General features: G+C 37.3%; 1 long non-coding RNA gene across 1 annotated transcript; it reads left to right on the forward strand.

The window, feature by feature from the left end:
- Nucleotides 1–34458: 34458 nt before the first annotated feature.
- Nucleotides 34459–35436, forward strand: LOC145559651 (uncharacterized). The gene is made up of 2 exons (XR_014092835.1): nt 34459–34893; nt 35247–35436. It is a non-coding gene; the product is annotated as an uncharacterized LOC145559651 (long non-coding RNA).
- Nucleotides 35437–72089: the final 36653 nt, after the last annotated feature.

Consider the following 72089-nt stretch of genomic DNA (forward strand, 5'->3'; position numbering starts at 1 on the left):
CAAGTTGAAGGTCTCAATCATGAAAATGAGTGGGAGCCATCACTTGGACAATAAATCCTAAATCACATATAATCCATGACACTCTCAAATTTTATCATCTTATTATGAAAGTGATCAGTAATGAAGATGCTAAGATTAGCAAAGTAGTTATAACTAAACCTATGCAATAAGTGAACGACAACATTCACAATTGCATGAAAGAAATCAAGCATATTAGATATGGGTGTGATTTCTATAGATGTTTTATAAAGAGTGATACTCTTAAAACATTCGGAAAAACCATTTATCATAAGATGAACCATTCAGGTTTTGGAGTAATTTAAAATTTCATGCAATTTTTATCACTTCGTTTGCTATTTAATTGTGGTTTAGAATTAAATAATGAGTCCATTCGATTCTTGGAATATTCAAAATAGGGTATCAAGACCAGTCTTGGTAAGAAAACACCAATTAAGTGAGCGTTGAATATTATAATCGAAAATTATCCCTAATCGAGGTCATTTAAACGATGGGCGATTAATGACCAATAGAGATTAGTGTGTAGTCTGATTTATAGCACCGTTTCTTGTGCTACGAGGACATGAATGTCATAAATCATTTGCACAGGTATTGGTTTAGAACCATAGTGTATTGACCTATGAGAATACTTTAAGAGATTAAAAATCGTCATAAGTATACTTCTCATTATGGCTATCGGAACCAATTTCCTCGACCATGAGTATTGTGAGTTCTCTTGTTTGAGTACTAGTCCGCTTTGATGTTGTCAAACGTCTGCCGTAAAAGGGGATTATAACAGCAACACTCGGCGGCTAGGTCCTCTTAGTAAGAGGAGCTACATTACAAGACTAGGAATGTCCCCCTACTAAAATAGGGAAGATGTCTTTGTTGTATACAAGGCCTCTCATAGAGCGAGACTGTGAAAATGCATGGCCGTGCTCGGATGGATTTTAGAAATCATCCGTTTATTGACAGTCGGACTCGGAATTGAGAAACACTTCTGGACGTAATAAGGATGACAAAATAATCTTACATTATAGTTTACGAAGAGACATTAAGTGACATAGGAAAAAGGTTGTACACTAAATGCGCACTTGTCCGGAAGGACAAGTGGGAGATTGTAAGGAATAGTGTCCTTCGAACAAGTGTACTATTTCGTTAGTCGGTTCAGAATTATTAGAAAGCTAATATATTTAGTAAGGTCAAGTGATCGGAATGTCTAGATGGAGGCCGCTTCCGATCAATAATATTAATGCATAATTAATATTACAGCTTAATCTTGATTGAACCCTTCGGGTCACACCCTTTGCAGTAAACGTACCGACTCGACGAATTAATTTGGAAGAAATTAATTCGTCGCCCGAGTATTAAATATTTAGACATCGGAAATTCGAGCTTGGAGCGTCAAAACCGAGCGTCGGAGAATCTCAAATGTCGAGCCAAAATTTAGGATTTGGTGAGACGGGAAAATGCTTCAAGTAACAAGTAAAATCCTAGCCACGCAAAAGGCTAGGAAAGCGCGCCCAACAGGTGCGTGCCATGTGGCAGCACACATGGCAAAATGCCATGTTGCAGCACACGTGGCAGCCGCCAAGTGGCAGTATGACACGTGGCAACGTGCCACGTAGGAAGCGCGCCACTGTGGCGACACATGTGGTAGGGGCCGTGGACCCGGGGCGATGGGTCATGGACACGGGCCAAAATAAAATGGCCGAACCGAACCCAACTAGGGGCTCAAGGTTGGGTGACACATGGTTAGTTCACATTGCATGTGAAATGCCTTGGGGACCAAGTGGGAAAGTGGTCCTCACCTAACCATGTGACACTTGTTACTTGTTCCTTGGTTTATTTAACTAAGGGTTGAATTCATCAATCTTTCCATGTGGGATCTTTTTGTGAAAAAGTCCCACATTGAAAAATGAGTGGAATTCACAAGCTATCCTTCCTTATAAATAGCCAAAGCATGGCTTGAGAATTTTTTGCTTGATTAGGAGTTCAATAGAGCATTGCATTAGCAAAAACTCTTAAACTCACATAATACTCGGGTTTTGGTCAGACCTCGCTAACCTCGAGGTAACGGACCTTAAATTCGCTAGTAGTTTTTGCGGGTGGACTTTCGTTGGAGGCTCTCGTGTGAGCGGGGCTAAGCTTTCAAGTAAGAGCCCATTTGGTCGGGCGAAGCACGCTTCAAAGGTAAATTCCGATTTTATACTTTTATGTTTATTTGTTATGCTTTATGGTTTTATTAATTGCGAGTGGTTCTTTGGGTCGGGGTTGTTTTCGCGGTGAGTCGGACTCACCAAACCCCAACAACATCCGAGAATGTTGAATTCACCAAACCAAGGAAGCGAGTTTAACTCGCGGGGTCCCATCCACTTGCGCCAACCCTTCCAAAGGTAGGGCTTCCGCGTGGTGCATCCGAACTCTAACCATGGACCCTCTTTGACTAACCCATATCCCGAACTTTAGAGGACTAGAACCATGGTTAGGTTGTAAACTCATTGCATCATATTGTGCCTACTTGACTACTTGTGCAATCAAATGAAGTCAAACACATTCAAACAAAGCTTTTTTAATCAAATGAAAGTGTAGGTGTCATTTGAGGTGCGCCTACGTTAAAGCATGTGTGAATATGCTTGGCACTCATAGGAAGTGGGAATTGACATAATACGATTAGGGACAAAGAAAGTAGGGTGTCGCCAACAAATTTTTAATGAACTTGTAAACCGTTCACGGATCATAAAAGGCAAACACGATTAAAGGACAACGAAGGTAACAACGATTGACCCGTGAAGGTTACACCCCATTCATAATTCATGAGATTACTAACTCCATATGCTTCGGAACCACAAAAGGAGGATCGGGGATGATGGTACGAAGTGAGTCATGGAGTCACATTCGCCCGTATTGGCCTCTACTTGATTCTTATAGTGAAAAGCATTCTTGTGATCTCAAAGGTATACAAACAGAGATTCAATTTGCTCCAAACTATTATTAAGCTAAATTGGTTGAATATTAATGCAACATATAATTCTAAAATATAAGTGATCACTTTAATTAAAAAATAAGATTAAAAAGGAACCTAAACCGGTTGTCCAAATTATCTTATTAGACGTGATTTTCAATTACATATTCCCTTTAAACATGCAATATAGTGATCATACTAAATATAATAAAATAAACATTAATATTGGAAACAATTTAACAATAAATCCAACAATATAAAATCGTTAGAAAAATAATAGAAATAAAAGGAGCATAATTCTTACTTTGATTCTGTTTGCTTGCAACTATAAAATAATAAACGAGTTAGTAACTTCAAGGAAAAACAATAAAACAATAATTAAATTAAATAAAATAGAGTCGATTTGGGGCCAAACCCTCAAATAGTTCTACCTTTCACGCCTTGGCTTAAGGATAGAACCACGAGTAAAGTATGGACTCCTTGCAGTGCTTGAAGAGGGAATTTTGAAAGAAGAAGGGTAGGCTAGTGTTTAGGTTAGAGCATAGAAGAGAGAAAAGGAGAGAATTAATTGATGCCCCGTACATCAGAAATGAGGGGATATTTATAGAAAAAAATGAGCAGAGGGAACACACGAAACCCTAAAAAGATAAAAAAAAAAAAAAAAAAAAAAAAAAAAAAAAAAAAACCCTAAAAAATAACACTGCGACACGACACTGAGCAACGTGACACGGTGCCAGGCACCGTCAGACGGGGGAAATTCCCGTGACAGGGTGGACAACAGTGTGACGCGGGAAATATTTAGGGTACGGGGAATAAAACGCGTGAAGGGTTTACGCAGAAAGGACACAGAATTGCCCCGTGTCACAGCACAGGCACCATGTCACGGGGAATTCCACCGTGGCGCGGCACTGGATCCCGTGACACGGTGCTTACTGCCGTGACGCGAGAACCTGTAGTTCGTTTTTCCATCTAGATTCATTTTACCCTAATTTCGTTCAGCTTTTTTAAGTGCCGATTGATAATTTCGGGCCATTTCTACTTTATTATTTTTTAATTGGACCAAAATAATAAAATAAATAATAAAATAAAATCAATAAAAGGTTTGGGCTGAAATTAAAAATAAACTATGCTTTGACTAAACATCAAGACTGATCCACGGACTATTTGAAAACTAAATTTAATTAAACACGATTTTTTAAGCACTCTCGGGATTAAATACTGAACCCGACCAATAATGGCGATGAAAGATTGTTCATCATCGGGTTTGATTTTGGGGAGACATTTTTAGGTGTCTACAAATCCCCCACTTTGACTGAGTTTGTAGAAACGTCAGTTTCGAAAACGATAGTCAAAGTAGTCGATAAGGACGGAGAATGATTTAAGACGTTCTGCGATCCTAAATCACTCTGTATACGCCGATACCTGCAGAAAAGTGTTAGTTCTACAGATAAAAGAGTAAAGGATAGAATACTTATCAGACATCAGTGTATCGGTGACAAATGAGTTTGGTAGCTTCTTATGCCTGAAGGAATCCACTGGATGATGTTTCGCTGAAATACTTTCCCTGCCCGAGGAAAGTCAATTGATGAACTTGGTAGCTTTCTAATCCTGAAGAAACCTACCAGATGATACTTACCATGTCTGAGGAAAGTCGACATATGATTTTGGTGTTTTTCTATACTTGAAGAAATCCACCGATAATGCTTTCCATGCTTGAGGAAAACCGACTTGATGGTTTTCTATACTTGAAGAAAAATCCACCGATAACGCTTTCCATTCTTGAGGAAAGCCGACTTGGCGGTTTTCTATACTTGAAGAAAAATCCATCGATAATGTTTTCCATGCTTGAGGAAAACCGACAACTGATATAATCGCTGAAATTTGCAAGTGCATGATGGTTCGATTATCCGCGAACGTGGGCCGCAAATGATTTACCTTTAAGTCGACTATCCGACTATATTAGGTGCTTAAAGTGTCAAAAATACAACCCTAATGCTTGATAGGGGTAAATCGGTAATTTTGGTACCCTTTAAATCCAATTAAAATTTTCCGCGCAATTCCGGTGAGAAAATAACTGACCAAAAGTTGCGGAAAATCGTTCCAACTTGGTCAAAGATGCAAAAATATCTGCCAAAAGGTTGAAAGGAGCGTGCAGGACACACAAATTGGCACCGCGCCACGTGGACAGGTCTCGTGACACGGTGCTCCCGTCCCGTCAGACGGTGCAGTTCCCCGTGCCGCGGGATTTTTTTTTGCTGAAAATGTCTACGCGCCTTCTTCAAAACACCATCCCACGCGCAGGAACACCGTTACACGGTAACGGAATACGTGGCACAGGAACGGGGTTGCATAACGGCTAATTTGCTGCTTCTTTCCCCTTTCTCACTTCTTCTTCACCATTTTCATTCTCAAAATTGTTTTGTTCTTACTTCTCCTCTCTTTTTTTTCAATTTGACGTCTCCGGCCACCGTGCCACGAAGCCCAGCACCATCACTTGTCAGGTTTCATCGTGACGCGGCGCCAGTCATCGTGACACGGTGTTTGTTCTCGATGCGTGAGAACTTGCTTCGCCGTTTTCTCGTCGTTGCTGCTGCTACCTGAGCTCCGCTGCTTCCTGTTGCTGCTACCTGAGCTCCGCCATTGTCCAGGGTTCACCGTGACATGGGGAAGCTTTACCGTTCCACGACGTTAAATCACCATGTCGCGGTGGTTGCTGCACCATTCTAGCGGGTTTTTTGAGCTTTTGTAGCTTAAATCTCCACCAAATTTGCTCCAATTTTTTGCTAATTTCCTCATTTTCGATTTCTCACAAGGATCTATGTAATTTTCCTTTGCTTTTGTCTCAAAATTTTTTATACATTCCATACTTTCTTAAAACCCTAAAAAAATCAAATTGGGGGTTTTTAATTTTGAGCTTCCATGTCAAAATTCTTGCTATGAATTGACTTGTATATACTCTATGTGTTTTTCCTAACCGTTTGATTTGACTTGTGTTTGTATATAAGTCTTAATAAACTAACCAAGGACTAAAAGACTTTGCTTAATTATTTAATTAATTAATTTGAGCTAAAAAAATATACCTTAAAATCGAGTCATAGTTCCTTTAAGTCAACCCGGATTTTTATTCACGTATACTGCACAAGCGCCAACTTGTTTTGGTCATAGCCGGAGTTCTAGGAAGAAATACGAGTCACAGATCAAAAGTTATGACTAAAATACCACAACCTGTCCAGTTTAATGCATATGCATGAAGTCTTAACTTAGTCTTTGCTTGAGTCTAGTCACATAGTCTAGCCATATGGTCATGACACGAGTCTTAACATGTCATATACAGTCACTACTCTTAGCACACACTTTGTGTATATGTCACCATGACCATGTCTTAGGTTCATGCATGAGTCGGTTTTTTCCGTCATTTGAGTTGGGGGTACATTCTATTCCTAATTTTTTTCATATCTCTCCATCTACATCATATTTCCATTCTCTACATGCTTTCCCCATATCACAATATTCATTCTTCCAACCTCCTTCCATCTATTGCATGTTGAATAGAGTTTGAGTCAAATAATTAACAGTGAATATCCCTAATTTCCCTTTCCACAGTACTTGGTCAAGGAGAGAAGGGCGTTTAATCAAGGACAACCTCTTTGTTCAAGTTCAAATTTTTGATAAACCAGTCAGTCGGAAGAGAAAATCTAAGAGGATAATGGCCACTCAAGAAGAAGTCAATGAGCTTAAGAAGCAAATGGCAGACGTGACTAAGGTGTTGAAGACTTTAACCCTCCAAATCAATGATCCTGTGAAACAACAACAAATGGAGCTCATGCAAGAAAGATTGAGCAAAATATCCAATGACAACAGGTTCCAGGGCATAAGCTCGCAAGGGGTCTCAGTGGACAAGGAGCTTCTTCCGCAGAAGTTCAATGCCAATGACATCCCTAAGTTTAAGCCAACTGACAATCCTTACTTTTATTTAAGGTCCTTTGAAACTGTAATGAATATTAAAGGGATTGATAAGAATATTTTTCACTTTTTGTTCTCGCTATCTCTTGAAACCATTTGTCAACATTGGTTCTTCTCCCTTGATAAAGAGAAGACCTCTACCTGGGATGGAATAAAAAAAATACTTTCATTGATAGATATAAGTGTAATATTCAAATTGAAACCGACCATAGACAACTTGAGATGATAAAATAAAAAGAGAACGAAGGGTTCGCCTCCTTCTTCAACAAATGGAGGAAACTTCCGCTAACATGATCGAAGTCCCTACTAAAAAAAGAATCCGTGAGAATGTTCATCAAAAATTTACAAGAAAAGTATTCAAAGCACTTAAAATATCAACACAACTTGAATACTTTCAAGGCCGTCTATGACATAGGCATCAAGATCGAAGATGACCTCGCAAAGCAAAAAGCTGCTAACAATAGTTACCACAGTGGCTGGAAAGGAAAGAAGAACAATAATCCTTCTTCTTCCGAAAATGTCCACTCTAGTAACAATGTTAGTACCTTTGATCTTAGTGAAGTTTTAGCCATGGATAACCAAGGAACTAAGAAGCAACTAACGAAAGACTTCACCCCCATTCGGATGAGCTACGATACTGCCTTCGATCGAATCCATACTAAGGGACTCATTACTCCCATTGGACCTATTCAAGATCCCGCACCTGAAAATAGATTGCCTAGTTGGAATCCAGATGCACATTGCAAATACCATCAAGGCAGGGGTCATACTACTGAGAGCTGTTGGAAGCTAAAAGAGGCTATCCAACATTTGATCGATAATAACAAGCTTTCCATACCTCCAGCTAGCAAGAAGAGCGAGTGATGATAAAGCAAACGACACAAGACAAGAGGCGAGCTTCAACGACGAGATTTCGTGACCTCCTTTTTTCTATTTCTTTTATTTATCCCTTTCCCAATAAGTCTAGCATAGGCACCTTTTTTTTATTCCCCCTAGATTTATTTTGAAGGATCATTCTTTCTTTTCCTATAATAAAATGAGCATTTATTTTCTTGCATGATCATTTCATTACATCGCATTAAATAAATAAAAATAAAATAAAATAAAAATTTCATTGTCGAACTAAGCACATTGTATACCAATGATTTGAGGCACCCCTTGTAGCCACATCATATCACCTTTCACCCTTTCAAATATGTAATCCTTTCTTGATAAACCACTTTCAGCCTCGTCTAACGATAGACCTTTCTTTCTTCAACCCACATCTACCTAACCTTGGGATGTGACAGCGTGCAACTTATGCAATTTTTTTTTTAAAAAAAAAAAAGAGATTGAGTGATTTCAAAAGATCAAAAAAAATAAATAAGAAATAATAAAAGTGTACAAAAGGGCAAGTGTTCCAATGTCCTTGATATGAAAATGTCTTCGATATGAACACGTCTCATATTGCATCTCTTATCAAGTGCTCGATACCGTGCCTAAGAAACATGAATGCTAAGTGAGTGATAGACCGCATGATCGGGATTCCCCACACTTATATAAAAAAAAATGTTAAAGCGAAAAAAAAAGAGAGCAAAAATAAATTAAAAAAAAAAGAGAGAGAGAAAGAGCTCAAAAGTGAGAAAACTCAAGAATACAAAGATTCAAAAGCAAGGTTGCACACCTTGGGGGCTTATCTAGGGTCTTGAGCCTTTATCCCCTTCTTCTTCAACCTTTAGCCTAACCACGTTACAACCCTTCAAAAGACCTCTTTGAGGTATGCACACACTTGTGCGAGGTTCGGCTAGAGCTACGTTCGGCTTGATTCCTAACGAATACGTAGGCAACATCACATCGAGGTGCGGCCATAATAAAAATGCATTCATATTTACGTTCATAATTAATCATATTTAAGAATTTCCAAGGCTCATATCTATCCATTTAGAGCTAGACTTGGGGCTTGATCCTTACATTATTAGCTTACCCAGCCTAAGAGTCACCACCGTTTGACTCTTTTCAATATATTTTCCTACACTTAGCCCTTGCGGCCTAACTTTAGTATCACTTTCACACACATCACAGATACATGACCAAATAGTCCTTCCCTTAGGTACCCTTTGTCATGAAATCATAACACAACGCTAAAGCATGCCTTGTCATACTGTAGGCGTCGTTCGAAGTGCGCCTACGTTAAAAGCATGTTGTGAATATGCTTGGCACTCATAGGAAGTGGGAATTGACATTACGATTAGGGACAACGATTAGGGACAAATAAAGTAGGGAGCCGCCAACAAGTTTTTAAGGAACTTGTAAACCGTCCACGGATCATAAAAAGGCAACCACGATAAGGGACAACGATAGGCAACAACGATTGACCCGTGAAGGTTACACCCCATTCATAATCCATGAGATTACTAACTCCATATGGTTCGGAACCACGAAAGGAGGATCGGGGATGATGGTACGAAGTGAGTCATGGAGTCACATTCGCCCGTATCGGCCTCTACTCGATTCTTATAATGAAAAGCATTCCTGCGATCTCAAAGGCATACAAACAAAATATTCAATTTGCTCCAAACTATTATTAAGCTAAATTGGTTGAATATTAATGCAACATATAATTCTAAAATATTGTGATCACTTGATTAAACAACAAGATTAAAAGGAACCTAAACCGGTTGTCCAAATTATCTTATTAGGCGTGATTTTCAATTACATATTCCCTTTAACATGCAATATGGTGATCAAAATAAATAATAGAATCAATATCAACATAAAAAGAACCAATTTAATCATAATTCTAACAACAGAAAAAATCGTTAGAAAAATAATAATAAAAAGAGCATAACTCTTACTTTGAATCTGTTTGCTTGCAACTACAAAATAATAAAACAAGTTAGTAACTTCAAGGAAATAATAAAACAACAATTAAATTAAATTAAATAAAAACAAGGTTAATTTTGGGGCCAAACCCTCAAACGATTCTACCTTTCACGCCTTGGTTTAAGGACAGAACCTCGAGTAAAATATGGACTCCTTTGAGTGCTTGAAGAGGGAATTTTGAAGTGAAAAGGGTAGGCTAGTGTTTAGGTTAAGAGCATAGAAGAGAGGAAAAATAAGAATAATAGAATTCTGGTTGTCCCGTTCATCAGAAATGAGGGGGTATTTATAGGGAAATGTGCTGAGGGAGCACACGGAACCCTAAAATGACAAAAAACCCTAAAAAATATCCCGTGACACGGTCAGACTGTACCGTGACACGGTTAAACTGTACCGTCAGACGGTACAAGTTCCCGTGACACGGTCAGTCTTTGGAGTGTCACGGGAAATTTTCAGAAAACGGAACGGAAAACGCGTTAAGGGTTTGCGCGGAAAGGACGCGGAGCTTCCCGTGTCACGGCAGACCTCCCGTGTCACGGGAAGTCCCACCGTCAGACGGGAAGTGTTCCCGTGACACGGTCAAGCTTGACCGTGACACGGTCAATTCCAGTTCACTTTTCCGTCTAAATTCATTTTAAACCCTAATTTCATTCGGCTTTTTGAGTGCCGATTGATGATTACGGGCTTTTTTTCTGACTTTTAATATTCGGGCTAAAATAAGAAAATAATAAATAAAATTAAATGAAATATTTGGGCCAAAAATAATAATAATAAAATAAAAAGGTTTGGGCTTAAAATTAATTAACAAATTAAAACTATGCTTTTACCAAACACCAAGACTGATCCATGGACCTTTCAAAAATATGAATTTAATACGATATTTTAAGCACTCTCGGGATTAAATACTAAACCCGACCAATGGCGGTGGTGAAAGGTTATTTATCATCGGGCTTGGTTTTGGGGAGACATTTTTAGGTGTCTATAGAAGCCCCCACTTTGACTGAGTTTGTAGAAACGTCAGTTTCGAAAACGATAGTCAAAGTAGTCGATAGGGACGGAGAATGATTTAAGACGTTCTGCGATCCTAAATCAATCTGTATACGCCAATACCTGCAGAAAAATGTTAGTTCTACAGATAAAAGAGTAAAGGGATAGAATGCGTATCTGACACCAGTGTATCGGTGACAAATGAATTTGGTATTTTCCTATGCTTGAAGGAATCTACCGAGTGACATTGGTTGAAACGCTTTCCATGCTTGAGGAAAGCCGACTGAAGAGTTTGGTACCTTTCTAAGCCTGAAGAAAGCTACCGGATAATACTTTCCATGCCTGAGGAAAGTCGACAAACGAATTTGGTGTCATTCTATGCTTGAAGAATTCCACCGATAATGCCTTCCATACTTGAGGAAAGCCGTCTGAAGGAATTTTGTGGTTTTCTATACTTGAAGAAAAATCCACGGATGATGCTTTCCATGCCTGAGGAAAGCCGACTTGGCGGTTTTCTATACTTGAAGAAAAATCCACCGATAACGCTTTCCAAGCCTGAGGAAAGCCGACTTGGCGGTTTTCTATACTTGAAGAAAAATCCACCGATAACGCTTTCCAAGCCTGAGGAAAGCCGACGAAAAAAATTTGATAAGTATATGGTGGTTCGATTATCCCCGAACGTGGGTCGCAGATGATTCACAATTTTAAGCCAATTATCCAACCATATTAAATATTTAAAATGCCGAAAAATAGGCTTTGGCGCTTGCCAGAGATAAAATATCAGTTAGGATTTTCTGCGTAACCGTAGCGAAAAATCATCGCCCAATAAACTCGGAAAGTGAACCAAACTGGTCAAAAAGCTAAGAATATTCCTTGACCAGGCTCAGATTTGCCGCGCCACGTCAGCAGGTTCCCGTGACACGGTCAGGGATTCCCGTCTGACGGGACTAGTATCCCGTGTCACGGGACACGTTCTTTTTTTTTTACTTTTTTGCTGTTTTGAATCAGTCAGCAACGGTTACTTTTGCTCCTTTTTGTCCTTTTCTGCCTTTAAATCCGCATGCTTGCTTTCACCATTTCACATTTCACATTTCACATTTCTTCTTCATACTTGTTTTCACACTTCACCATTTTTGCTCCTTTCTTACTAAAAACTGCCGCGCCACGTCTGAGGTTAACCGCCGGCCGGTCAAAGCTCGCCGTGACACGGTAAATGGCAACCGTGACACGGTTGTTCTGATTTTCGTTTTATTTTTTTTTTATTTTCTTTTGTCGCGTTTTGCTGCTGCTGTTGTTTTCTGCTGTTGTTGCTGTGTCCGCCGGAACTGCCGCCTAAATCACCGGAGCTCCGTCGGCTTTGAAGCTCGCCGTGACACGGAACTGCTTCGCCGTGTCACGGTTGTTGTTGACCGTGTCGCGGCAGTCGTGCTGGTGGCCGGAAATTTTTTTTTTTTTTTTTTTTTTTTTTTTTTGAATTTTGGAGTTCGATCTACCAATTTGCTGTAATTCTTCGATCTTCTCCTCATTTTCGACTTTTTACACACATCCATGTAAGTTCCCTTTGATTTTTGCTTTGAATTTGCTTCACATTAACAATTTCATGACAAACCCTAAAAAAATCAATTTGGGGATTTTTGATTTTGAAGCTTTATGTTGAAATTCTTGCCATGATTTTATTTGTATATGTGTACATGTGTGTTTGTGAGAGATTCGAGATAAAAATTGCATGATTAGATGGAGAATTGAGCAAATCACCATTTTTGGGTGCTACTTTGTGAGATAATGTTCATGCTTTGAAATGGTGAAAAAATAGTGATGAATCTTGTGAAATGATGTGTTGATGTATATGTACTATATTGTCATGGAGAACATAGTATCATGCGGCTAGGAGCACTGTAGTATTAGTTTGTCATGGAGAAACTAAATACTATAATTTTTGCCAATTTTTAGCCTTGAGGTAAAAATTTAGCGTATAATTCAATAAACAATTAAATAACTCAGGAAATGATGCCGAGTATTTAGATTATTATTTTGCAATTTAAAATGTTTAGGAAATGATGCTAAACATTTAGATTTTGATAAAATTTAGCATATAATTCAATAAACAACTAAATAGCTTAGGAAATGATGCTAAGTATTTAGATTTTATTATAAATATGCAATTTGAATTAAATGTTTAGGAAATGATGCTAAACATTTAGATTTTGACAATAGCATGCCTAGACGACGAGATTGCGACATTTCTACCCGCGGTCGGCGTCGGGCTTTTTGGGAGGACACTCCCACTGTCCCTGAGGGCGTGGACGACGACGTCTTGGAGTCCGAGCCTCGGACTTCTACGAGTAGGGGTAGGTGGGTTCCACCTCCCTGGACTCCAGACCAGTTGGTTTTCTGCCGTGAAAACCACGTTTCTCATCGTGCACTCTCCGGCATAGTCGATGGCACACTTCGCCAACATGGTTCCGGGGCCGGTGATTTGATCCCTCGACTTCACCAGGTCATTACGGAGGATCCTGCTACGAGCGCCCTATGGGAGTCGTCTGGCTTGGTCGATTTCTATGCGGCGATTGTAGGGTTTCGCAGCCCCCGGGGTTGCGGCGCGACGGTTGTTCGTGCGTTGTTGGAGTATTTTTGGGATACTACCAACACGTTTCACTTCGCCTGGGGGGAGATGACGGTGACCCCTTTAGACTTCAGCATGATCAGCGGGCTGCGCTTTACCGACCGGGCAGTAGGCCAGATGTCTGATCTATCCTGGACATCGGCTGAGGTAGCTGATTTGTTAGGTCCGATCGTTCAGCACATCAGGACTCGTCCGGTGTCACGAGGTGGTCCTAGGAGTGGACGATCGGAGTCGGCTTCAGTTCTTGCTCGCGGCTTCGATATGGAGGACACGACGGCCGAGCAGCGGGTGCGAATCTTCATCTTGATCCTGATCTCTATGACCCTCTCTCCTGACAGGAGTTCACGTGTGCTCCTCTGTTACCTCCCTTCTTTGGCCAGGATTCCCGAGATAGGATCCTACAGCTGGGCCAGTCTTGGATACGCGGATCTTCTTCTATCTCTACGTCATGGCTGCCGTCAGCTAAATGACGAATCCCCTGTCACTGTTTACGGCCTGTGGAGAGTCGTAGAGGTGATGATCTTTTCCCTTTCTTGTTCCATTTCGGCTTTTCGATTCGTATGCTAAATGTTATTTTTGTTGCAGTTATGGTTCTATGAGTACTTCCCAGGCTTGGCTCCTCGCCGGCGTCGGGGAGTGGTCCATGACTTCCCCGTCGGGGCCAGCTGGCGTGACCGAGGAGAGTCACGGGTGGAGTCTGTTCCGGCGCTTCGTGGGGTACTACGCCGAGGCACCTCTTCCGTTGGCGTAAGGATTAGCTTTGTTGCGTTTTTTCCTTCTGATGTTGTTTCTGTCGTTTCACGCCTAACATTTTATGGTTTTCAGGTTCCCATTGATGTTCAGTATCGTCCTTGGGCCGGGATGACTGATCTGCACGAGGCCCTACGTCTTTCAGTGTACCGTACCATTTTGGTTGGTACTGGGCGTTTCGTCTGGTATTTGGGGGAGCGAGTCGTCCGTCAGCATAGCGGCGATCGCTTTGTGGTGCCTTCTTCCCCGCCAGAGTCGATGCTGGACTCCCGCTTGATCAGAGGGTTGATCAACAGGGGAGAGCGCTACACTTTTCCGTGGCAGGAGCTTGTTCACATGGAGAGTGACTACGCGCGGGATTTGCTTCCCTCTCTGGCTCCTCCACCCCGTCTTCCGGAGGTATGATTTCGAGAATCTTCTTTACTAGTCTCTGTTTTAAATAGTCGAATAACTTGATTATTCGATCATATTTTCAGACGACCATTCACCCTGTGGGGAGGATTCAGATTCCTCCTCAGTCTGTCCGCTACCCTGGGCCGATCGGTATCACGGAGGACCATATTGCTGACGCGCCGGAGGGTTATAGACAGGCGCAGGAGTCAGTGCCTGAGGCTTTTGAGCCGGTGAGTTTTCTTCGACGTATTATCCACTCTTTTAATGCTGCTTATTACTGATTTTTCTTTGTTTTGTCCTCAGCCTAACCGCCCGGAGGTGATGGGAATTATGAAGCTGGTGGACGCGCTGAAGTATTGCATCATCAAGCTTCGGCGTGGTGCGAGTTGTCGGAGCTCTAGCGACGTCCTTGAGGTATCACTTATTACTTTTTCATTTCCACCATTTGTTTTGTTTTGCATCATTGACGCCTTTTGACCTTGTGTTTTTTTCAGGAGCGACGGAGGTCCCGCTCGCGCTCGAGGCCCAGAGGCTCGGACGAGGAGGAGCTTGGTCGTAGTAGACGATCTCCTGAGGCTCACCGACGTTCTCAACGAGAGCCGCGGACTACTCAGCCGCTCCAGGGGCTCAGCAGGGGCAGTCTTCTCAGCGTCCGTCATTTTCACAGCCTCCAGTTCCTGAGTTTGGGTCTCCTTTGGATCCTGGTTCATTCTCGGCCCCATTATCCGGGGTTCCTCCACCACTGTCGGGCCTATTCTCAGTTCCGCTATATGGGACGATGCCTTCGCCGACGATTCCAGTATCTTTGGGCCAGTCTACTCCGCTTTCCGGCTGGACGGGTCCTGCTTTGAGCTTGACTACTACTGGGCCTACGGGGACTAGTAGGGACGCTACTCCCCGTACTCGGATGGTCGAGGGACTCTTTGGTTCGCCGTTTCCATACACACAGGGAGGTCCACATGCACAGGGACAAGATGAGACTGATTCTGATTCTAGAGATTTTTGACCGAGGGTTTATGTGCATACTGTGATGACACTTGATACACTTATGTATTATGACTCTTTGTACATTATTTACAGTTTATATATCTACTATTGTGTGTGTTAGTGTGTTTGAGACTCTTTGTGTGTGATTGTGTACTTAGTAATGACACGATGAAAGAAGACATAAGTGGAGTAATGGAGGGTACCGACCTTCCCCAAAAGAAAAGAAATAAAATTACCTTCCCCAAAAGAAAAGAAAAGAAATAAAGATAAAATGATGAATAAATGACTAAAAAAAATCTTCCCCAAAAAGAAAAATAAAAAACAAAATAAAAAAATAAAAACCATCGTAAAATAAAGATAAAAATAAAAAATAAAAAGCATCGTAAAATAAAGATAAAAATAAAAAAAAAAAGGTGAGAATTTTATTAGGAATAGAACTCTCAGAAAAGACTGAAAAAACAAACGTTAAAGATAAGAAAATACAAAAAATCCGGATAGATACGGAAAAGATGAAACAAAAGCAGGCGCGTAAGGTGCCGTGACACGGCACTGTTCACCGTGTCACGGCAAAACCTGCCGTGTCACGGCAAAGGTTCCCGTGACACGGTGGAATTTTCCGTGTCACGGGAAGCTTATTATTCAGCATATTGTTTCACGCGTGCGAAAAGATAAAGTCTGGGCAGTTTCGAGCGCTTTTGCTATAAAATAAGACCAGGTTATTCATGATATGCTGTCTACAGAAGCCCCCGATGACATTGAAAAATATGGCCCTAACGACTTAGTCCGTAGGAAGAAGAATTATTCTGCGAACATGTCGTATGAAGATTGGAAAAATTTCTTTGCAAAGAGAGAATTTTCCATTCGTTGGGTGGTGCCTTGGTGGAGGCTTACTAGAATGGTTGGCACGAATGAAACACCATATTGCCGTGTTCCTAGTATCTCCAAATTGACCTTTTACTGTCCCTCTCGACTGATGCGGCAGTATGGACTTGAACAAGTAATTCCACGCTATAACGATAGTCCTCGTGAAGTATCGTTGCATGAAAGTAACGTTCACAAGTACGAGACTTATTGGATTGGAAGACCTTTGTGAACCGTTTCTGCAAGTGACCAAGCTCCTCCTCCCTTATCTAGTGCATACAAGGCATGGTTGAACCCTAGAAGCAAGAGGGAACGATTCGGATCACGCAAGTCTGATGTGAAGAGTCGTCTTGGAGATAAGAAAGCTCCTCTTAACGATCGCCTAGGTCCGAGAACACAAGGAATTGAGTTTAAGACTCCTAAGATGCCAAGGAAGAAGACCTATGTGAAAGGAAAGGGTAAAGAAAAGATGGTGTATAGGGAGAAACAACCAAAAAAGTTCAAGAAAGGTGAAAGGGGCGAAAGCTCGACTAGGGGTGTGACGGTTCGGGCTACAAAAGACACACTAATGGTGAGGGCCGACCTAATTGAGCAAGAGAAGGATGTTCCTAAAGAGAAGAGAGATTAGATCAATAGCGCTTTGCATTTTATTATTTAATTTTTATTTAAAATAAGGCGTATGATGCCAATATTGTAGTCGCATTTATTTTAATAATAATAGCGCATTTATTTCTTAAATAAAAATTACAATGACTTTTATATATTATCCGAGTCAAGGAGTCGGACGCAATGGAAGAACAAAGCTAATACTTGAAATTCGCAACGAATGCGCCAATAAAACTAAAAAACTGCCGTGTCATGGTCAAAAGGTCCCGTGACACGGTTGAAGTTCCCGCGTCACGGCAAAACCCCTTTTTTTTTTTTTTTTTTTTTTTTTCAGATTTTGCCGTGACACGGGATTTTCTCCCGTCAGACGGGAATTCTTCCCGTGTCGCGGCATATGTACCCTTTTTTTTTTTTTTTTTTTTTTTTTGCCGTGACACAATGTTGAACCGGGCACATATTAAATCAATGGAGGGAGTATTTAGTGTGGCCGGGCCCCCTTGAGGGGTTGCCTACGTATCCTAAAAAGGAATCAGGCCAGACGTAGCTCTATTGGGTCATGAACCCATGCGACTAGGCGTAGAACTTTTTGAGTTGATCCAAGTTGGTTAAATTATAGAAGCCGTTACCATCCATGTCTACCAATTGTGCCGCTCCGCCGGACAGAATGGCTTTAACGATGTACGGTCCTGACCAGTTTGGTCTGAATTTTCCTCTTGGATCTAACACATTTTTGCGGAGGGCCTTAAGCACTAGGTCACCCTCCTTGATGTTCCTGGTCTTGACTTTTTTATTAAAATGTCGTGCCATACGCTGTTGGTAGGTTTGGACATGATGCAAAGCTGCCAAGCGTTTTTCATCAAGCAAGACCAGTTCGTCGTATCTTGCTCTAATCCAGTCGACTTCATCTAGTTGGCTTTCCAATGCGATTCGGAGAGAAGGTATCTCGAGCTCGATTGGTTGTACCGCTTCGACGCCATAGACCAAGGAAAAGGGGGTAGCCCCTGTCGATGTACGGACAGAGGTTCGATAACCCCAAAGGGCGAAATGTAGCTTACTTGGCCAATCTTTATAATTTTCCGTCATCTTTTCGATGATGGTTTTCACGTTTTTGTTGGCCGATTCGACTGCTCCGTTTGTTTGTGGTCTGTAAGGTGATGATCGATGATGTTTGATGTGATATTTCTGCAACAATTCCGCGCATTCGGCTTGGAAATGTGTTCCATTGTCACTGATCATCTCATGTGGTACCCCATAGCGGCATATAATATTTTTCTCAATGAATTGAGCTACATGTTTTGCCGTCAGCTTGGCATATGAGGCTGCCTCAACCCATTTGGTGAAGTAATCGATTGCTACGAGAATGAATTCATGCCCCCCTTGTCCTGGTGGTGTGATTTTTCCAATGATGTCGATGCCCCAAGTGGAGAAAGGCCATGGAGAAGTATACGTGTAGAGAAGTGAAGGTGGAACATGCTGTAAGTTTGCATAGATTTGGCACTTCATACATTTCTTGACGTACTCGTGCAATCTCGCTCCATAGTAGTCCAATAGTAACCTTGTCGTTGAATCTTTTGGACTAACATCTTTGCATTCATGTGAGTTCCACATATACCAGCATGAAGGTTTTCCATGGTTTTATGTGCTTCTTTTTTAGTTACACATAAAAGATTCCTTCCTGTTGCGGTTCTCTTATGGAGTTCTCCCCTGATGAGCACATACTGTGAGGCCAGGAGCCTCAAAGCACGGCGTGCCCTTTTATCAGTATTGGGAGGATACTCTGCTCTTGTCACATAATTGAGGATGTCTGTATACCATGGTTCTTCATCTTCTTCTTGTTCATTATCAAGTGCATGAACATAAGCTGGTTCATATCTTCTCTCTATGGTAAGTGGCATTCTGATCGTGTCAGCTGGAATTCGCACCATTGATGCTAACTTAGCTAGTGCGTCGGCGAACTGGTTTTCTTCTCTTGGCAAATACGTATATTCCACTTCATCTAGTTGCTCCGTGAGAGTTTCCAGATGAGCTTGATACGTAGCGAGACTTTCACTCCTCACTTTCCATCTCTTAGAGATTTGGTTAATGATTAGTGAGGAGTCACCATAGATTCTGAGTTTCTTGATTCCCAAGGCGACAGCTGTTTCTAATCCCAAAATGCATGCTTCATATTCTGCGGCATTATTGGTGACATCAAAGTCGAGCTTCATGGAAATTGGGATGTGTTCTTCATTGGGCGATACAAGCAAGACTCCCACACCACATCCCTTTTGGTTTGAGGCTCCATCGAAATAGAGTGTCCAACTATCGTCTTCGGTCATGAGTAAATCTTCGTCAGGGAAATCGTACTCATCTTCTTCTTTTTCAGCTTCTTCTAGCGGAAAGTCTGCTAAGAAGTCAGAAACTGCAGAACCTTTGATGGCCTTTTGTGGTACGAATCTCAAGTCAAATTGAGCTAGATTGACTATCCACCTTGATAATCTGTCGTTGAGTGTTGCTTTCTCGAACAGATATTTGAGAGGATCCATCTTAGATACGACATGCACTGTATGAGTGAGCATGTAATGTCTCAGTTTTTGTGCGGCCCATACAAGTGCGAGACACAATTTCTCGAGTGGCGTGTATCGCGTCTCATATCCTTGGAGTTTCTTACTCAGGTAATAGATTGCATTCTCCTTGCTTTCGATCTCTTGTGCTAGCATCGCCCCCATCGTTTCTCTTGTGACCGTAAGGTAGAGTCGAAGAGGAAAGTCAGGTATTGCCGGCGCTAGCACGGGTGGGTTTGCCAAATACTCTTTGATTTTGTCAAAAGCCTTTTGGCAGTCATTATCCCATGTGACTGGGACATTCTTCTTAAGCTTCTTGAATATAGGTTCGCATATCGCTGTGAGCTTTGATATGAACCTACTTATGTACTGCAACCTTCCAATGAAGCCTCGAATCTCCTTCTCATTTTTGGGTGGTGGCATGGCCATGATCGCTTTTACTTTTGAAGGATCTATTTCAATTCCTCGGTAACTGATCACATATCCAAGTAATTTGCCTGACGTGACTCCGAATGCACATTTTGCTGGATTTAATCTCATGTTATACTTACGGAGTCTTGCAAAAAATTTGCGAAGTGCGACAATATGGCCTGGGCGATCTTTAGACTTGACAATCATGTCATCAACATAGACCTCCACCTCTTTGTGCATCATGTCATGTAAAAGTGCTGTAGCTGCTCTTTGGTAGGTGGCACCCGCGTTTTTCAACCCGAATGGCATTACCGTATAGCAATATGTACCCCACTGTGTGATGAATGTGGTTTTCTCCATGTCTTCTTCGGCCATCAATACTTGATTATATCCGGCGTAACCATCCATGAATGACAGGAGTGCATGGTTTTCTGTATTATCGACCAGAATGTCAATGTGAGGTAGAGGGAACCCATCTTTTGGGCTTGCTTTATTGAGATCCCTGTAATCAACACACATTCTGACCCTTCCATCCTTCTTTGGAACTGGGACCACATTTGCTATCCATTCCGGATACTTGGATACTCTGATGAAACCTGCGGCCAATTGTTTCCTGATTTCTTCTTTGATTTTGAGAGCCACATCTGGTTTCATTCGGCGCAGCTTTTGTTTGACAGGCTTCATACCTGGAATGAGTGGTATCGTATGCTGAGCTATATCCCTGTCAATTCCTGGCATATCTTGGTATGACCAAGCAAATACATCAACAAATTCACTAAGCAAGTTAATTAGCTCTTTGCGTTCATCTTGACTTAGCGTTAATCCAATTTTTACTTCTTTAACAGTCGTATTATTGGAAATATTAACTGTTTCTGTATCTTCAATAACTGCTGTTTTATTTTCGTGTTCTTCCATTGCTTTTATTATTTCTTTGTCATTTTTATCATTAGCAAAGCAATATTGATCAGGGCTAGGGAAATGGCACACATCGTAAGCAAAGGTATTCATTTTATTGAATTCACTGGCTAAAACATCAAGAGAGGCAAGGTCAGCTGCGACCTCACCAGAATTATTAGGACTAGAAAGATAAGGCTCAACAAAAGACTCAGGGTTGGACTCTATAGCAGAAAGAGGGTCGGCCTCAAACTCTAAGGACTCATCTACAGACTTAGACTCAGACTCGGACTCGGACCCAGATGATTCAGACTCATCAAACATAGGACCCTCGCCAGCGGTTATTTCCAACTTCTCTCCACTTGGCGTAGCGATCCTCAATGTCTTGCGCCATCCCCTTGAAATGTTGTCAGCTTGGACGATTAACTCGGAGGGATCAAACTCCTTGTTTGCTATGACCGCTTGAACGAGCTCAGAGCTATCATTGCAGACCGGCTTGGATTCATTTCTCTCCATTCCAAAAAGAAGATTAATTCCCAGATCATCAGAGTTCAGGTTGGCTGACTTCTCGACTGTGGAGAGTTCTTCATCGAGGAAGTCACAATCGAGGAATACTTCGAATCCTGGTTCACGGATCCCATCATGGACAAATGGCTCGGGGAATTCATAGCATGGGAAGTCTTCCCCTTCTTTGATGTACTGGCCGTTGAGAGTGAACGGATATGGATCCATGGCCATTTCTGTCTTCGTGATTCGAGCATTGTTGCGAGCCTTCAATTTCAAGGCGGCCCGTTTCAAGTCTTCCTTTGTTGGTTCGAATCCTAAGCCGAAAGTGTCCTTCTTGATTGCACCAGGATGGCCCCAAGATTTAGCCATTTTCTTCTTGAGCCCAAGGGTCATTCCAGGAAAGTGACCTTGCTTCTTCATAATGGCGTTGATATTAGTGTTTGAATAAGGATCGAAGTCGAGATGACACTTTTCCTCTTCTTCGATCGCAAGAACATCATCTAAAGAAAAACCCCACAGATCTTCATCTTCCTCGTCGTGTTCAACATGGACGATAGGGGTATCAATAACTTGAATGCGCATAGGAGAAGCATCGATAGTAATCGGAATCCCTCCCACTATGGCTTTCACTTTCTGGTGGAGCGATGACGGAATCGCCTTTAGCTCATGAAGCCAAGGGCGTCCTAATAGCAGATTGAAAGAGGCCTTGATATCCACCACCTGAAACTTGGTGCGACGCTCAACGGTCCCAGTGGTTATATTCAGTATGATAGTACCCACGGCTTGACGGCGAGTATTATCGTAAGCGCGAATCCCCTGAGTGGAGGGAGTTAACTCTTCATTCTTTATACCCAACTTCTTTGCAGTACGGAGTGGGCACACATTGATTGCAGAGCCATTATCAACCAGGCTCATAGGAACATTCATCTGCCTACACACCACAGTGAGGTGTAAGGCCTTATTATGTTGATCCCCTTCCGGGGGTAGATCCTTATCAGAAAAGGAAATCAGATTGCTGGTACTCGGCAGCTCAGTAGTGAGGAAATTGACCAGTCCTTGGGGAGTCATGTCGTCATCGACTCCTATCTTCACCAGAGCATTCATTACAGCCTTTCGATGCTCGTGGGAAGTGGCCAAAAGCTTCCATACATTCATCTCCACCTTGGTCTTTTGTAGCTGTTTGACCACATCACTATTCACAGGGTCGATGGGATCAACTATCGGATTTGATTGTGGTGGAGGTGGAGGTGGGTTAGGTTGTTGCAACCGTCCACTTCTAGTGAGAACCTTGACCTCAAGGTCCCCCCAAACATCTTCACTGGTGCCGAGAGACGAACAGGCTATATCTTTGAGATAGATATCTTCATCATCGCTATCCCAAATCCCATTCACTTCTTTAGTGCTTGAGATAAATACAACTTCTGGCAGAGGTTCATTCACAGGTTGAATGAGTATTGACGGATCAAAGGAGACTTCATCTCCCATGATAGCCAGAGCATCAGAAAGAGGACCTGTTTGAATGTTAGGCTTCTTGCCCCCCGGAGGGACAGGGAGTTGGTTAGCATCTATCAGATCTTGGATTGCGTCTTTCAGCCTCCAACACTTCTCAGTGTTATGACCCTTGCCTTGATGATACTTGCAATAAGCATTGGGGTCATAACTAGCGGTCCTATTCTCAGGTCGAGGTTCTGGGAATGGTCCAATTGGCATAATCAATCCCTTACTATGAAGACGGTCATAAGCAGCATCATAAGTCATTCCCAAAGGCGTATAAATCCTCCTTTGCCTTTGGAATTTTTGAGGAGGAGCATTAAGGGCCAGCACATCACTAATGTCGATGTTGTTGGTAGCATTATTGGGCTTAGAAGATGAAGAAGAAGGAGTGTCGTTCTTCTTGTTTTTCCAAGTGCTGTTGTTATTGTTGTTACCAACAGACTTCATCAGTTCATCTTCGATATTGATTCCAATATCGTATACAGCTTCAAAGGTACTTAAAGGCAGAAACTTCAAGTGTTGCTTGTATTTATGCGTCAGATTGGAAATGAACAAGCGAACCATTTCCTTCTCCTTGGGAGGGTCTACCAGGAGTGCAGCTGTTTCTCTCCACCTACTTAGGTAAGTAGTGAAGCCTTCATTCTCTTTCTGTTTGAGAATGGAGAGTTCACGTTCAGAAGTCTTGGCCTGAATGTTGCACTTGTATCGGTTCATAAAGCTTTCAGCAACATCTTCCCAGGTCGCGACATGCTTGGATTCTAGGGAATGGAACCACTGTTGACAGGCATGCTCTAAGGAAAGAGGAAACACCGTAGGGAAGAGTGTCACATCTACTCCCTTAAGAGCCATGGTTGCAGAAAAAGCCTTCAAATGGAACAACGGGTTATCAGTAGGCTTGAACTTGGGAATATCAGCAGTTGAAAATTTTTCAGGGAGTTTCTCTCTTATGGACGTGGAAGTGACAGGCTGTTCCACATAAGTGAACTCTTCTGAAATCTTACTCATCTGTTCCTTGATCTTGTCCATCGCGGCAGCAGTAACACTGTTTTGCTTGTCTTGCTCTACAGTGCTGACTCTAGTAGTGAGTGTCTGCATCATGTCAGACAACCTTTCGATTGTCCTGTTGAGGTTCTCGATGTCTTCCTTAGTGGCCATTGGTTGAAAGTAGACTGAAGACGGATCTTGTGGAGATGACTGAGGTGGTTTCCTTGTACGCCTCTTTGGTATGAGAGGTTGTTGAGATATGGACTCGAATCGTAACAATCTACCCTTGCTTCTTGCCCAAGTGCTGTGACACCGAAACAAATACACCTTTAATGACCAAACTTGACCTTAACCTATCCGGATTAAAGAAATTTTTTTTTTATTATTGAAGCTCTACTAAAAAAAAAGAAAACATAGGAGGATACCATCCGACTTACTCCGAAAAAAAAAACGACACGAAAAAAAAAAAAAACAAAACGTCCCTAAAATACGGTCAAAAGTAGTGCATGACTAAAAAAAATGTGTGTGGAAAAAATATGTGAATGATTAGGTGAGGTTATAGACGTGTGTTTTGACCGTATAGCTAGACACGACTCAATACTGGACACAAAAATCGAGAAAAAAGACTGACGGGACACTTTCCTGGGCACCGTGTCACGGTGCAGACTGGCGTGACACGGTTAAGACTAACCGTCAGACGGTAGTTTTTACCGTGTCACGGCACTGTTCACCGTGACACGGCAGAAAATGCCGTGACACGGTGCACAGTTCCAGGTCAGTTTTGTGACTTGTTTTTATTTTAATCGATTTTAAGTCCGTACTAATTACTATGTGAGAAAAAACCCTCGGTCATGGGTCAAAAAAGCAAACACATTAGGGTTAGCACCGAACAAACACATAGCATGTAGGCACGATGATGTAAAAAAAGTTCGCAACCTAAAGTCAAGGTCTATGTTCAACTATTGGTCAAGCTTTGGGTGTCAACAGGGTACCATGGTTAAGAGTTTGGACGCGTTAGCAAGGCAGCCTCCCTTGAGGGTGTATGCCAACGGGCGGCTCCGCGAGTTCGTGATGAAATCGAACTCGACTCCATGGTTTGGGTGGATTTAATAACTCGGATGAACCCTTATTGCCATGAGCGTTTTTGGGTTGATAGAGCTTAAATTCCCCGGGGCTAAGACGCATGTAGAACACATACGTTTTTTCAGAAAAATCGAAGGAAGTCGACTGTGGAAAAAGAAAATAGGTCACCGGACAGATTTTAGGACTGCCGTGACACGACAGAAATTCCCGTGTCACGGTACAGTCTACCGTCAGACGGTACTCTGTACCGTGACACGGCAGACTCTGCCGTGACACGGAAGTCAGAAAATCTGACTGGTGCCCTGTTTGCTTTTGCGCGCAACCGAGTTATCCAATTTTTCCTACGGGACAGATCTGAATGTGACGTTAAAACGTCTATGCAGATGCAAAAATGCCAAATTAATCACAGGAATATTTTTTCAAGAATCTTTCAAGTCTCATCCACTCATCTTAATTAAATACCGATCACTTAAATCGATAAATAATTAAGAATCCTCCCCAGTGGAGTCGCCAAATTGTAGGCGTCGTTCGAAGTGCGCCTACGTTAAAAGCATGTTGTGAATATGCTTGGCACTCATAGGAAGTGGGAATTGACATTACGATTAGGGACAACGATTAGGGACAAATAAAGTAGGGAGCCGCCAACAAGTTTTTAAGGAACTTGTAAACCGTCCACGGATCATAAAAAGGCAACCACGATAAGGGACAACGATAGGCAACAACGATTGACCCGTGAAGGTTACACCCCATTCATAATCCATGAGATTACTAACTCCATATGGTTCGGAACCACGAAAGGAGGATCGGGGATGATGGTACGAAGTGAGTCATGGAGTCACATTCGCCCGTATCGGCCTCTACTCGATTCTTATAATGAAAAGCATTCCTGCGATCTCAAAGGCATACAAACAAAATATTCAATTTGCTCCAAACTATTATTAAGCTAAATTGGTTGAATATTAATGCAACATATAATTCTAAAATATTGTGATCACTTGATTAAACAACAAGATTAAAAGGAACCTAAACCGGTTGTCCAAATTATCTTATTAGGCGTGATTTTCAATTACATATTCCCTTTAACATGCAATATGGTGATCAAAATAAATAATAGAATCAATATCAACATAAAAAGAACCAATTTAATCATAATTCTAACAACAGAAAAAATCGTTAGAAAAATAATAATAAAAAGAGCATAACTCTTACTTTGAATCTGTTTGCTTGCAACTACAAAATAATAAAACAAGTTAGTAACTTCAAGGAAATAATAAAACAACAATTAAATTAAATTAAATAAAAACAAGGTTAATTTTGGGGCCAAACCCTCAAACGATTCTACCTTTCACGCCTTGGTTTAAGGACAGAACCTCGAGTAAAATATGGACTCCTTTGAGTGCTTGAAGAGGGAATTTTGAAGTGAAAAGGGTAGGCTAGTGTTTAGGTTAAGAGCATAGAAGAGAGGAAAAATAAGAATAATAGAATTCTGGTTGTCCCGTTCATCAGAAATGAGGGGGTATTTATAGGGAAATGTGCTGAGGGAGCACACGGAACCCTAAAATGACAAAAAACCCTAAAAAATATCCCGTGACACGGTCAGACTGTACCGTGACACGGTTAAACTGTACCGTCAGACGGTACAAGTTCCCGTGACACGGTCAGTCTTTGGAGTGTCACGGGAAATTTTCAGAAAACGGAACGGAAAACGCGTTAAGGGTTTGCGCGGAAAGGACGCGGAGCTTCCCGTGTCACGGCAGACCTCCCGTGTCACGGGAAGTCCCACCGTCAGACGGGAAGTGTTCCCGTGACACGGTCAAGCTTGACCGTGACACGGTCAATTCCAGTTCACTTTTCCGTCTAAATTCATTTTAAACCCTAATTTCATTCGGCTTTTTGAGTGCCGATTGATGATTACGGGCTTTTTTTCTGACTTTTAATATTCGGGCTAAAATAAGAAAATAATAAATAAAATTAAATGAAATATTTGGGCCAAAAATAATAATAATAAAATAAAAAGGTTTGGGCTTAAAATTAATTAACAAATTAAAACTATGCTTTTACCAAACACCAAGACTGATCCATGGACCTTTCAAAAATATGAATTTAATACGATATTTTAAGCACTCTCGGGATTAAATACTAAACCCGACCAATGGAGGTGGTGAAAGGTTATTTATCATCGGGCTTGGTTTTGGGGAGACATTTTTAGGTGTCTACACATACCATCATCAATCATCATTGCATAACGAAGTATGAAGTGCTTAGCCTCCGTGCCTAAGTTACAGAAAATATTTTCATCAAAGATAGCCTAGGATGAATTAATCCTTGCACCTTAAGATATAGTGTCAAATGACATTTGACTAAGCTCATTCAACATGCACCATCAAACACTTCGATTCCTTTTTGCGTCTTTCTTTTTCGGGAGAAAGTCGGTACTCTCCACAAAAATGACGTAATTTTTTTGCTTTTTTGCATTTTGAGTCAAGCACGTCACAAACGAGTTATGAGTCACACGTGTCAATTCACCTTGGGTCAACCTCAATTCATGTCAAGTCAATGAGTCAAGCAACACTAAGTCTTAGGTCAACCCTAAAGAAAGATAAGCAAAGTCATATAGTCCAAAATATAAATGCAGGTGCATCCCAGCAAGCAAGAACATTCCCGGATTTTTTGAAAAACCGCAAATATGCCACATGATATTCCTCCAAGATGAAATGAGTTTGAACAAAATTACATGGATCAGTAAATTAGAGATGAAGAGCTTTAATTTACAAAAGATTTGAGCGGATTTGGTTGAAGGAAACGACCAAGTTCAAAGTTCGAAGTGAAACCGAGCAACGAACAACAGCAGCAAGGGCAAAAAAGGGAAGACCCGACTCCAGCGCCAGACGACAAGGCTGTCTCCTGGCGACAGAAGAAAAGCGCGACGCCAGATAGTTCCAGCGAGCGCTAGTGCGACGACACAATGCGTGGCCCCCATATTAGATTATGCGGACCTAGTGCAGCAATTTCTGGGTTCCTTGGTACGCCAGTTAGCCCCTATAAGCAATTTGACATGATTGAGTAGTCGGCTTGATTACAATTGCAATAAGTGATCGACCTGACAAAAGATCGTCTCACTTGGCTTAAAGCGCCTAAGCGTTGGCTCATCGCAGGCACCGACGTAATGGTTCACAAAAAGTAAAATGCGCCAACGTACTGGCACAACAACAATTTTAGCAAGTATCTACAACAGCAAAATTTAAGTAGCATTAAGGATCAACAAGCGTTGGTCTTTAGTAGTTTCCTTTGGAATATTATCGCAACTGAGGATGACTTCAAGTGAAGTTATCTTCGATAACATTCACTAAGATTGTGGAGGTTGTCACAAAGATTTGAGAAGATAGCACGAGATGGGCGATCTTCGACAGCATTCACTAAGATTGTGGAGGTTGTCACCAAGATTTAAGAAGATAGCACGAGATGGGTGGTCTTCGATGACATTCGCAAAGATTGTGGAGGTTGTCACCAAGATTTGAGAAGATAGCACGAGATGGGCGGTCTTCGACGGCATTCGCTAAGATTGTGGAGGTTGACACCAAGATTTGAGAAGATAGCACTAGATGGGCGGTCTTCGATGACATTTTCTAAGATTGTGGAGGTTGTCACCAAGATTTGAGAAAAGCGGTTCGTGTTGAGGCGGTCTTCGACGACTTTTGCTATGATTGGGAAGGTTGTCACTATGATTCAAGAAAAAGGCTCGAGATATAGCAGCATTGATCGACGGTGTTCCCTAGCTTGTGGAGGATTGTCACAAACAACTGGAAATGATTTCAAGAGAAGTTATCTTCGATGGCATTCCCTAGCTTGTGGAAGGATGTCACAACAACGACAATGCAACAAATCGGTTACCCCCAGAGACGTGTGCTCGACGGTGCAAGATACGCGTTTCTTAAATCTCTTATCTGTTTTAAACTAACGCTAGTTTGCAGGTATCGGCGTTACAAGAATGATTTAGGATTGTAGAACGTTTTGAATCATTCTCCGTCCCTATCGCTACTTTGACTTTTGTTTTCGAAACCTAAGTTTCTCAAAACTCATTCAAAGTGGGGGCTTCTGTAGACACCCAAATGTGTCTCCCCAAAACTAAACCCAGTGATGAATACCTTTCATGAAATTTGATTATCGAACGAGGTGAAAGTGTGAAAAGTCTAGTGATGAGGATGTTTTTATTAAAATATCTTTTCCTTTTGTTTTTGAAAATATTTCTTTTCTTACCCTATTTATGAAAAACGTGTATTCCAATTTAGTTTGGTCAATGATAAGGGTCCAATAATAGTGTAGTTGAATAATGATCGAAAAGAACTTTTCAACGATATATTATAAGCCCAATTCCGATGAATAATGAGGAAGTTATGGCCAAAATACTAAACTGGGCCCGGTTTGGTTCTTATATGCGGCCCAATGATCTAGAGGAGGGCCTATTATTAATTATCATTCCTAATGCAATTAGGATTGATTATAGTCTTCTAAAATACTCTAGAAGGTTCTCTTAAATCCTAATGGAGTTAGGATTGATAATTATGTTTTAAAGAGTTTGAAATTGAATAAAACTACTCATTTTGAGAATCCTTGTTTTGAACGAAGTGGAATATATTCAGATTTTATTTTCAATACTCATAATCTTTATCAAAATTTTATATGTTTAAATAGATCTTGAAATTATCTTTCCAATGATATATTATAATATTAAATTCGAGCTATAGCGAAAAAGATATGGATGAGATATGAAACTCTATTCAAAACTGATACTCATCCACTATTTCGTCCATATATTTTTATCTGCAAAAGATTTTAATCTAATTCTAATTGGGTTGGAATGTAGATTTCAATATCTTTCCAACGACATATTATATGACTTATTTGGACTTCTGGATCAAAGGATATGATAAAAACAAAATCCGCAAAAACTGATGTCCATCGAGTTTTATTTCGATTCGAATTCGGATACTTTTCTTATTTTTCGACCCTCTTTTTTCTCTATAAATAGAGGTCATATATCTCCTTTTTCAAATCATCAACTCTCAACCAAAACTATCTAATTCTTTTCTCTCTCTAAGCTAAAACTTATTCTCTCTCTCCCTCTCTCTAAGCCTAGCCTTTTACAAACAAAATTCCTCATACGTTAGCACTAGACACACCTAGCCAAGTTCGAAGTTGCCTTTGCCCTAAACGTGAAAGGTTTGATATTTCTGAAGGTTTGGTCCCAAATCTCTATTTCAATTATTTAATTTAATTGTTTAATTTTATATTTTCCTTGAAGTTACTAACGTGTGTATTTTGTATTAGAAAGAGATACGAGGCATCCAATTAAGTAGTTTAATTGTTTAATTGATATAGAAATCATGCTTAGGTTATTATTTTGATTCCTAGTATCATGGTAGGATGCTTTTCCTAGTATCATGTTTAGGGTAATAACTAAAAGTTCCTTATATCAATTATGATTTCTATGATGCTTCTTATTTTCTTTCTTAATAACATGTTAGTATCATGTTAGGGTTAAAGCTTTGATCTTTTATTGTTTAGTGACATACTAGGGTTTGTTATTAATCTTGTTAGTATCATGCCTAGGATCTTGCTAATATTATTATGCTTTATTGTTAACATGATTATAGTTATTATTATGATATTATTGTTATGATTATTGTTATGTTGCTTGATATTTATTGTTATTGCTTGATCGCACCTTCTATGGATGTTTAAAGGAAAATTGTACTTGTAATCACGCATAATAAGATAATTAATAATCTTGTTTTGGGCTAATATGATTATAATTCAAGTGATCATCAATAATAGATTTGTTTGTGCATTAATATTCAATCAACATAGATAAACAGGTTTAGGGTAAACCTAATGATTGTATGTTAGTCAGAAAGCGTACATGAATACGAGAAGAATAAAGTAGAGGCCTATTATTAGAGCAGGTTCAATCTCTTTTAGGTTGGGTTTGTACCTTCATCCCCGAACTTCTAGTTATGGTTCCAGACCTATTGGAGTTAACGATTTCATGTATCGTTAAGGGGTGTAACCTTCACCCCAGTGAACGGTTTACAAGTTCCTAAAACTTGTTGGCGACTCTTTTGCTCTAGCTTCCTTCCCTTTGGACGCCACCATGCTTTAGTGTATGATCACAGTGGGGTTCAAGTTTGGGGTAATGCTTGAAATATTCCCTACACTAACCATGTTGGACAACATTTTATACTCTTCTGGAATACTTTATATAATCATATCACATTTTAATGTATTATAAATTATCAATCTCTTTAAGAGATACATCAAAATGTGTCACTTTCTCAAATTTGTCATTGTCAATTAGTGCTCCTTTCCTCTTCTAAGGATTCTTATTGTTGTAACCCATTAGATTACCACACTTCAGGTGTGCTAGTTCAATAGCAACTAATCTTGTCCATCTAGGATATCAACTTAATATGTACATTTATAGCTAGTATATAGGTAATGACATTTATTCATATCCATCTTTAGAATGGTATAATTTTAAATAATTGATTATCATGTGGACACCTCTTTTAAATAAATCATTGATATTTAGGCTAGTGTATGTACCAAACTGACCATTAACATATTTAATTATTCATGTGCAAGGATTACATAAAAATAATGGAATAAACACTATCTCCCCCTAATCCTTGCATATGGGGGCATAAAAATAGTCCAACAATCTTTAAATCCCTTGCTCTTTTTAAGCCATAAATTTTTTTAACAATGCATGTATCAAACATAATAAAAGTATTCTTATAAACTCATACCAGTAACTTTTGCCCAATTATATTAATCTTTATATTGAAAATTCTTAAAAATATGGGCATAATAAATACATTTTTCAAGCAAGTTGCACTACGTGAAAAAACGAAATTGGCACCGGTTCAAAACCCCTCAATGCCACCGGTTTTGAGCCGGTGCCAATGCGGGGAGTGCCAATTACTAGCATGAAAAGCCACCGGTTCAAACCGGTGCCAAAAATGGCCCAAAATTTTTTTTTCTTTGTTTTTGGCACCGGTTACCCAAAATATTAATTTTTTTTGTCTTTTTTCACTTAACAATCAAATTAACTAAAATAAATAAAACATCACAATTAAATCGACGAATTTCAATCAATATAATCCAAATTTTACAATATATAATAAAAAAAATTACAATCAACTACAACATATAAATAAATAAAAAAATTTACAATATAAATAAAAAAAAATTACAATATACTCGTAAATAAAAAAAATCCATACACATCTAAATCAATATTCTTGAATCTTGATTCTTCAATTTGAGATCTAAATCAATGTACCTACACACATTAAAACAAAAATCAATAAATAAATAAATTGATTAATATAAATAAGCTTCGAAAAACAAAAAAAAACAGAAAGTCAATCCTAAAATTCAAACCCAGAAAAAAAAGCAGGAATTCAAACCCAGAAAAAAAAAAAACCAAACCAGAAATTCAAATGTATTAAAATCGAATTGAAACCCAGAAAAAAAAAAAAAAAAAAAAACCTGAAATCGGAAAAAAAAAAATCAAAATGAAATCCAAAAAAAAAAATTCAACCCAGAAAAAAAAAAATCAACCCAGAAAAAAAATCAACCTCGTCGAAATTGAAAAAAAATTTAACCCGGAAAAAAAAATAAACCCAGAAATCCAAAAAAAATGAAAATCGAAAAAAAAAAAATAAACCCAGAAAAAAAAAATAAACCCAAAAATTGAAAAAAAAAAAAAGAAAATCGAAAAAAAAACCCAATTAAAATCGAATTGAAATGGAAAAAAAACCAGAAAAAAACCTAGAAACCACGAAAGTAAAAAATAAAAATAATAATAAATAACCCCAAATTAAAAACGCATGCATTAACCCAAAATAATAGATTATTTTAACCGAAAATTAACCCAGAAAAATCAAATTGAAATCCAAAAATCGATTTAAATCTATTAATGAAACCCAGAAAAATCGAATTAAAATCCAAAATCAAACCCAAACCCAAAAAAACACCCAAAAAACACATGCAAGAACCCTGAAAATTCGATTAATTAAGCCCAAAATCAAACCCCAAAAACATCAAACCCATCTTGATTTAATTCGGTGTTTTTCGTGGTCTTGATGGCGGTTTTGGGTGTTGGACTTAGTGGTGGTGGTCTTCGGTGGTGTAAAGGGGAACAAGGGGTTTTTTTTAGGTAGAGGAGAGAGAAGAGAGAGAGGAGAGGAGAGGAGAGAGGAGAGAGGAGAGAGAAGAGAGGAGAGGAGATTAGGAGAGAGAAAGGAGGATGGAGACCGAGTATGGGTAGGGTTAGGGGAATATAAGGGGGTTTTTTATAAATAAAAAAAGGTTTTTGCCACCGGTTCGGTTCAAACCGGTGGGAATAATGGTTTTTCCCACCTGTTTGAACCGAACCGGTGGCAAAAACCTCTTCTAAAAAATCCGCCTACTTTAACCCATGTTTTCGCCACCGGTTTTGAAGAACCGGTGGCATTAAGGTGGTGCCATTTTACTTTTTTCACCTAGTGTTGCTCAAAATATCATGTGTAATTACTTGAACTCATAACACAATTTTTTTTGTTCAAATAGATATTCTTATGAACTTTTCCATGAATAATATTATTACAAGAATATCATGCAAACATGCTTAATTTGTTTTTTTTTTTTTTTTTTAAGCATGGAATTTCTCATTCACTTTTAGGAATAAGCTAATGAGTCTAATTAGCTATCATTTACCAATTTGATCTCACACAGAATTTGCTATTAAAAATATTCAACCAAAAGAAAGATACATCAACTCTTAAAATAAAAAACTTTATATATTTTTTAACATGGTGGGTAATCTAGTCAACATACTTTAGAAATTATATTAGTCATTTCTGTTATCGTAATATTTGTGAGGGTTTTTGACCCTTGCTTTCATAATTTTAGGTAACTTCATATCCAATATATATATGAAAATTATATGTTCAAATAACTCTATTATTCCAGTAATTTAATTTTATGTAGACATATACTATCAAATACTATTGATATTGATCGCACATCAAACATCATGACAATATATTCTACAATGCTATCAACTTAAATATTTATATGACCATGATACTAAGTTCAATTCAATGGTAATTTTAAAACATGTACATGAACACAATCTAGAACTTGTAATCCAAGAATGATAGAAAGATGTATAATACAACATGTTGTGATATTATTAAAGAGTTGAGGAATGATAATACTTTCACTTATCAAAGGAAATATATTTATAATACAAGCGAATAATACAAAAGATAGCTATGCACTATAACAGAATATAATATATATACCACAAAAACTAGAATAAGTAACACACAATACACAACTGTCAAGTTGCATAGGCGATCTCTAAAATTATATAGAGCGCCTATGTAAGATAAGCACTTTGTATGTTGAACCTATAGAGCGCCTGTCAAAGTTAACCGCTCTATAGGATATATCAAATATTTACACCATATAATATAGAGCGCCTTTCTTAGTTAATCGTTCTATAATATTATAATATTTAAAAAAAAAATAAAAAAATAAAAGAAAGGAATAACCGAAAAACAGCATATACTAGTATGCACTAACTTAATAACCCTAACTCATTTTCCTATCAAGAGCTAGCCGTCACCTTCTATTTTCTTCATTCCCCATCTCTCTCCTCTAACCCTAACCCTTCCCTCTCATCTAACTTCATCCCTCATACCACTTTGTTCTGCTCTATCATCAGATTTCTCGCCTCATCCATTTCATATCGAAGATGAAGGACCAGAAATTGGCCCTTTTCCCTCAGGATGTTGCATGACTACCCTTTGCCCCAAATCCTTAATTTGAAGAGTGAATTTCATTGCTTGAAAATTCACCTTGCAGCGCAACTTTTGTATTTCGAGAGGCAACCCATTATTTGCAAGTCGGGCATCAGTTTTATTCAAGTGTACAATGTTGTTCTTCATGTCATAATTTTTTATTTTATCAATTTGCTTTGTGGGTGTTTAGTAATCATGTTATAATTTCTGATTTTTCATCTTTTATCAATCACTTTTCATGTTTTAATTTCCGATTTTATCAGTTTTCGGTCGATCTAAAATTTAGTTTTTTTTTCTAATTCAAATTTCTGATATTCATTTTACAATTCGTTTCAATTCTCAATTATTAATTTTAAATCTCAAATTTCTGATTTTCACCTTTAGATTTGGTTTGATTTTTTTTTTTTTTTCTAATTATATTAGAATAGTAACAATGACAATAATTATGTAACGTTTTTTTTTTGGCATTGTTGGCTGTTGTTGTGTAGCTTTGTGGGTGTAGTGGTTGATTCGGGGGCGTAGGTGGCAGTGGCTTGCGGCTGTTGTGATTGCAGTGGTGGTTGTCTGAAATGTTGTTGAAGAAATTAGAACGCGAGGTGTTGCAAAGGAGGTGGTTGTATCGTCGTTTGTTGTGGTGGGGTGCTTGGAAGGTGTTGATGGCAATGGTGGTTGTCTAAACTTATACTATTGTAATTTTTTTTCCTCAATTAGTCATTGTAATTGAAATACTGGTAATCTTGTATATAATTTTTGTAATTAATAAACTGTTATTATTCATTCATTATGGTTTTTTTTTTTTTTTTTTGTTTTTGTTTTTGAAAACATGGTGTTTTATTAATAATAATAATAATAATAATAATAATAATAATAACAATAACAATAACAATAACAATAATATTTTGTTTTATTTATTGTGTACTAATTATTATTATTTAATAATATTAATAATATAATTATTTTTTTTAAAAAAAAGTGTAAGGAACTAGCAATAATAATAATATACCTTATTTTTTATTTATTTTGTACCGAGAATATGAAGCGCCTATCTGAGATAGGCAATCTGTATTGTGATAGATATAGAACGCCTCTTTGAGGCGTTCTGTAGAACTTATAGGGCACCCTCTTAGAAGAACGCCTAAGAGGCGTTCTATATTCCCATTTTTGTAGTAGTATATGCACATAGCTTCAGCGAAATACAATTTACTCTGTATTATAGATTACTAGTATAACATTGCCTATCTATTCATGTGGCCAATGAACTAAATTATAATATCCAACATAAATAGTATGCTACAAACATAATGCAAAGAATTTTAATGACCGTAGCATAAGAGTATCACAAATCACTCACAAATACTTGTGACTCCCTATCAATTAATCGACATATATAATACCTTGAAGAAATCAAATTATATCAAAAAATTTGTCAACAAAAAAATTCACATTTGACAACCCTTAAATAATAAGATATAATAGATTAATGAAGCGTATTATTACACAATCACATTAATCAATATGGATCATTAACTAATACTATCACTGGTAATTGAAACACAAATCTATTGAATTACATCATCAACGTAGCTTTCAAAGTAAAATAAAAAATCGAGACATTAAACCCTTGAACAGTTGAATGATATATTAACATCATCCAATTAAGCTTATGTAATTCTTCATTATATTATAAAAATATTAGCAATGATAATCATTAAACAAGCATTAATGAATTACAGTAGAAATATTAAAGCATAATAATCATGAATATTAGAATATATGTACAAAAATCAAATTATTTAATCAATTGTATAAATAATAAAGTAGACAGCAATCATGGCTCATGGTTTGTCGGCATCTAAGCAGCACATAACTAACAAATTAAAGACTTTAATGGTTATACACCTATACATATAAGATGCATACGTTGATGCAACACAAAAGCATACGGGCTAAGACTAAAGAAGTTTAAGCTAATAGGAAAATAGAGAGAACAAATTACTATTATAAGACTTTCCTTGATTTATCTGTTTAGAATAACAAAATTTATCGTGTTCGTATTCAACTTTGGAAAATTGAACCATTAATTTAGAGATATGCAGAGGGGTTAAGTCTATAATTAAAATAGATATTCTACAATTATAGCTCTTTAACAATAATCCCCAAGCAAAACAATAATTTGTACTTTGTATATAGGACAAACAAAATATACTTACACGGTGTTAATCCGTAGGAAATATGGAAAATATGTAGAAGTTCATATTCTCTTTGATAATACATTATTAAGGCTGATCACGCTATCCAAGCTCGATGATGATTGCTATCTAATCCCGATGATGAAATTTTGTTTTTCTTTATCAGCTACGGATTGGCGTTCCACAAATATTTTCAAAGAGTTGTAGCAATTAATCACGTAATTCTCTGATTGGTTAGAGAGTGGTGTTGATAACGTGTTATAAAATAAAGAGAACAAGAGAGAAATTGAGGAGAGAATCGATTGGTATATTTCTATTCCATATGATGGGGGTATATATAAATACAATATAGATAGGGTTTGATTAGATAAGAATATAAACCTAAACCTATCTAGAATATTCTAGAATAATATAAGCAGTACAATGGGCATCCACATTATATTTCATAACAATTTTTGATATATTTAACTTATTTTCTAATACATATAACCTATTTTCTGATATATTTAACCTATTATATATATATATATATATATATATATATATAATTAGGATCATGTGCGAACTAGCTTGAATAATACGAACTGAGAACTAGCTTGAATATTCTTTTCTGTCTGTTGGGAATATTCTTTTCTGACTGTTGGGATTACGGAATTAAGTCAGTCATTAATCCCTTGATTATAGCTGATTAATTAATTCCTAGTTTCTTGCTTACGTTGTTGACTGGTTGAATGAATCTGGTCGTTTTCTTAGCCAGATTCGTACCTCGTTTTACGTTTCATGTCTCCCTTCTTCTGCCTATATATACTCGTTGCTTTTTCCAGTCAAAAACACACAACACATTCAGTTATCTCTCCTCTCTAAAATTATCTAAACACGAGTTTCTTCTGTTATGTTTTCTGGGCAAGTATTCTGAGTTCCAGTCGGGTTTGTGAGTGCACATAAACTCCGGCGCCGTGCTTATCTTGGAGGGCGACCGCTTCTAGTCTACTGCACCGGCATTGCTGTGGTTTTCTGTTTTTTAGTTTTTTGTTTTCTAAAAGTATACGATATGAGTCCCATAATGAATCAAAAATTATATAAACTTATTAAAATTATGATAATTTTGAAAACTGACAACAGAAAAGTGGAAACACCTTTTTCTTGTTTCCTGTTTTTAGTTTTTGGATTTCAAAAAAACAGGAAACTCAAAACCAAAATTGATGCCAAACAAGTCCTAAATTATTTACTTGGTTTTGTTCATACTGGTATACTTCTCATCTTGCTTTAATTTTCATGATCACAGTTCCTAGTTAGGTGATGTTTGTATCTCTTATTTTACAACTATTGGATAGGTCTTGGTAAGATACTAAGATGATATTATTTAGGTGCTTGTAATTTGAATGTCATTTGTCTAATAGTAATTATTAGTAATATTATATAACAGAGAAGGCTTTGATGCTGCTGCCTGCCACCATGCTTAGTAGCCCTTGACTCTGATTTAATGTCTATGTTGCAACTTAACACAATGATTAACTTGTCTAATTGACGTTATAATGGTAATGGTCCAAAATACCCAGTGCATGTACATATATTTTACGTAATATATTTTTTTTATTTACTTTTGAGAACTTTTTAATTACTTTTGAGTCATTTTGTTTTACTTTGAATGTTTAATATACACTAGCCTACTAGCTCAACAGATAGAGTATTGTGCATAAATGCATAAAAGATGTTGGTTCAATTCGAATCCCACGTAGATAATTCATTATACATAACTATTTTTTTTATTCACTCTACTTTTGAGATTTTTTTTAGTTCACTAGGCGAAAATATGAATTGGCCACCGGTCCAAACCCCCCACCCCCCAATGCCACCGGTTTTGAACCGGTGGTCATTTGGGGGGTGGCAATAAAGTCAAGCAAGGCCACCGGTTCAAAACTGGTGGCAAAAAGGCTTATTGCCAACGGTTAACCGGTGGCAATTTAAATGCGCGGTTTTTTTTGGGTGGAAAACTGACTTTTGCCACCGGTTAACCGGTGGCAATAATAGGGATATATATTTTTTTATTATTTATTTTTTCGTTTTAACTGCAATTATTCCTGCAACTGATCCTGCTATAATATTCTGCCATATTATTGCTATAAATTCTGCTATAATATAATTATTATTAATAATCATAATAAGAATTATAAATATATATTTAGGCATTTAATAATTAAAAACCAAGTGCAATACAACAAATAAAGTGTGATATACATAAATACAAACAATACTAACTAGTCAATATTGTAGTCTAAAAGTTAATTAACAAGATATAAATTCAAAATGATGTGACATTTACAAATTGAAGGTGATGAAAGATGCCAACATGTCTCAAACTTCATTAAGGTCCTTGCTTGTTAACGGATCTCCCTTTTGCACCTTGCAAAACTTGGAATATATAAAAATTATGTTAGAATTAATTAAATTAGTTAAGTTAAACATGCGTAAATAAATATGTAAAAAATTAAATACTTAGGTCAAAATGGTCTAAAAGAAGGCCTAAAAGACTTCTACTTTGCCCATTTTCTACATTTTTTAAATAATGACCATGTTTTTTCTCATAACATGTCAATTATACTTAGTTATAGGTGGCTAAGCCTTGAAATCAAAGAAAAAGAGCATTTTACTAAGTTTAAGGACGCATTTTCATCCTAAATAGCCTAAATAAGGCCTAAATGACATCTACTTTGTCCATTTTCTACATTTTTTAACTAATGACCATGTTCTTTCTCATAACATGTCAATTATACTTAGTTATAGGTGGTTAAGCCATAAAATCATATAAAAAGAGCAACTTACTAAGTTTAAGGACGCATTTTCACCCTAAATGGCCTAAATAAGTCCTAAATTACTTCTACTTTGCCCATTTTCTACATTTTTTAACTAATGATCATGTTCTTTCTCATAAAATGTCAATTATACTAAGTTATAGGTGGCTAAGCCTTGAAATCACGTAAAAAGAGCATTTTACTAAGTTTAAGGACGCATTTTCATCTTAAATAGCCTAAATAAGGCCTAAATGACTTCTACTTTGCCCATTTTCTACATTTTTTAACTAATGAGCATGTTCTTTCTCATAAAATGTCAATTATACTTATTTATAGGTGGCTAAGCTTTGAAATCATGTAAAAAGAGCATTTTACTAAGTTTAAGGACGCATTTTCATCTTAAATAGCCTAAATAAGGCCTAAATGACTTCTACTTTGCCCATTTTCTACATTTTTTCACTAATGACCATGTTATTTCTCATAAAATGTCAATTATACTTATTTATAGGTGGCTAAGCCTTGAAATCATGTAAAAAGAGCATTTTACTAAGTTTAAGGACGCATTTTCATCCTAAATAGCCTAAATAAGGCCTAAATGACTTTTACTTTGCCCATTTTCTGCATTTTTGAACTAATGACAATGTTCTTTCTCATAATATGTCAATTATACTTAGTTATAGGTGGCTAAGCTTTGAAATCATGTAAAAAGAGCATTTTACTAAGTTTAAGGACGCATTTTCATCCTAAATAGCCTAAATAAGGCCTAAATGACTTCTACTTTGCCCATTTTCTGCATTTTTGAACTAATGACAATGTTCTTTCTCATAATATGTCAATTATACTTAGTTATAGGTGGCCAAGCCTTGAAATCACAGAAAAAGAGCATTTTACTAAGTTTAAGGACGCTTTTTCATTCTAAATAGCCTAAATAAGGCCTAAAAAACTTCTACTTTGCCCATTTTCTACATTTTTTAACTAATGACCACGTTGTTTCTCATAACATGTCAATTATACTTAGTTATAGGTGGCTAAGCCTTGAAATCACATAAAAAGAGCATTTTACTAAGTTTAAGGACGCATTTTCATCCTAAATACCCTAAATAAGGCCTAAAAGATTTCTACTTTGCCCATTTTCTACATTTTTTAAATAATGACCATGTTCTTTCTCATAACATGTCAATTATACTTAGTTATAGGTGGCTAAGCCTTGAAATCATGTAAAAAGAGCAACTTACTAAGTTTAAGGACGCATTTTCACCCTAAATGGCCTAAATAAGTCTAAATTACTTCTTCTTTGCCCATTTTCTACATTTTTTAACTAAAAACCATGTTCTTTCACATAATATGTCAATTATACTTAGTTATAGGTGGCTAAGCCTTGAAATCACAAAAAAGGGCATTTTACTAAGTTTAAGGACGCATTTTCATCCTAAATAACCTAAATAAGGCCTAAAAGACTTCTACTTTGCCCATTTTCTACATTTTTTAATTAATGACCATGTTATTTCTCATAAAATGTCAAAATATACTTACTTATAGGTGGCTAAGCCTTGAAATCACGTAAAAAGAGCAACTTACTAAGTTTAAGGACGCATTTTCACCCTAAATGACCTAAATAAGTCCTAAATTACTTCTACTTTGCCTATTTTCTACATTTTTTAACTAATGGCCATGTTCTTTTTCATAACATGTCAATTGTACTTCGTTATAGGTGGCTAAGCCATGAAATCACGTAAAAAGAGCAACTTACTAAGTTTAAGGACGCATTTTTACCCTAAATGGCCTAAATAAGTCCTAAATTACTTCTACTTTGCCCATTTTCTACATTTTTTAACTAATGACCATGTTCTTTCTCATAACATGTCAATTATACTTAGTTATAGGGGGCTAAGCCTTGAAATCACGTAAAAAGTGCAACTTACTAAGTTTAAGGACGCATTTTCACCCTAAATGGCCTAAATAAGTCTTAAATTACTTCTACTTTGCCCATTTTCTACATTTTTTTATCTAAATGACCATGTTCTTTCTCATAACATGGCAATTATACTTAGTTATAGGTGGATAAGCCTTAAAATCACGTAGAAAAAGCATTTTACTAATTTTAAGGACGCATTTTCATCCTAAATAGCCTAAATAATGCCTAAATGATTTCTACTTTGCCCATTTTCTACATTTTTTAACTAATTACCATGTTTTTTCTCATAACATGTCAATTATACTTAGTTATAGGTGGCTTAGCCTTGAAATCACGTAAAAATCACGTAAAAAGAGCATTTTACTAAGTTTAAGGACGCATTTTCATCCTAAATAGCCTAAATAAGGCCTAAATGACTTCTACTTTGCCCATTTTCTACATTTTTTAACTAATGGCCATGTTCTTTTTCATAACATGTCAATTGTACTTAGTTATAGGTGGCTAAGCCTTGAAATCACGTAAAAAGAGCAACTTACTAAGTTTAAGGACGCATTTTTACCCTAAATGGCCTAAATAACTCCTAAATTACTTCTACTTTGCCCATTTTCTACATTTTTTAACTAATGACCATGTTCTTTCTCATAACATGTCAATTATACTTAGTTATAGGTGGCTAAGCCTTGAAATCACGTAAAAAGAGCATTTTACTAAGTTTAAGGACACATTTTCATCCTAAATAGCCTAAATAAGGCCTAAATGACTTCTACTTTGCCCATTTTTTACATTTTTTAACTAATGACCATGTTCTTTCTCGTAACATGTCAATTATACTTAGTTATAGGTGGCTTAGCCTTGAAATCACATAAAAAGAGCATTTTACTAAGTTTAAGGACGCATTTTTATCCTAAATAGCCTAAATAAGGCCTAAATGACTTCTACTTTGCCCATTTTCTACATTTTTTAACTAATGACCATGTTCTTTCTCATAACATGTCAATTATACTTAGTTATAGGTGGCTAAGCCTTGAAATCACGTAAAAAGAGGGAAAGTAAAAAAAAAAAAAAGGTGCATATTTTTGGCAAAAATAATGTATATATTTTAGGAACAAAGTATGGTATTTAAATTGGAGGATTAATATCCGACTTACCCCCCTAAAAAAATGACGGAAAAGACGCGCATACAAGACTCTCTTAGACATGGTCATAGTATGTGTATTGGTGTGTGCGTTGAGTGTAAGTGACATGCTTGGACTCTTGTGTAAGACCATGGGACTTGGTGCCTAGACTTAATTAATGACTTAACAAGGTATTATTAACAGTAAAATTTAACCGAATTACTTAGCAAACTGGTTAATTAGACATAAAGTGATGACTCGATCAATAATCCGAACTGTCGTCAAAACGACAGGATTGGCGCCTCTCTTTGTAGTGTAGCGCCAGACGACAGAGATGTCGCCAGGCGCCACACTCCACATAGTGGCGCTATAGTTCAAACTTTGGCGCCATTGCCGGAACTTCAATCTGAAACTGTTTTCGGTGTTATTAATCAACAAGGGTATGCCTAAAGTCTTACTAGGTCAATTCTGGTTAAAATATTAGACTTTATTTACTCAAATTAATTAATTAATTAAATAGGCAAAGTTCTTTTATTCATTAATTTATTTAATCTTAACACAAGTCAAACAAACGGTTAAGAAAAACACATAGAGTATGCACAACAATAATGCACAATTAATCAAGTAGGCACAATATGATGCAATGAGTTTACAACCTAACCATGGCTAATTGTCCGGATGCACCGCGCGGAAGCCTAACCGTGAAGGGTTGGCGCGAGTGGATGGGACACCGCGAGTTTTAGAAAAAACTCGCTTCCATGGTTTGGTGAATTCAACAATCTCGGATGTACCCTTTGGTTCTTAGAGCGTTCAATCAGGTAGATGGATCATGAATTCCCAGAGGGTTATGTCCATATGTAGAACACATATGGGTTTCAGAAAAGTGAGAAAAACTCAATCAGGAAGTAGGATCGAGCAAACAATGCGAAAAACTGGTCGAAATTAGAACGCATATTTCTGGCTCGGTATTGGAAGAATTTGGCGCCAGCAAACAGAGATTGGCGCCGGATTTTGGCTGTAGCGCCTGGCGACAGAGCTGTCGTCTGGCGCTACAGTTAAGATTCTGGCGCTAATTTCTGTTCGCTGACGCTAATTCCTACATGTCTCAACAGCTTTCTGTGCTCGATAAAATTTTCCAGTTTCGCGCAGTGTTATTTCGATCCTAGTTGTGAAAGATATTCCTCAAATTTCCTACGTGTAAAATCCTATGTTTTAACTCATTACGGATGGTCTTTCCAATGAGATCTTTTTTATGCATATGACAATAATGTTAATCAAAATTACGCACATGAAATACTTAGAACTTTTCGAGTCTCATCCACTCATTCTAAATCATTGCCGAAATAAGTTTCAGGAATTAAAATAGAAATCCTCCCCAGTGGAGTCGCCAAAAACTGTAGGGAATATTTCAAGCGTTAACCCCTAGCTTGAACCCCACTGTGATCATACACTAAAGTACGGTGGCGTCCAAAGGGAAAGAAGATAGAGCAAAAGAGTCGCCAACAAGTTTTGTAGGAACTTGTAAACCGTTCACGAGGTGAATGTTACACCCCTTAACGATCCAAGAGATCGTTAACTCCATAAGGTCTTGAACCAAATAGGGTTCGGGGATGAAGGTACAAATCCAACCTAAAAGAGATTGAACTTGCCCTAATAATAGGCCTCTACTTTATTCTGATCGTATTCATGTGCGCTTTTTGACTAACATGCAATCAATAGAATTAACCCTAAACCTGTTTATCTATGTTGGTTGAATATTAATGCACAAATAAATCTATTATTGGCGATCACTTGAATTATAATCAAATTAACCCTAAACAAGACTATTAATTATCTTCTTAAGCGTGATTACAAATACCAATTCTCTTTAAACATGAATAAAAGGTGTGATCAAGCAATAACAATAAAATATCATCAAGCAACATAATAATAATCATCATAATAATATATAATAATAATAATAATAATATTCATAATCATAATCATGAATCATAAAAAATAATCATAATCATAATTAATAATCATAAATCATGTTAAAGCATAATAATAGCAAGATCCTAGGCATGATACTAACAAGATTAATAACAAACCCTAACATGTCACTAAGCATTAAAAATCAAAGTTTTAACCCTAACATGATACTAACAATAAAAAATATTAGGAAGAAAATAAGAAGCATCGCACTTTTAATCATACTTGATATTAAAGTTACCCTAGACATGATACTAGGAATCATAATAACAACCTAGACATGATTTCTACATCATAATAACAATTAAACCATTAAAGTACTTACTTGGATGTCTCGTACCTCTTTCTAATAACAAAATACACACGTTAGTAACTTCAAGGAAAATAATAATTAACAATTAAATTAAATAATTGAAAGAGAGATTTGGGACCAAACCCTCTGAAATTAAACCTTTCACGTCTAGGGCGAAGACAACTTCGAATATGGCTAGGTGTTTCTAAATCTAATGAATGCGGAATTTTTGTATTTGAGAGAAGACTAGTTTAGAAAAGAGAGAGAGAGAGTAATCAAGAGAATCTTGATGAGAGTTGGTGAATGAAAACGGAGTTTTTAGGAAACTATTTATAGAGAAAATCAGCCAAAAAGATAAAAAAAAATCAAAACAGAGTTCTGACGCGTAAAACCAGATTAGCGCCAGGCGCCAAGCTTAGCGTCAGGTGCTAATGCTGGCGTTGGCGCTGACTAAGTTTTTGACGCGTTTTCTTAAAATCAGATAGAAATTGCCGTACAGGAGGATAAAATCGTATTTTCCTCAAAAACGTTCTTTTATTCTGATTAAAACTCTAAAAAGTCAACAAAAGTCAATTTATTAATGCTAATTAAATTAGGAATGAAAAGAACCTTCTAGAAGAATCTAGAAGACTAAAACCATTCCTAATTGCATTAGGAATGATAAATCCATGTTAGGTCCTCCTCTAGATCATTGGGCCGCATATAAGGCTCAAACCAGGCCCAGTTCGGTAATTTAGCCATAACTTCCTCAATATTCATCGAAATTGGGCTTATAATATATCGTTGGAAAGCTTTTTTCAAGCCCCATCCAACTGCACTATTATTGGACCCATATCATGGACCAACCAAACTGGATTGGTTGTTTTCTTAAAATAGGTTTTCAAAAACAGAGAGAAGAGAAAGGAAATTAAAACTATCCGCAACACTAAACTTTCTACACTTTCACTTCATTCGATTATGATTCAACGTGAAAGGTACTCATCACTGGGTTTGGTTTTGGGGAGACACAAATGGGTGTCTACAACCCCGTTATTAGCAATGAAAGCATTATATACTTCCGTTTCATACATAACCAAGGAGGCAAATTGTAGATCACTAAAAGAACCGGCCAAGTGCTGTGTTGGGTACTAAGAGTGCCAAATGGATTCATCCCGTCTGTGCACAACCCAAGTCTTAAATTTCTGACTTCATTACCAAACTCCAGAAACTTCAAATCAATGTTCTTCCATTGCGGGGAGTCAGCCGGATGCTTTAGCATTCTGTTTTTCTTCCTTCCCTCAGCATGTCACCTCAAGTTTTTAGCGTCTTTTGGTATTGAGAATAGACGCTTAAACCTTGGAATAATAGGAAGATACCACAACACCTTAGCAGGAGGTCCCTTCGTACCAGGATTGCAACTCATGCGCTTGTAGCGCGATTGCTTGCATCGTGGACACTCCTCCAATTGTTCATACTCATTACGATACAAAATACAATCATTAGGACAGACATGTATCTTCTTATACTCTAAACCAAATGGACACATAAGCTTCTTTGCATAATAGTAAGACTTAGGAATTTCATTCCCATCAGGCAACATCTCACTTAATGCGGTCAACAAAGAAGTAAAACTAACGTCCGTCCACCCATGCTTCGACTTAATGTTAAAAAGTGTTAGCACGGCAGAAAGTTTGGAGTATTTTTTGCACCCAGGTACAAAGACTTTTTAGAAGCCTCCGATAGTAATTCAAACACATCACCTTCGACATTATGCAACATCTCATCCACGTCCTCATCCTCGAGCTCATCCACTGGATCATCCTCAGCTCCATCCTCACCACTATCAATAACATATTCATCATTCTCGCATTCCTTGTCCACATGAATCTCATTGCTTCTATCATGCACATCATTCCCATCAAGATCCCCACTATACTCTCCACTTTCACCATGCCAAATCCACACATAGTATTTAAGTCTAAACCCACGACAAAGTACATGATCTCTAATGATTTGAACACTATTGACCACCTTCACATTATTACAATCAACACAAGGATAGTATAGGCCTTCCTCACCAATTTTGCGCTGATAAGATAAAGCCGTCTCGCAAAACTCTTGAACCCCATTTCAAAATTCCATTGTATCACGTCTACCATACATCCAACCATGATCCTTCCCCATTTGGTAAAGTGTCTCTAAACATATATAGCAACATATTATCAATAATGTACAATTGCTACATATCTTATGTAAATCAACTTCAAGTACACACCGTGAATATACCATTCATATAGTGTAAAAATGCATGTTTCCAAAGTGTCCTTATCACTCCAACCTAACCCATCCTTGAATGTCTACTCTCACTAGTGAATGTATGTCAACTTTCCAATTTTAAGGAAAATCCGGCAGCACTTACCCCCAGTTCTCCAAGTACAAGATGTAGATAATTACTTACCCACATATGTACCCAGAGAACATGGTGAAGAAATGGAAAGCCAAGATGTTCCTTAAAATCGAAAAAAAGACATACATTCACCCCCTAAGTGAGAGTAAACATTCAAGAACAGTCCCAACCGGGGACTATTCAAGACTTTCTCCTAATGAGAAAGCCTTGAACGGGTATCTAGGCATATGATGATGCAAACATTCAACATATTATTGTAATTATTTATAATTAAACAAGACACAACTTGTAATATCATGAACAAACTTTTATCAAATGGATAAATAGAAAGAAATATAGCTCCATAAAGTTTATAGTTCATACCAATATAGCAAGTACAATAGATGTAATGTCTCGAACTTCCCACTTGAATAGCTAATAAACTTGTGCTTCACTACATATGAATCTACAAAAATAAAAAATAAAATAAAAAATAAAAGTTAGTAATTTTGTCAAGAACTATAAAACAACCTAAAATTACACATTAAAACATACTGCCAAATTCAACTAATTAAGTAACAAGGTTACTAATAATCTCTAATTTATTCAAAATTTCCTAATAAAACCTAACAATCAATTTAACACCACTCCAACATATCAAATTATACTCCATAATCCATATATTTCCTAAAAGCATTAGGAAAATCATTATGTAATGTAATCTAAAATGGATTACTCCTCAATCTAACTCCAAAATAATTCAATTCATACTATAATTAACCAAAAATTAAGCGACAATAACAAATTGATAATAATAATAATATAAAAGAAATTAAAAAATTATTCAAAATACAAAATAAATTAATATACTAACCCTAGGTGGAGGTGGATAGGGAAGAGAGATGGACAGTAGAGGACAACGGTCGGTGGAGGGACCTCGGTCAGGGCCCCGACGGCAGGGCACAGTGGCGCGGCGGCTTGGGCGAATAGGTGGTGGAGTGACCACGCTTCCCCTTGCTTGCTGCTTGTGCTCAGTGGTGGAGGGAGTGCGGAGGTGGTGGATGGTGGTGCGGTGGCTGTGGCGTTACTGGTGACAGGTGGTGGAGGGACCACGCACGCTTCCCCTTGCTTGCTGCTTGTGCTCAGTGGTGGAGGGAGTGCGGAGGTGTGCGCATGTGGTGGAGGGAGTGCGGAGGTGGTGGATGGTGGTGCGGTGGCTGTGGCGTCACTGGTGGAGTTTGCGGTGGTAGGGTTTGAAGGCACGATTCAATGCTGCTCGTGGCCGTTTTGGTCGAAACTAATGAAAGTGTTCAATAGAGAATGAGGAAAGAGAAGATAAAAAGCCGCTTTTTTTTTTTATTCAAATATTGCCACCGGTTCAAAACCTGTGGTCTTGAGCATTTTTGCCACTGGTTCGGTTTGAACCGGTGGCAATAATATTTGCCTTAGCCCGCCCATTTTTTAAACCACCGGTTTACAAAAACCGGTGGCTTTTTCAATTTTTCTACTAGTGGTTACTTTTAGAATATTTTGATTCGATTAACTTTACATTCTTTTTTATTTACTATAGAGTCCATGAAACTTATTTTTTATTCTCTACTTTTGAGATCTTTTTATTTACTTTAATTTTAGAATGTTTCAATTTTCTTTAAAGTCATTTTTATTTACTTTATATTCTTTTTTATTTACTATAGAGACCATGAAATTATTTTTTTATTCACTCTACTTTTGAGATTTTTTAATTAACTTTTAAAATATTTCAATTTACTTTAAAGTTTTTTTTTTATTTACTTTATATTCTTTTTTATATACCGTAGCTATCTGTGGCTAGGGAGCAGGGGTGAGTTTAGAAAATGTACATTAATAGATAGAGCTATAGAAGTATATGAAAAAATAATACTTGTATACATAAATACAGTTAAAAATAACAGATAAATTAAGCTTTTGTCATTATATTACAAAAGAAATACATCATCAACCTCTCAAAACCAAAAGTTGAGCTGGTAAAAGTAGCGTATAATTTCAACCTAGCTAGAAGGCCTAGAACTCTATGTATTATACTATGTGATATGATGGTATAACGCTAGAGCAAAATAGCTAGGAATTGAACTGAAAAACCAATTCAAACAAGTTACATACATCAATCTAGCATATTTCACTAAACATAGTAGCAATATTATACGAGTAGCACCCAATAAGATTAATATATACCATAGTATAAGGCAAGATATCTATCTTTTTTTTATATAGCTTACCTATAATTTTTTGAAAATTTTCAGGGTAGCAGGTATCTGTAACACCCCTTGATAATCATAACCAAACACGTCGGCTGATAATGGAAGCAACGTAACAATGTGTTGCTGGTTGTTGTTGTTGAGTGGGTTAGGCAGTTGAATTGGGCATATATGTGGTCGGTTGCAAGGTACTTGAGGCTGGCAGTAAGTGGGGTGATGAGGGGTGTGATGATGTGTTGCTATATCTTTCTAGATGTATTATATATATATATATATATATATATATATATATATATATATATATATATATATATATATATATATATATATATATATATATATATATTATTTACTTCTGCGATAATTTTATTTACTTTTAACATTTTTTTTATTTACTTTCCTTTACTTCAAATGTTTAATATATACTAGCCTACTTTTTTTTTTTTTTGAGAGAATATACTAGCCTACTTTGATAGATCAGTTTATTTACTTTTAAAATATTTTGAGTTACCTTTAAGTAATTTTTCTTTACTATGAATGTTTTATATACTAGCTCTATTTATTATGTTGAATTACTTTGCATGACTTGTTTTCTTTGTTAGAATTGGTACTACATAAACATGTTAATAACACTAATCTACATACTAGCTCAATTGGTATGAAATTTTTTTTTCTGTGGAGGCGGATGCACCATGCTTGGTGCATCCGGTTTTCTTTTAAAAAAAGGCGGAATGAACATTTAGTTGTCCAGTAAAGAACATATAGTTGTTTTTATAAAGAACATATAGCTATTTTATAAAGAACATCTAGTTTTATATGTTTTTTTTGTAAATCTAAAGAACCTTTGTAATATTAGTAAAGAACATTATTCATATAGTAAATGTACATTTGGTATAAATGACCGTGTATGCATATAAAAAATTACATTTTATTGTATTATAATGTACATTGTATTATATTCTAATGAACATATATGTTATAATGTTGGTTACATGTTTAATGTACATTGTATTATTTGCATCATGTAAGTATATGAAAAAAAGAACATTTTACTGTATTTTAATGTACATTGCATTATTTGAATCTACAACTTTTTCTCAAATTGTCTATTTGCTTGCTTTTTTCTTCAAAAATGGATTAATCGAAAGATCTTGTTCAAGAACTTCATTTTATTTCTCATTGCAACAACAAAATAACATCAAAATCGCAATTAATTCCCAATAAAATCAAATATTACAATTTTCAATCAAATTTATAAAAAACAAACACTCAAACTCAAAATAAACAAGTATGAATGTCAAATAAATAAGTATGAATGTCGAATTTGGTCTTACCTTTCGTTTTTATTTGTCATCTTGAACAATTTTGGACTCAAAATTTCGAATTTCTTGAAATTTTGCTTGAGGTTTGAGGAATTTAAATGGGTTTGAAGTTTTGTTTGGAGAGAGAAAATGGACTTTTAGTAAAAAAAAAAAAAAAAAAAATTGAAATGATTTGTAATTAATGTATGGTAAAAAAAAATAATTATAGTACTATTTATCTATTTCATTATACAAAAAAATAATTATATTATTATACAAAAATAATATACAAAATCGTTGCACAAAAATCTGATGTACATTATAAATGAACACTACGTTCTTTTATGTATATCTCCATGTACATTATAAATGAACACTATGTTCTTTTATATGCCTATGTACATTAGTATATACCTGCATGTTCATTCCGCCATTTTGTACTTTGGAGCGGATGCACAATGCGGATCGTGCATCCGCCTCCACAAACCAAGCTTTAAAGTGACATTTTAAATAACTTTCAAGTGTTTCATGTTTACTTTAGGTTGGAGAGAGAAATAATAGAGCATAAGCTGGTTCTCTAATCAATCTTGGTACTGTGATTTTTTTTTTTTTTTTTTTTTTTTTAGTTTTTCAGGTTTGATGATGACAAAATATATCCAAAGCCAATTAATTTTCAATACACCTTTAAGCTAAGTTGACTTACTTTTTGGTTATTTTAATTTACTTTTGAGGTATTTTGAATGCCTTTAGAGTATTTTATATTTACTTTTAGAGATAACCTATGTAGGAATCGAACCTACACCTCTATGCATCCGCATAGTGCTCTACCATTTGAGCTAATAGGTTTAGCTTATAGTTTATTTTATTAAATTTATATTCATTTTTATTTACTTGTAGAGATAGCTTATTTATTTCTCATCATGAGATCAATGTTGATAAAGTAGAGTTATGATCATATGAAAACAAGATATAAGAAAGTTTAAACCAAGCTCTCAATTCACAATGATCTATTATACTTGCTAACCAAACTAATCATTAGCTAAAATCTGGTTCAATGGTATCATTCAATATCAAGCAAAAATTGCTCTGTTCACATATTTCCCTGTCTAGCTGCAGTTAGGTATCACTGCAATCAATGAGAAAACTCACTAAGGGGAATATTTAATGCAATCAACCAAACTCAATGGGTCTGGACATGCCAAAGTAGAAATTAGGGGGCACAATGTACTCAAGATTAGGACTGTATACAGTTTGGTCTGGACCGTAACCAAATCAGACCAAACCGCATTTTAGCTGTTTGGTTTGGTTTACGGTTTGGAAAAATATGGTTTGGTTTAGATTTTTGGGGAAATATGGTTTGCGGTTTGGTTTGGTTTTTCAAAAATTATAAACCAAACCAAACCGTAAACCAATAAACCGCATTTTAATATTTATATAATTTTTAATTAAATTAAAATAGTTATTATATATTATAAAAAAATTAAAAAAACATGAAAAATCATTAGAAGACTATACGGTCAGTATACTACTATACTCTATACTCATTCTCAAATATCAATACTTAAAATTCAATAGGTCATATAACTCATATTGCTCTTATTGTGTTAGCACTTAACACTTGATTAGTTGGTTGTTATTTTTATTAAAACTTTGTAGTAAAATGTAATCCCTTTGGACTAATTATTTAAACTTTATTATAAATTTATTAATATTTGACAATTTTTTAGGAAAAAAATGTCGTCAATTGACCAAACCGTATTTTGCGATTTGGTTTGGTTTAGACTCAAACCGCACCAAACCAGACCATATTCACCCCTACTCAAGATGTTGATTATCCATACAATTGTGAGTTTGAGAGCAAGACAAGTTAGCAAATATATAGTACACATGTACACGGCTAAGCAAGCAAATGAACATGACTTAAAATTAAAAAAGAAAGCTTATAATTAGGTCAACTAGTTTACCGACAACACTATGATAACATACCTGCGGATGCTCGGAAAAAAAAACTCAGCAATATCTTGTTTCCACCATTGGGCTTTAGCAAATCCACCATTGTTGGCTACCAGTTAATCAAAAGGTATTACCACAAAGACGAATTGAGTAGCTAATGAATCCAGCAAATCAACAAATAAAACAACTCAAATCAAAATCACTAAAATCAATTAAAATAAAACAAAATCGTGAACACTAATGAAACTATGAATCATACTGAAATAAAACAAAATCGTAAAAAATAATCGTAAAAAATGTTGATTTTAGATCTAATTTTCGCTAAATATTAACAAAAACATAAGAAATTGTAATTTATACCTGAATTAGACATCAGTGTTGCAGATTCTTGTGACAGAAACTTCAGCAGCGCAATAGCATATTTCGAATTTGTATCAATTTTTCCAGTTCCCAAAAGTTAAACCTAATTTAATTTGCGTCGAAAATTGACAAAAAAATTGCATTCAAAATGCAGATTTCAACACGCAAATGATTTTTAGCAACATGAATTTCAAGATTACTTGTTCAACTAAGAGAATTTGATCTTCATTGAGCGTAAAGAGGTTGAATGTGTTTACAGAGGAGAGAGAAAATGCTCGAGCAAAAATAAAGAGGAGAGAAAAACTCAAGATTTATGTTTTGGGTGAAATAAATCTGATTTAATCCTGGCCGTTAATCGCGCGCCTTTTTGCGTTAGATCTGATGGTTCAAATTAGTTCCTAGTTCTTATTATAGGATTGGTTCTCATTATAACCTAACTATATATATATATATATATATATATATATATATATATATATATATATATAACCTACTTTCTAATATATTTAACCTATTATTAACCTATTCTCTGATATATATAACTTATTTTCTGACAATTATAATACAGTATCCAATATTTATAATCTAATTTCTTACCATTATAATCTAATTTCTTACCATTATAATCTAATTTCTAACTATTATATCTAATTTCTGACCATTAAGTTTTTTTTTCCTCAATTTTTTCTGTTTGTATGATCGAGCTCGCTTGAGTTCGTTCTACATAAAACTTTTACTATACGTAATAATCTTAATCAAACATCATAAAAATCATCACACAACCCAAAAACAATAATTAAATCAAGGCTATATTAGAATTAAAAAAAAGAGAGAGTTTTTTTTCTTGTTTTTTTTTAAAAAAAACCGCACAACTACACGGACGGGAGGGGGCTGCTGCCGCCCTCCACCCCGACGGCTGCTGCCTGCTGCAGGCAGTTGTTGCTGACGGTGGTGGCCGACCGGTGGAAAGTGGTGGTGGTGGCGGCCTGCCACCTAGCGTGTGTGTGTGGTTTGTGTAAATTAAAAGGGGAGGGGAAAACATTAGGCCGTTTGGTTGGGGGTAATGAACAAAGGGAATGGGAATAAAGTGGCCCGATTCCCTTTTTGTTGTTTGTTAAGCACATTCTTTCATTCCCTTTACCCTCCCCATTACCCCAAATCCTTCTAACTTCATTCCCCACCCCCCTAGACTTTTCCATTCCCTTTCCTTAACCACCCTCCACCACCACTCCTAGCCACCACCCTTTCACCACCCAGTCGTACCTCCACGGCTCCACCGACCTTCGTCGTCCCTTCCTCGACCGTCGCCGCCCTTTCCCTGACCGACGCCGCCCCTTCCCCGATCGACGCCGCCCCTTTCCCGAGCCTCCCCGACCATCGAAAAACCTAAAAAAACCAACCCTCTTCATTGTTAATCCATCGAACGGCCCTCCCCCACCATCGAAACCTTAGCGCCTAGGGTTTCGATGGTGGGGGAGGGTCGTTCGACATATTTCACAGGGAGTGGTGAGGTTTTTCAGCAGTTTTAGCGGTGTTAGGGTTTTTCTGGGCTAAGGAGATTTTCGGGGGAGGGATGACCTCCGCTGGGTCGACGAGGGACGGGGGAAGGCTGGCAAAGGGCGGCGAATGGTGGGGGAGGTGCGGCGACTAGTTTGGTGGTGGTTCGGTGGTGGTTTGGTGGTGGGAACGTTGGAGAGTGAATGAAACTAGTGGTTGTGTGGTGGTGGTGGGAATAGAGGGAGTGTTTCCCTTTGTTTTAAAACAAACAACATCATAAATTTTAGGTATTTTCATTCTATTCTTCTCCTTTCCCTTTGTTCATTCCATTCCGATTTCCTCGTGTGAACCAAACGACCCCTAAGGGGAAAGGAAAAATAAGAGAGAGAGAGAGAGAGATTTTACCTTTTGGGAATTCTCCACCTTGGACAAAGTTTAATTTGCTCACCTCTCCTAAAAACCCTCCTAACTTAAATTCCCTTTCTACTCTTAATGATCCCTTCTCCTATTCAAATTAGTCATTGATTTTTTTTTTTTTATAATACCATTGACTTTAAAGCTTCTTTTTATAAAATAATATGCCCCAAAGTTTCTAAATAATAAAATAAAGTATTTTCAAAACTATTAAATAAATAAAAATATAATGGACCTTTACATAAAATAAACCTTTTGATATTATTAAAATACCATAAATATTTAATTTCAAATTATTTAAATACTGTATGAAATACTAATTTAAATATAAATACATACAAAAATACGGGGTATTACAACACCAAACCCGAACCCTAAGCTCAAGCGCATTCGAAAATTCATTAACTCGGTGAACAGTTTGAACTAGGAGAAATTACTTAAAGTAACTTATGGTATATTCCCACAAACTTGGTTCGCGTTCTTACAAAAGTCCCTCGTCTAGGGTTCATATGTCCCTCGTCTAGGGCTCGTTTTTCGTGCCTCGTTTTCCTTAAATCTCTTTACTTTCCTGCAAATTTCTGCTCCATATCTCTCAATTTCTGTGTTTCTCTGCTCTTCTCTGTTCCTACAAACCCTGTCCTTTCCCTTTTTCTGACTATGGCGGATGATTTGTTGAATGATTTTGAAAAAATCAAATTAACTGATGAGGAGTCGAAAGTCATCGGTGAGAATTCGACTGGTACGGTTGATGAAGATACATAAACTGAAATTGCGTTATCTTTGGTTGGGAAACTCCTGACCACAAAACCTTTCAATGTCGAGGCTATGAAAAGAACCTTAACCTCTGTGTGGAAACTTCAAAATAATGTATCGATTAAGATGGTGGAGATGAATCTTTTTGTTTTTCAGTTCTTTAATGAAGCGGATAAGGAGAAAGTCATTGATGGGTGCCCGTGGTTTTGTCCAAACCCTCAGTCAATTATACCTTTCACGCCTTGGTTTAAGTATAGAACTTTGGGTATTGTATGAACTCCTTGGAGTGCTTAATTAGGGAAAGTATTTTGAGAAAATAGGATGGCTAGTATTTAGGCTAAAGAGGGAGAAGAGAATTATTTTATGATCAAGCTTGTTGATGATTGAAAAAAGGGTGATATGACCTCTATTTATAGAGAAAAAAGAGGGGTCGAATCAAGAAAAGATAAGAATTCGAATCGGATAAAACTCTTGCGATAGACAGCAGTTTTTGCGGTTTTTGTTTCTGTCATATCTTTTGATCCAGAAATCGGAATAAGATAAATAAGATATTGTTGGAAAGCTCTTAAAGTCTAATTTCTAACCCAATTATAATCAGATTAAAATATTTTGTATAACAAAAGATATATATGAAATAGTGAGACGGTGTCAGTTTTGGATAGAGTTTGAGATTTTATTCATATCTTTTCCGTTATAGCTCGGAATTGATATTATAATATATCATTGGAAAGATAATTTCAAGGGCTATCCAACCATATAAAATTTAAATAAAAACTATGAGGCAATGTAGGGAATAATTTCAAGCCTTAAAAATCCCACTAGCTTGAACCCCACTGTGATCATACACTAAAGTACGGTGGCGTCCAAAAGGGAAGAAGATAGAGCAAAAGAGTCGCCAACAAGTTTTTTAAGGAACTTGTAAACCGTTCACGAGGTGAAGGTTACACCCCTTAACGATCCAAGAGATCATCAACTCCATAAGGTCATGAACCAAATAAGGGTTCGGGGATGAAGGTACAAATCCAACCTAAAAGAGATTGAACCTGCCCTAATAATAGGCCTCTACTTTATTCTGCTCGTATTCATGTGCGCTTTCTAATTAACATACAATCAATAGGATTAACCCTAAACCTGTTTAACCTATGTTGGTTGAATTTAATGCACAAATAAACCATTATTGGCGATCACTTGAATTATAATCACAATTAACCCTAACAAGATTATTAATTATCTTATTAAGCGTGGTTGCAAGTACCAATTCCCTTTAAACATGCAATAAAGGTGATCAAGCAATAATAAACAATAATATGCATATCAAGCAACATAATGAATAATCAACATCATTAATAATAATAATATCAATCATAATCATAATCATATTAAAGCATAGCAAGATCCTAGGCATGATACTAACAAGATTAATAACAAACCCTAGCATGTCACTAAGCATTAAAAATCAAATCTTTAACCCTAACATGATACTAACATAAATTAATATTAGGACGAAAATAAAAGGCATCATAACAATCATATTTGATATTAAAAATACCCTAGACATGATACTAGGAATATCATAATAACAATATAAACATGATTTCTACATCATAATATCAATTAATCAATTAAAGTACTTACTTGGATGCCTCGTACCTCTTTCTAATTACAAAATACACACGTTAGTAACTTCAAGGAAAATAATAAACAAAACAATTAAATTAAATAATTGAAAGAGAGATTTGGGACCAAACCCTCAGAAATTAAAACCTTTCACGTCTAGGGCGAAGGTAACTTCGAATATGGCTAGGTGTTTCTAGATCTTGTGAATGCGGAATTTTGTATGAAAAAGCAAGAAAGAAAGAATGCCAAAAGATTAAGAATTGATGAAAGAAAGATGATGAATAAAGAGAATTGGAGAATGTTGATGATTATCGATTGTAGATTATAGATTGTAGACAAAGTGATTGTTGAATGTAGATGAATGTAGATAGATGGTGAAGACTTAAGAATAAGGAGAATTCGTGAATGAAAACGGAGTTTTTGATACGATATTTATAGAGAAAATCATCCAAAAAAGATAATTTATCAAAACAGAGTATGAAGACCACAAATCCACCTTGGCGCCAGACCTGGCTCATTGGCGCCAGGAAATGTGGCTAGCGCCAGGCGCCAATTCTGGCGTCTGGCGCTAATCTTGATTCCAGGCGCCAAGGCCTGGGGTTGGACGCCAAACCGGATTTTAACGCGTTTTCGAAAATCTGATAATTTTACCGTACTGGAAGATAAAATAATATAATTTCGGTCGAAAATGCTATTTGATCTAATTAAAACTCTGAAGAATCCTAATTGAATTAAAAATGATAAAACCTTCTAGAATGTTCTAGAAGACCAAAACCATTCCTAATTACATTAGGAATGATAAATCATATTAGGCCCTCCCCTAGATCATTGGGCCGTACTTAAAACTCAAACCGGGCCCAGTTTAGTAAATTGGCCATAAATTCCTCAATATTCATCGGAATTGGGCTTATAATATATCGTTGGAAAGGTCTTTGCGAGCCCCATCCAACTACACCACTATTGGACCCATATTATGGACCAACCAAACTGGATTGGCTGTTTTCTTAAAAATAAAGTTTTCAAAAACAGGGAGAAGAGAAAAGAAAAGAAATAAAACTTTCCGCAACACTAGACCTTTCCACACTTTCGTTTCATTCGATTATGATTCAACGTGAAAGGTACTCATCACTGGGTTTGGTTTTGGGGAGACACATTTGGGTGTCTACAGAAGCCCCCACTTTGACTGAGTTTGGAGAAACGCAAGTTTCGAAAACGAAAGTCAAAGTAACGATAGGAACGGAGAATGATTCAGAACGTTCTGCGATCCTAAATCAATCTTATAACGCCGATACCTGCAAAACTAGCATTAGTTAAACAGATAAAAGAGTTAAGAAACGCGTATCTTGCACCGTCGAGCACACGTCTCTGAAAGTAACCGATTTGCTGCCGTATGTTGTTTTGATGACCTCCTGCAAGCTAGAGAACGACATCCCGCTTGAAAACTGCTACGCCTGTAACTGCTTCCAAATTAGAAGACTGCTTCGCCTGAAACTATCCTCCTCCGCTTTGATAATATTCCACGTCCAAGGGAATACCATCGAATTGAAGATTGCTTCTCTTGAAACAATCCTCAGTTGTTTGTGACAACTCTCCACAATCTAGAGAACGCCACCTTGCTGTTTCGATGTTCACTTGTCTCTGAACAAAGAGCTTCTTTTTCCCGCTGTGATAGTCTTCGAAAAGATCACTGCTTTTTAATCCTTAATGATGCTATGCCAGTACGTCGGCGCTTTGCTGCTTGTGAACCAGTATGTCGGTGCTTTTGCTGTGATGACAATCCTCTTTTCTTTGGGAATAGTTGCCAACACAACTCTTGTATGATGTATGACAATCCGATTTAGGGAAAGTTGTCAATGCTTCGTAACAATCCATCCTTGGAAATGTTGCCACGATGAAGCGACAATCCGTATCTCAGAAAATTTGCCAAAATCCAATTTTTGGAAAAGTTGCCAATGCTTCGTAACAATCTTTCATAAGAACTTTGCTACGACCGACAATCCACATCTTGGAATATAACTCTTGAAAGCAATCCACCTTGGAAATTTGCCAACGCTATGCGACAATCCTTTTAGGAAAATATTGCCACTATTGACAATCCGCGTCTTGGAACATTTGCAAAAAAGAGTCGACCGACAATCCACTTCGGGAAAATTTGCCACTTACTGAAATAAATGACAATCCACGTTGAGGAACTTTTGCCGATATTTATGATGAGTAGAGACCTACGACAATCCTTTAGGAAATTTTGCCATAGGGAACTGGGTGTATGACAATCCAATCTCGGAAAACTTGCCAGCGAGCCGATGAATGTATGACAATCCGAACTTGGAAAAACTTGCCAATAAAAGAAGGAGCACGACAATCCACGCTTGGAAACTTTGCCAGAGATGACAATCCAATCTTGGAAAAATTGTCGTTGAAGAAGATGCACGACAATCCGTTTTTTGGAAATATTGTCAGTTGGGGATGACAATCCAATTTTTGGAAAACTTTGTCGTTTAATAAGAATGCGCGACAATCCATATTTGGAAATATTGTCGTTTAAGTGCTTGCTTTTGAACCGATTGTAATGAGCCAGTATTTTAGGCGCTTAAGCTAAGTGAGACGATTTTTTGTCAGGTCAATCACTTACTACGATTGTAATCGAGCCGACTACTAATCATGTCAAATTTCTTATAGGGGCTAACTGGCGTACCAAGGAACCCGAAATTGTTGCATGAAGTCGAAATCACCTTTTTGAGAGGCTTCGAGCTCTGTCGTTGCTGAAATATCTCTGGTGCCAGGAATTGGAGTAGGGTCTTCCCTATTCTGCTGCACCTGTATTTATTTTTGACTATAGAACTTTGCCAATTTCTTAAATTATCTTAGGGTTGACCTAAGGCTTAACGTTGCTTGACTCATCGACTTGACACGACTCAAGGCATAAACTTGACTCGATATGATTGACTGACTCGAGGTTGACTCGACTCGAAGTGTAATGACACATGTGTTAGACTCATGACCCGTGTGTGCATAGTTTCGATTATGCGACTCGAAAATGCAAAGAATTTTCCGTCATTTTTGTGGAGGGTACCGACTTTCTCCCGAAAAAGAAAGACGTGAAAAAGAAAAATCAAAAGTTTGAAGATGCATGTTGAATGAGCTTAGTCAAATGTCATTTGATACTATCTCTTAAGGTGCAAGGATTAATCCATCCTAGGCTATCTCAATGGTTGACTCCATGATGAAAGTATTTGGGTAACTTAGGCACGGAGGCTAAGCACTTCATACTTCTATGTAATGACAATTATGATTGATTTTGACGAAGCATGCTTCAGCGTTAAGATTTCATGACAAAGGGTTCCTAAGGGAAATATATTTGGTCATGTATGTGTGATGTGTGTGATAGTGACACTAAAGCTAGGCCGCAAGAGCTAAGTGTGTGGAAAAAATATATTATTGAAAAGAGTCAAATGGTGGTGACTCTTAGGCTAGGTAAGCTAATAATATAGGGATCAAGCTCCCAAGTCTAGCTCTAAATGAAAAGAGATGAGCATAGGGAATTCCTTGATATGATCATGGTGTAAGTGTGTGAATGTGAATATGAATGCATGTTTATTACGGCCGCACCTCGATGTGAGGTTGCCTACGTATCCGTTAGGAATCAGGCCGAACGTAGCTCTAGCCAAACCTCGCACAAGTGTGTATACCTCAAAAAGGTCTTTTTAAGGGTTGTAACGTGGTTAGGCTAAAGGTTTAAAGAAGAAGGGGATAAAGGCTCAAGACCCTAGATAAGCCCCCAAGGTGTGCAACCTTGCTTTTGAATATTTGTATTTTCATGCTTAAAGTTTCTCGCTCTTTTTTTATCTCTTTCGTTTGCTTTAGCATTTATTTTATTTTAATAAGCGTGGGCAATCCCGATCATGCGGTCTATCACTCACTTGGCATTCATGTTTCTCAGGCACGGTACCGAGCACTCGATAAGAGACGCAATCTGAGACATGTTCTTATCGAAGATATTTTCACATCATAGACATTGGAACACATGCCCTTTTGTACACTTTTATTTATTTTTGCTTTTGCTTATTTTTGCTATTTTTTGAATTACTCAAGCTTTTTATGAAATTGAAAATTGCATAAGTTGCACACCATCCCATCCCAAGGTTAGATAGATGTAGGTTGAAAAAAGAAAGGTCTATCGTTAGACGAGGCTCAAAGTGGTTTATGAAGAAAGGATTTGTAAATTAGAAAGGTGAAAGGAGATATGATGTGGCTACAAGGGGTGCCTCAAATCATTGGTATACCTTGTGCTTAATTCGACATGGATTTTTTTTTTTTTTTTTTTTTTAATGAAATGATCATATGCAAGGAAATAAATGCTCATTTTATTAAAAAGGGAAAAGAAAAGAAAAACTACAAAATAATCTAAAGGAAAAGAAAAGGTGCCTATGCTAGACTTATTGGGGAAAGGAAAAAAAAAGAAAAAAAAATAGACAAAAGAGGTCATGAAATCTTGTCATTGAAGCTCGCCTCTTGTCTTGTGTTGTTTGCTCCGACATCATCCAGTCTTCTCGCTAGCTAGAGGCAATGGGATCTTATTTGCTTCTATGAGATCTTGAATGAGATTTTGAAACCTGTAGCATTGATCAGTGGTATGACCGTTTCCTCGATGGTACTTGCAATAGGAATTTGGATTCCATCTCGAAGATCGATTTTCTGGTGTTGGATCCTCGGTAGGGCCAATAGGTTTGATTAATCCTCGATCATAGAGATGATTGAAAGCAGCATCGTAGGTCATTCCAATGGATGTGAACTCTTGCCTGGGTTTCTTTTTAGATCCTTGATTGTCCACGGCTAAGACATCATTATGGTCAAAGGTACTAACATTATTACTAGAGTGGGCGCTTTCGGAAGAAGAAGGATTGTCGCTCTTCTTTCCTTTCCAGCCACCGTGGTTGCTATTGTTAGTAGCTTTTTGCTTTGCGAGGTCATCTTCGATCTCGATACCTATGTCATAGACGGCCTTGAAAGTATTCAAGTTGTGTTGATATTTTAAGTGCTTTGAATACTTTTCTTGGAGATTCTTGATAAACATCCTCACGGATTCTTTTTCAGTGGGGACCTCAATCATCTTGGCGGAAGTTTCCCTCCATTTATTAAAGAAAGAAGTAAAGCCTTCATTCTCTTTTTGTCTTAGCTTCTCAAGTTGTCTATGATCGGTTTCAACTTGGATATTGCACTTGTACCTATCAACGAAAGCGTTTGCTATCGATTCCCAGGTAGAGGTTTTCTCCTTGTCAAGGGAGAAGAACCATTGTTGGAAAACGGTTTCAAGAGATAGTGGGAACAGAGAGGGGAAAACCTTCTTATCGATACCCTTAATGCTCATTATAGTTTCAAAAGCTCTTATATGGAAGTAAGGGTTATCTGTTGCCTTGAATTTAGGGATGTCAGTGGTGTTGAACTTATGCGGAAGAAGTTCCTTGTCCAACGAGACCCCTTGTGAACTCATGCCTTGAAATTTATAGTCACTAGATAGCTTGCTTAGACTCTCTTGCATGAGATCCATCTGTTGTTGCTTCACGGGATCATCAATCTTGAGGGTGAGTAGCTTCAGTGTTTCAGTCATGGTAACCAATTGGTTCCTAAGCTCATTGACTTCTTCTTGAGTTGCCATTATCTTCTTAGCCTTCCTCTTCTGACGAATCGGTTTACCAAAAAGCGAGACTTGAATAAAGAGGTTGTCCTTGATTAATCGCCCTTCTCTCCTCGACCAAGTACTGTGGGAAAGGAATTTGGGGATACTTATCATTAATTATTTAACTCAAACTTTATTCAACATGCAATGGATGGAGGAATGAAGAAAAATTGGAATAAAATGTGAAAGAAGATTTAGATGGAGGGATATGAAGAATTAGGAATAGAATGTACCCCCCAACTCAAATGACGGAAAGATCGACTCATGCATGGACCTACGACATGGTCATGGTGACGTGTACTCAAAGTGTGTGCTAAGATTAGTGAGTGTAGATGACATGTTAAGGCTCGTGTCATGACCATGTGGCTAGACTATGTGACTAGACTCAAGCAAAGACTAAGTTAAGACTTCACGTATATGCATTAAACTGGACAGACTGTGGTATTTTAGTCATAACTTTTGATCTGCGACTCTGATTGATATGAAACCAACGCCAAATTAAAGAAAAAACTCGGGGCTACAGATCCATAGGTTTTACTACTCGTAGTTCTTTCTAGAACTCCAGATATGACCAAAACAAGTTGACGTTTGTGCAGTATACGGGAATAAAAATCCGGGTTGACTTAAAGGAACTATGACTCGATTTTATGTTTATTTATTAGCTCAAATTAATTAATTAATTAATTAAACAAAGTCCTTTAGTCATTAATCGGTTTATTTAGTCTCAACACAAGTCAAACAAACGGTTAGGAAAAATCACATAGAGTATGCACAACAAATAATGCACAATTAGTCAAGTAGGCACAATATGATGCAATGAGTTCGCAACCTAAACATGGCTCTAGTTCTCTAAAGTTCGGGATATGGTTTAGTCAAATAGGGTCCATGGTTAATTGTCCAGATGCACCGCGTAGAAGCCTAACCGTGAAGGGTTAACGCGTGTGGATAGGACACCGCGATTTTTTAGAAAAAACTCACTTCCATGGTTTGGTGAATTCAACCTCTCAGATGTACCCTTTGTTGCCAGGAGCGTTCAATCAGGTAGATAGAGCATGAATTCCCAGAGGGTTATGTCCATATGTAGAACACATATGGGTTTCAGAAAAGTGAGAAAAAATTCAATCAGGAAGTAGGATCGAGCAAACAATACGAAAAATCGGTCGAAATTAGAACGCATATTTCTGGCTCGGTATTGGGGGAAATTGGCGCCAGCAAACAGAGACTGGCGCCAACTTTTAACCGTAGCGCATGGCGCCAATACTGGCGTCTGGCGCTACGGCTAAAAGTTTGGCGCCAAGCTCTGGCCCCTGACGCTACTTCCCACATGCCTCAGCAGCTTTCTGTGCTCAATAAAATCATCCAGTTTCGCGTGGTGTTATTTCAGTCCTAGTTGTGAAAGACATTTCTCAAATTTCCTACGTGTAAAAATCCTGTGTTTTTTGACTCATTACGGATGGTCTTTCCAATGAGAACCTTTTTATGCATATGCCACAATGTTAATCAAAATTACGCACATGAAATACTTAGAACTTTTCGAGTCTCATCCACTCATTCTAAATCATTGCCGAAACAAATTCAGGAATTAAAATAGAAATCCTCCCCAGTGGAGTCGCCAAAAACTGTAGGGAATAATTTCAAGCCTTAAAAATCCCACTAGCTTGAACCCCACTGTGATCATACACTAAAGTACGGTGGCGTCCAAAAGGGAAGAAGATAGAGCAAAAGAGTCGCCAACAAGTTTTTTAAGGAACTTGTAAACCGTTCACGAGGTGAAGGTTACACCCCTTAACGATCCAAGAGATCGTCAACTCCATAAGGTCATGAACCAAATAAGGGTTCGGGGATGAAGGTACAAATCCAACCTAAAAGAGATTGAACCTGCCCTAATAATAGGCCTCTACTTTATTCTGCTCGTATTCATGTGCGCTTTCTAATTAACATACAATCAATAGGATTAACCCTAAACCTGTTTAACCTATGTTGGTTGAATTTAATGCACAAATAAACCATTATTGGCGATCACTTGAATTATAATCACAATTAACCCTAACAAGATTATTAATTATCTTATTAAGCGTGGTTGCAAGTACCAATTCCCTTTAAACATGCAATAAAGGTGATCAAGCAATAATAAACAATAATATGCATATCAAGCAACATAATGAATAATCAACATCATTAATAATAATAATATCAATCATAATCATAATCATATTAAAGCATAGCAAGATCCTAGGCATGATACTAACAAGATTAATAACAAACCCTAGCATGTCACTAAGCATTAAAAATCAAATCTTTAACCCTAACATGATACTAACATAAATTAATATTAGGACGAAAATAAAAGGCATCATAACAATCATATTTGATATTAAAAATACCCTAGACATGATACTAGGAATATCATAATAACAATATAAACATGATTTCTACATCATAATATCAATTAATCAATTAAAGTACTTACTTGGATGCCTCGTACCTCTTTCTAATTACAAAATACACACGTTAGTAACTTCAAGGAAAATAATAAACAAAACAATTAAATTAAATAATTGAAAGAGAGATTTGGGACCAAACCCTCAGAAATTAAAACCTTTCACGTCTAGGGCGAAGGTAACTTCGAATATGGCTAGGTGTTTCTAGATCTTGTGAATGCGGAATTTTGTATGAAAAAGCAAGAAAGAAAGAATGCCAAAAGATTAAGAATTGATGAAAGAAAGATGATGAATAAAGAGAATTGGAGAATGTTGATGATTATCGATTGTAGATTATAGATTGTAGACAAAGTGATTGTTGAATGTAGATGAATGTAGATAGATGGTGAAGACTTAAGAATAAGGAGAATTCGTGAATGAAAACGGAGTTTTTGATACGATATTTATAGAGAAAATCATCCAAAAAAGATAATTTATCAAAACAGAGTATGAAGACCACAAATCCACCTTGGCGCCAGACCTGGCTCATTGGCGCCAGGAAATGTGGCTAGCGCCAGGCGCCAATTCTGGCGTCTGGCGCTAATCTTGATTCCAGGCGCCAAGGCCTGGGGTTGGACGCCAAACCGGATTTTAACGCGTTTTCGAAAATCTGATAATTTTACCGTACTGGAAGATAAAATAATATAATTTCGGTCGAAAATGCTATTTGATCTAATTAAAACTCTGAAGAATCCTAATTGAATTAAAAATGATAAAACCTTCTAGAATGTTCTAGAAGACCAAAACCATTCCTAATTACATTAGGAATGATAAATCATATTAGGCCCTCCCCTAGATCATTGGGCCGTACTTAAAACTCAAACCGGGCCCAGTTTAGTAAATTGGCCATAAATTCCTCAATATTCATCGGAATTGGGCTTATAATATATCGTTGGAAAGGTCTTTGCGAGCCCCATCCAACTACACCACTATTGGACCCATATTATGGACCAACCAAACTGGATTGGCTGTTTTCTTAAAAATAAAGTTTTCAAAAACAGGGAGAAGAGAAAAGAAAAGAAATAAAACTTTCCGCAACACTAGACCTTTCCACACTTTCGTTTCATTCGATTATGATTCAACGTGAAAGGTACTCATCACTGGGTTTGGTTTTGGGGAGACACATTTGGGTGTCTACAGAAGCCCCCACTTTGACTGAGTTTGGAGAAACGCAAGTTTTGAAAACGAAAGTCAAAGTAACGATAGGAACGGAGAATGATTCAGAACGTTCTGCGATCCTAAATCAATCTTATAACGCCGATACCTGCAAAACTAGCATTAGTTAAACAGATAAAAGAGTTAAGAAACGCGTATCTTGCACCGTCGAGCACACGTCTCTGAAAGTAACCGATTTGCTGCCGTATGTTGTTTTGATGACCTCCTGCAAGCTAGAGAACGACATCCCGCTTGAAAACTGCTACGCCTGTAACTGCTTCCAAATTAGAAGACTGCTTCGCCTGAAACTATCCTCCTCCGCTTTGATAATATTCCACGTCCAAGGGAATACCATCGAATTGAAGATTGCTTCTCTTGAAACAATCCTCAGTTGTTTGTGACAACTCTCCACAATCTAGAGAACGCCACCTTGCTGTTTCGATGTTCACTTGTCTCTGAACAAAGAGCTTCTTTTTCCCGCTGTGATAGTCTTCGAAAAGATCACTGCTTTTTAATCCTTAATGATGCTATGCCAGTACGTCGGCGCTTTGCTGCTTGTGAACCAGTATGTCGGTGCTTTTGCTGTGATGACAATCCTCTTTTCTTTGGGAATAGTTGCCAACACAACTCTTGTATGATGTATGACAATCCGATTTAGGGAAAGTTGTCAATGCTTCGTAACAATCCATCCTTGGAAATGTTGCCACGATGAAGCGACAATCCGTATCTCAGAAAATTTGCCAAAATCCAATTTTTGGAAAAGTTGCCAATGCTTCGTAACAATCTTTCATAAGAACTTTGCTACGATCGACAATCCACATCTTGGAATATAACTCTTGAAAGCAATCCACCTTGGAAATTTGCCAACGCTATGCGACAATCCTTTTAGGAAAATATTGCCACTATTGACAATCCGCGTCTTGGAACATTTGCAAAAAAGAGTCGACCGACAATCCACTTCGGGAAAATTTGCCACTTACTGAAATAAATGACAATCCACGTTGAGGAACTTTTGCCGATATTTATGATGAGTAGAGACCTACGACAATCCTTTGGGAAATTTTGCCATAGGGAACTGGGTGTATGACAATCCAATCTCGGAAAACTTGCCAGCGAGCCGATGAATGTATGACAATCCGAACTTGGAAAAACTTGCCAATAAAAGAAGGAGCACGACAATCCACGCTTGGAAACTTTGCCAGAGATGACAATCCAATCTTGGAAAAATTGTCGTTGAAGAAGATGCACGACAATCCGTTTTTTGGAAATATTGTCAGTTGGGGATGACAATCCAATTTTTGGAAAACTTTGTCGTTTAATAAGAATGCGCGACAATCCATATTTGGAAATATTGTCGTTTAAGTGCTTGCTTTTGAACCGATTGTAATGAGCCAGTATTTTAGGCGCTTAAGCTAAGTGAGACGATTTTTTGTCAGGTCAATCACTTACTACGATTGTAATCGAGCCGACTACTAATCATGTCAAATTTCTTATAGGGGCTAACTGGCGTACCAAGGAACCCGAAATTGTTGCATGAAGTCGAAATCACCTTTTTGAGAGGCTTCGAGCTCTGTCGTTGCTGAAATATCTCTGGTGCCAGGAATTGGAGTAGGGTCTTCCCTATTCTGCTGCACCTGTATTTATTTTTGACTATAGAACTTTGCCAATTTCTTAAATTATCTTAGGGTTGACCTAAGGCTTAACGTTGCTTGACTCATCGACTTGACACGACTCAAGGCATAAACTTGACTCGATATGATTGACTGACTCGAGGTTGACTCGACTCGAAGTGTAATGACACATGTGTTAGACTCATGACCCGTGTGTGCATAGTTTCGATTATGCGACTCGAAAATGCAAAGAATTTTCCGTCATTTTTGTGGAGGGTACCGACTTTCTCCCGAAAAAGAAAGACGTGAAAAAGAAAAATCAAAAGTTTGAAGATGCATGTTGAATGAGCTTAGTCAAATGTCATTTGATACTATCTCTTAAGGTGCAAGGATTAATCCATCCTAGGCTATCTCAATGGTTGACTCCATGATGAAAGTATTTGGGTAACTTAGGCACGGAGGCTAAGCACTTCATACTTCTATGTAATGACAATTATGATTGATTTTGACGAAGCATGCTTCAGCGTTAAGATTTCATGACAAAGGGTTCCTAAGGGAAATATATTTGGTCATGTATGTGTGATGTGTGTGATAGTGACACTAAAGCTAGGCCGCAAGAGCTAAGTGTGTGGAAAAAATATATTATTGAAAAGAGTCAAATGGTGGTGACTCTTAGGCTAGGTAAGCTAATAATATAGGGATCAAGCTCCCAAGTCTAGCTCTAAATGAAAAGAGATGAGCATAGGGAATTCCTTGATATGATCATGGTGTAAGTGTGTGAATGTGAATATGAATGCATGTTTATTACGGCCGCACCTCGATGTGAGGTTGCCTACGTATCCGTTAGGAATCAGGCCGAACGTAGCTCTAGCCAAACCTCGCACAAGTGTGTATACCTCAAAAAGGTCTTTTTAAGGGTTGTAACGTGGTTAGGCTAAAGGTTTAAAGAAGAAGGGGATAAAGGCTCAAGACCCTAGATAAGCCCCCAAGGTGTGCAACCTTGCTTTTGAATATTTGTATTTTCATGCTTAAAGTTTCTCGCTCTTTTTTTATCTCTTTCGTTTGCTTTAGCATTTATTTTATTTTAATAAGCGTGGGCAATCCCGATCATGCGGTCTATCACTCACTTGGCATTCATGTTTCTCAGGCACGGTACCGAGCACTCGATAAGAGACGCAATCTGAGACATGTTCTTATCGAAGATATTTTCACATCATAGACATTGGAACACATGCCCTTTTGTACACTTTTATTTATTTTTGCTTTTGCTTATTTTTGCTATTTTTTGAATTACTCAAGCTTTTTATGAAATTGAAAATTGCATAAGTTGCACACCATCCCATCCCAAGGTTAGATAGATGTAGGTTGAAAAAAGAAAGGTCTATCGTTAGACGAGGCTCAAAGTGGTTTATGAAGAAAGGATTTGTAAATTAGAAAGGTGAAAGGAGATATGATGTGGCTACAAGGGGTGCCTCAAATCATTGGTATACCTTGTGCTTAATTCGACATGGATTTTTTTTTTTTTTTTTTTTTTTAATGAAATGATCATATGCAAGGAAATAAATGCTCATTTTATTAAAAAGGGAAAAGAAAAGAAAAACTACAAAATAATCTAAAGGAAAAGAAAAGGTGCCTATGCTAGACTTATTGGGGAAAGGAAAAAAAAAGAAAAAAAAATAGACAAAAGAGGTCATGAAATCTTGTCATTGAAGCTCGCCTCTTGTCTTGTGTTGTTTGCTCCGACATCATCCAGTCTTCTCGCTAGCTAGAGGCAATGGGATCTTATTTGCTTCTATGAGATCTTGAATGAGATTTTGAAACCTGTAGCATTGATCGGTGGTATGACCGTTTCCTCGATGGTACTTGCAATAGGAATTTGGATTCCATCTCGAAGATCGATTTTCTGGTGTTGGATCCTCGGTAGGGCCAATAGGTTTGATTAATCCTCGATCATAGAGATGATTGAAAGCAGCATCGTAGGTCATTCCAATGGATGTGAACTCTTGCCTGGGTTTCTTTTTAGATCCTTGATTGTCCACGGCTAAGACATCATTATGGTCAAAGGTACTAACATTATTACTAGAGTGGGCGCTTTCGGAAGAAGAAGGATTGTCGCTCTTCTTTCCTTTCCAGCCACCGTGGTTGCTATTGTTAGTAGCTTTTTGCTTTGCGAGGTCATCTTCGATCTCGATACCTATGTCATAGACGGCCTTGAAAGTATTCAAGTTGTGTTGATATTTTAAGTGCTTTGAATACTTTTCTTGGAGATTCTTGATAAACATCCTCACGGATTCTTTTTCAGTGGGGACCTCAATCATCTTGGCGGAAGTTTCCCTCCATTTATTAAAGAAAGAAGTAAAGCCTTCATTCTCTTTTTGTCTTAGCATCTCAAGTTGTCTATGATCGGTTTCAACTTGGATATTGCACTTGTACCTATCAACGAAAGCGTTTGCTATCGATTCCCAGGTAGAGGTTTTCTCCTTGTCAAGGGAGAAGAACCATTGTTGGAAAACGGTTTCAAGAGATAGTGGGAACAGAGAGGGGAAAACCTTCTTATCGATACCCTTAATGCTCATTATAGTTTCAAAAGCTCTTATATGGAAGTAAGGGTTATCTGTTGCCTTGAATTTAGGGATGTCAGTGGTGTTGAACTTATGCGGAAGAAGTTCCTTGTCCAACGAGACCCCTTGTGAACTCATGCCTTGAAATTTATAGTCACTAGATAGCTTGCTTAGACTCTCTTGCATGAGATCCATCTGTTGTTGCTTCACGGGATCATCAATCTTGAGGGTGAGTAGCTTCAGTGTTTCAGTCATGGTAACCAATTGGTTCCTAAGCTCATTGACTTCTTCTTGAGTTGCCATTATCTTCTTAGCCTTCCTCTTCTGACGAATCGGTTTATCAAAAAGCGAGACTTGAATAAAGAGGTTGTCCTTGATTAATCGCCCTTCTCTCCTCAACCAAGTACTGTGGGAAAGGAATTTGGGGATACTTATCATTAATTATTTAACTCAAACTTTATTCAACATGCAATGGATGGAGGAATGAAGAAAAATTGGAATAAAATGTGAAAGAAGATTTAGATGGAGGGATATGAAGAATTAGGAATAGAATGTACCCCCCAACTCAAATGACGGAAAGATCGACTCATGCATGGACCTACGACATGGTCATGGTGACGTGTACTCAAAGTGTGTGCTAAGATTAGTGAGTGTAGATGACATGTTAAGGCTCGTGTCATGACCATGTGGCTAGACTATGTGACTAGACTCAAGCAAAGACTAAGTTAAGACTTCACGTATATGCATTAAACTGGACAGACTGTGGTATTTTAGTCATAACTTTTGATCTGCGACTCTGATTGATATGAAACCAACGCCAAATTAAAGAAAAAACTCGGGGCTACAGATCCATAGGTTTTACTACTCGTAGTTCTTTCTAGAACTCCAGATATGACCAAAACAAGTTGACGTTTGTGCAGTATACGGGAATAAAAATCCGGGTTGACTTAAAGGAACTATGACTCGATTTTATGTTTATTTATTAGCTCAAATTAATTAATTAATTAATTAAACAAAGTCCTTTAGTCATTAATCGGTTTATTTAGTCTCAACACAAGTCAAACAAACGGTTAGGAAAAA

Source organism: Chenopodium album, chromosome 9, assembly GCF_948465745.1.
Source record: "Chenopodium album chromosome 9, dcCheAlbu1.1, whole genome shotgun sequence".
NCBI lineage: Eukaryota > Viridiplantae > Streptophyta > Magnoliopsida > Caryophyllales > Amaranthaceae > Chenopodium > Chenopodium album.